Source organism: Chionomys nivalis, chromosome 26 (genome assembly GCF_950005125.1).
Source record: "Chionomys nivalis chromosome 26, mChiNiv1.1, whole genome shotgun sequence".
Lineage (NCBI taxonomy): Eukaryota > Metazoa > Chordata > Mammalia > Rodentia > Cricetidae > Chionomys > Chionomys nivalis.
This window is the reverse complement of record NC_080111.1, coordinates 31,002,328-31,074,416: the sequence shown is the minus strand read 5'-3', so window position 1 is coordinate 31,074,416 and position 72,089 is coordinate 31,002,328. Positions and strand designations below refer to the sequence as shown.

At 41.6% G+C, this 72,089-nt stretch overlaps 2 pseudogenes; both read left to right on the top strand.

Annotated features, from left to right (window-relative positions):
• The first annotated feature begins 4,442 nt into the window (after positions 1 to 4,442).
• On the top strand, positions 4,443 to 6,281 carry LOC130866823 (pyruvate kinase PKM-like; annotated as a pseudogene).
• A 9,740-nt stretch (positions 6,282 to 16,021) lies between these two features.
• Positions 16,022 to 35,180, top strand: LOC130866822 (kinetochore protein NDC80 homolog; annotated as a pseudogene).
• The last annotated feature ends 36,909 nt before the right edge of the window (positions 35,181 to 72,089 follow it).

Sequence of the window (72,089 nt, the reverse complement as noted above, 5' to 3'; positions counted from 1 at the left end):
CATAAACAATTAGCTGTGACAAGATAGGTTAAAAGCATGAGGACACTCTCTCCCCATCTCACCCACTACTTTGCCACTCAGTGGTTTGCCAAATGGAAATTTTCTGGATCCGTTATGCTATTCATATTAGCCAATTGGAATTTATTCTAAGGAGGAGTTGTTCTTCCCCACCAACTATATAACATAGATATATTTGATAAATGTGCAAACTCATAGGTAATCTAAAGGATACAAATTAAAATAAGGATAGAGGGAAGCAGGTAGGCTGACTACTGGTCTTCACCTGTCCCCCAGTCTCATCCCCAGTTCTAGAGCAGACCACCTGCTGCAGACTCCACTCCCTCATGGCCCTCACCTTCAGTGGATCACACAGATCTTCAACTCTCCTCCCCCCACTCACTGCTTTATCCCAGCCCCTAATTCCAGCAGGCATTCCCTGAGAACTCATGGGCCAAGCAGGCCAGAAAGTCAGATTGGCCACCAGAGCGAGTGGATGAGCTTCAACACTTCTCTCTCCCTCCTCTCCTCCACATCCAATCCCCCAGCCTCATCCCAGCTCTGCAGCAGACTACCTATTGTGGGCTCTCCCCATTCTTTGCCACCATTCTCAGGGGACTAAGCAGAACCTGGGGAAACACCACACTTTCCTCCTTCCTGTGGACCTCCTCAGGACGCTCCAAGTCCACCCTGATTCCCAAGTGTCAGTTCCCATTGGAATTCTACCCATATCAATTCGGAGGGTCCAATCTGAGAAGAATTCCCTGCCAGGCAACACATGGACTCCATACTCTCTTAAGAAAAGGGGGACGGAAACCAAGGAACAATACACCCACTCAACAAAAACAAGATGAAATATCAGCACATAGAATTAGAATGTCCCAACCCCTGATGCCTAGACACCAGTGTGAAAACACAATAATGGCCAGGACAGTATGTCTAGAGCCCAGCAACCCACCTATCACAGAAGGCCCTGAATCTTTTGACATGATGAAGCAAACGTAAAAGACATTAAAACAGCCATAATGAAATGATACAGGTCCTTAAAGAAAAGCAAACAACCATTCCTCCATTGAAGGGCATCTAGGTTGTTTCCAGGTTCTGGCTATTACAAACAATGCTGCTATGAACATAGTTGAACAGATACTTTTGTCATATGATAGGGCATCTCTTGTGTATATTCCCAAGAGTGGTATTACTGGATCTTGGGGTAGGTTGATCCCAAATTTCCTGAGAAACTGCCACACTGATTTCCAAAGTGGTTGCACTAGTTTGCATTCCCACCAGCAATGGATGAGGGTGCCCCTTTCTCCACACCCTCTCCAGCAAAGGCTATCATTGGTGTTTTTGATTTTAGCCATTCTGTCAGGTGTAAGATGGTATCTCAAATTTGTTTTAATTTGCATTTCCCTGATTGCTAAGGAGGTTGAGCATGACCTTAAGTGTCTTTTGGCCATTTGAATTTCTTTTGTTGAGAATTCTCTGTTCAGTTCAGTGCCCCATTTTTTAATTGGGTTAATTAGCATTTTAAAGTCTAGTTTCTTGAGTTCTTTATATATTTTGGAGATCAGACCTTTGTCTCTTGCTGGGTTGGTGAAGATCTTCTCCCAGTCAGTGGGTTGCCTTTTTGTCTTATTGACAGTATCCTTTGCTTTACAGAAGCTACTCAGTTTCAGGAGGTCCCATTTATTCAATGTTGTCCTTAATGTCTGTGCTGCTGGGGATAAACGTAGGAAGTGATCTCCTGTACCCATATGTTGTAGAGTACTTCCCACTTTTTCTTCTATCAGGTTCATGTGTTCAGACCGATATTGAGGTCTTTAATCCATTTGGACTTGAGTTTTGTGCATGGCGATAGATATGGATCTATTTTCATTCTTCTACACGTTGACAACCAGTTCTGCCAGCACCATTTGTTGAAGATGCTCTTTTTTCCATTGAATACTTTTAGCTCCTTTATCAAAAATCAGGTGTTCATATGTTTGTGGGTTAAAATCAGGGTCTTCTACTCGGTTCCATTGATCGACTTCTCTGTTTTTATGCCAATACCAAGCTGTTTTCAATACTGAAGCTCTGTAATACAGTTTGAAGTCAGGGATGGTAATGCCTCCAGACGATCCTTTATTATATAATATTGTTTTGGCTATCCTGGGTTTTTTGTTTTTCCATATAAAGCTGTTTAATGACCTCTCAAGATTTGTGAAGAATTTTGATGGGATTTTAATGGGGATTGCATTGAATCTATAAATTGCCCTTGGTAGAATTGCCATTTTTACTATGTTGATCCTCCCAATCCAAGAGCAAGGGAGATCCTTCCATTTTCTGGTATCCTTCTCAATTTCTTTCTTCAAAGACTTAAAGTTCTTGTCAAATAAATCCTTCACTTCCTTGGTTAGGGTTACCCCAAGATATTTTATGCTATTTGTGGCTATCGTGAAAGGTGATGCTTCTCTGATTTCCCTCTCTGCTTCCTTATCCTTTGTGTATAGGAAGGCAACTGATTTTTTGGAATTGATCTTGTATCCTGCCACGCTACTAAAGGTGTTTATCAGCTGTAGGAGTTCTTTGCTGGAGTTTTTGGGGTCGCTTATGTACACTATCATATCGTCTGCAAATAATGAAAGTTTAACTTCTTCCTCTCCAATTTGAATCCCTTTGATCCCCTTATGTTATCTTATTGCTATCGCTAGAATTTCAAGCACTATATTAAAGAGGTATGGAGAGAGTGGACAGCCTTGTCGTGTTCCTGATTTTAGTGGAATAGCTTTGAGTTTCTCTCCATTTAATTTGATGTTAGCTGTCGGCTTGCTATAAATAGCTTTTATTATACTTAGGTACGACCCTTGTATCCCTAATCTCTCTAAGACCTTTATCATAAAGGGATGTTGAATTTTGTCAAATGCTTTTTCAGCATCTAATGAAATGATCATATGGTTTTTTTCTTTCAGTTTATTTATATGATGGATTACATTGATAGATTTTCGTATGTTGAACCAGCCCTGCATCTCTGGGACGAAGCCTACTTGATCATAATGGATAATTTTTCTAATGTGTTCTTGGATTACTCAGAGGTAAAAAACAATGACTTCTTGAATTTTGCATGCAAATGGATGGAAATAGAAAATACTATCCTGAGTGAGGTATCCCAGACCCAAAAAGAGGAACATGGGATGTCCTCACTCATAATTGGTTTCTAGCCATAAATAAAGGACATTGAGCATATAATTTGTGATCCTAGAGAAGCTAAATAAGAAAGTGAACCCAAAGAAAATCGTATAGTCATCCGCCTGGATAGGGGAAGTAGACAAGATTGCCGGGCAAAAACTGGGAACTTGCGGGTAAGGTGGCTTGGGGCTAAGGGGAAATGGGATGAGAAACGTGAGAAGGGGAGGATGGGAGGAGCTTGAGGGATTGGGATGGTTGGGATATATGAAGGGTGGATATGGGAGCAGCGAAGTATATATCCTAACTAAGGGAGCCATCTTAGGGTTGGCAAGAGACTTGACTCTAGAGGGGTTCGCAGGTGTCCAGGGAGATGTCCCCAGCTGGTACCTTGGGCACCTGAGGAGAGGGAACCTGAAATGATCCTATCCTATACTGATGAATATCTTACATATCACCTTAGAACCTTCATCTGGCGATGGATCGAGATAGAGACAGAGACTCAATTTGGAGCAACGGTCTGAGCTCTTAAGGTCCAAATGAGGAGCAGAAGGAGGGAGAACATGAGCAAGGAAGTCAGGATCACGAGGGGTGAACCCACCCACTGTGACAGTGGAACTGATTTATTGGGAGCCCACCAAGGCCAGCTGGACTGGGACTGAATAAGCATGGGTTGAAACTGGACTCTCTGAACATGGCGGACAATGAAGCCTGATGAGAAGCCAAGGACAATGGCACTAGGCTTCGATCCTAATACATGAACTGGCTTTGTGGGAGCTTAGCCTGTTTGGACAATCACCTTCCTGGATCTAGATAGAAGTGGGAGGACCTTGGTCTTCCCGCAGTGCAGGGAATTTGGACTGCTCTTCAGTATCGAGAGGGAGGGGGAATGGAGTGGGGGGAGGAGAAGAGGAGTGGGGATAAGGAAAGGGGAGTGGGGGGAGGGGCAATATTTGGGAGGAGGGGGAGGAAAATGGGAAACGGGGACAGGTGGAAATTTTAATTAAAAAAGAATAAAAATAATAATAATAAAAAAGAAAAGCAAACAAATCCCTTAAAGAGTTCTATGAAATCACAAACAGTGGAAGAAAATGAATAAAACCATTCAAAACCTAACACTAAAGAAAGTCCCCTAGCCACAAACTAGTCAAAACACTAAATGTATCAAATAAAGAAAGAATATTAAATAAAAATTTCAAGGAAATAGGACTGTCTTGACCCTTCAGTCCTCCGACTTGAGTATTGCTGCAGGATCCGGAGTATGTCCGAGGACCTCAGGAACCATGCCGAAACCACACAGCAAAGCAGGGACTGCCTTCATTTAAACCCAGCAGCTCCATGCAGCAATGGCTGACACCTTCTTGGAACATATGTGCCACCTGGACATTGACTATGCACCCATCACGGCCCGCAACACTGGCATCATTTGTACCATTGGTCCTGCTTCCCGGTCTGTGGAGATGCTGAAGGCGATGATCAAGTCGGGAATGAACGTGGCTCGTCTCAATTTCTCCCGTGGAACTCATGAGTACCATGCAGAAACTATCAAGAACGTGCGTGCAGGCACAGAAAGCTTCTGTTCTGATCCCATTCTTTACAGGCCTGTTGCTGTGGCTCTGGACACAAAGGGGCCTGAGATCCGAACTGGACTCATCAAAGGCAGGGGCACTGCAGAAGTGGAGCTGAAGAAGGGAGCTACCCTGAAGATCACCCTGGACATGGAAAAGTGTGACGAGAACACCCTGTGGCTGGACTATAAGAACATCTGCAAGGTGGTGGAAGTGGGCAGCAAGATCCACGTAGATGATGGGCTCCTTTCACTGCAGGTGAAGGAGAAAGGCGCCGACTTCCTGTTGACAGAGGTGGAGAATGGTGGTTCCTTGGGCAGCAAGAAGGGGGTGAACCTCCCCGGAGCCGCTGTGACCTCCCTGCTATGTCAGAAAAGGACATCCAGGACCTGAAATTCGGGGTGGAGCAGGATGTAGACATGCTGTTTGCGTCTTTCATCCGCAAGGCAGCGGATGTGCACGAGGTTAGGAAGGTCCTGGGAGAGAAGGGCAAGAACATCAAGATCATCAGCAAAATCGAGAACCACGAAGGCATCCGCAGGCTTGTTGAGATTTTGGAGGCCAGTGATGGCATCATGGTGGCTCGTGGCGACTTGGGCATTGAGATTCCTGCAGAGAAGGTCTTCTTGGCTCAGAAGATGATGATTGGACAATGCAATCGAGCTGGGAAGCCAGTCATCCATCTGCGCCACACACATGCTGGAGAGCATGATCAAGAAGCCCCGCCCCACGCGTGCTGAGGGCAGTGATGTGGCCAATGTGGTCCTAGATGGAGCAGACTGCGTCATGCTGTCAGGATAGATCGCCAAAGGGACCTACCCCCTGGAGGCCTTTCGCATGCAGCACCTGATTGACGTGAGGCAGAGGCCGCCATCTACCACCTGCAGTTATTAGAGGAACTCCACCGCCTGATGCCTATTACCAGCGATCCCACAGAGCTGCTGCCGTGGGTGCTGTGGAGGCCTCTTTTGGGTGCTTCAGTGGGGCCATTATCGTGCTCACCAAGTGTGGCAGGAGTGCTCACCAGGTGGCCAGGTACCGGCCACGTGCGCCCATCATTGCTGTGACCCGCAATCCCCAGACAGCTCGCCAGGCCTTTGTACCGTGGCATCTTCCCTGTGCTGTGAAAGGATGCAAGGCCCGAGGCTTCTTCAAGAAGGGAGATGTGGCGCACGCCTTTAATCCCAGCACTCGGGAGGCAGAGGCAGGCGGATCTCTGTGAGTTCGAGACCAGCCTGGTCTACAAGAGCTAGTTCCAGGACAGGCTCCAAAACCACTGAGAAACCCTGTCTCGAAAAACCAAAAAAAAAAAAAAAAAAAAAAGGAGATGTGGTCATTGTGCTGACTGGGTGGAGCCCAGGCTCTGGCTTCACCAACACCATGCGTGTAGTGCCTGTACCTTGGAGTACAGGCTCTCTCTGGAGCCCCTCTTCTAACCCCTGTCCCATCCCCTCCCCCATCCCATCCATTAGGCCAGCAACGCTTGTAGTGCTCACTCTAGGCCAGAGTGTGGCGCTGGTGGGCTGGGACACCCAGGAAAATTACTGCCGCTGAAACATGGAATAGAGCCCAGCGGTCTATTATCATAAGGCCCTACCCAAGCCAGGGGTGACAGAGGAATGCAGAATTGGAAACCCTCTGGCTTTATCACAAAGGGGCAGCAACATCTCTGTGTACTTTGCTCCTGTAGAAAGTTGCCCAGAGAACTCCCAGCCCTGGCCTGGAGTCAGGAGACAGCAAGGCATGGGGCCAGGTTCCTGTGTAGATTATAACCTCTGGCCCCCAGGCCGGACTTTCTTCCCCAACAGCTTTGGCCTCCCCCACTGCTCGTTGCACACTTCTCAGCTGTCACTGCAATCACACCCTGCACTCTCTACCTCCATTCTACTACAGCATCTCCAGGCCTGTTGCTATAGTGCCCACCTGAGTGTCAATAAACAGCAGCTGAAGCAAAAATAAATAAATAAATAAATACTTCAAGGAAATAAGACCACGTAACATATAAATGCAGACCTATTAGAATTACACCCAACTTCTCATAAAGACTCTAAAAGCCAGTAGGGGCTGCACAGATGTTTTACAGACTCTAAGAGACCACACATGCCAGCACCACACTACTGTACCCAGAAAAATTCTCAGTAACATTAGATGGACAAAGTAGGACATCCACTAGAAAACCAAATTTAAGCAATATCTATCTACAAATCTAGCCCTACAGAAGGCACTAGAAGGAAAAATCCAGCCTATAGAGGTCCACTACACCAAAGAAAACACAAGAAATAAATAATTCCAAAGCAGCAAATCAGAACAGAAAAATGCATACGCACCCCCACCACAACAACAAAATAACAGGAGTTAGCAAGCGCTGTTCACTGATATCCCTCAACGTCGGTGGTTTCGATTTCCACTAACGAGACACAGACTAACAGAATAGATGCAAAAGCAGGATCCACACTTCTGCAGCATCCAAGAAACACACCTAAACATCAAGAATAGACTTCACCTCAAGTTAAAAGAATGGAAAGAGATGTATTCAAACAAAGGACCCAAAAAGTAAGCAGACGTAGCCATTTTAATATGTGACAAAATAGCCTTCAAACCAAAACTAATCAGAAGAGATCAAGGACATTACATATTCAAAGAAAAAAATTCACCAAGAGGACATTGCCATTCTAAACATTAATGCACCATCTACAATGGCAAGTACGTTTATAAAAGAAACACTACTACAGCCTACATCACATATTGGCTTTCACACATTCTTGTGTGTAACTTCAATACCCCACTCTCACCAATAAACAGGTCACACAGACAAAAACTAAACAGAGAAATGCTGGTGCTAACTGATGTCATAAACAAAATGGACCTACTGGATATTTACAGAATATTTCACCCAAACACCAATTATATACCTGTGTGTCAGCACCTCATGGAACATTCTCCAAAAATGACCACATACTCAGGCACAAAGCAAGTCTCAACAGACACAGAAAAACCAAAACAACACCATGCATCCTATCTTACCACCCTGGATTAAAACTAGATATCTTTTTTGTTTGTTTGTTTGGTGTGATTTGGTTTTTCAAGTCAGGGTTTCTCTGTGTAGCAGTCCTGGCTGTCCTGGAACTGACATTGTAAATAGGTTGGCGTCAAACTCACTGATATCTACATGCCCCTGCTTCCCAAAGTACTGGGATTAAAGGCATGCACCACCACTGGCAGGCTTAAATCTGAATATCAATGATGGAAACAACAAAAGTTTATGGATTCATAGAAACTGAAGTCACTAATGAATGGAAAAACTAGCTCAAGATAGAAATAAGAAAAAAATTAAAAACTTTTTGGAATTGAAAGAAAATCAAACACAACATACTCAAACTATGGGACACAACAAAAGCAGTTAGTTCTAAGAAGCAAGTTGTAAAACCAAGTACCTACATTGAAAAACAATTGAAGATGTCTTATTCTAGTAATTTAACAGCATACCTGAAGGCTCAGAACAAAAAGGAGAAATCATACCCAAAATGAATCGATAGCAAGAAATAGTCAAAATCAAGGATGAAATCAATAAAATAAAATAAAACTACAAAAATCAATGAAACAAAAGTTGAGTTTTTGAGAAAATTAATAAAATTGACAAACCTTATCTGAATTAACTAAAAGATAAAAAGAGAATAGAAAAATTAACAAAATTAGAAATAAAAAGAGGGACATAACAACAGACACTGAGAGAATCCAGAGACTCATAGGCACATGCTTTAGAAACCTGTACTCCATCAAACTGGAAAATCTAAAATAAATGGATAATTTCCTCTATACCACTTACCAAAGTTAAATCAAAATTAGATAAATAATTTAAATAGACCTGTAAGCCCAAGTAAAATGGAAACAGTCACTAAAAGTCTATCAATCAAAAAGAAAGGCCAGGTTCTTTTTTTCTTTGTTTTCAAAGAAAAGCTTATGTCACTATTCCTCAAATTATTCCACAAAATAAAAACATAAGGAAATCACCCATTTTGTTTTATGAGGACACAGTTACCCTGATACCTAAACCACACAAAGATACAACAAGAAAGAGGATTCGAGACCAATTTTCCTTATGAATGTAGGTGCAAAAATTCTTGCATAAAAATGCTTGCAAAATGAATCCAAAAACAAATTTAAAAGATCATTCACCATGACCAAGTAGGCTTTCATCCCAGAGATGCAGAATGGTTCAACATATAAAAATCAGTAAATAAGCCAAGTGGTGGTGGTGAATGCCTTTAATCCCAGCACTTGGAAGGCAAAGGCTGGCAGATCTCTGTGAATTTGACGCCAGCCTGGTCGACAAGAGCTAGCTCCAGGACAGACTCCAAAGTTACAGAGAAACCCCATCTCATAAAAAACAAAACAAATAATCAGTAAATGTGTCTATCAAATAAACAAACTGAAATACAAAACTACATGATCATTTTATTAGATATAGAAAAGACCTTTGACAAAATCCAACACTATTCATGAAAAAAAGTTTTGGAGAGATTAAGGATATATACCTCCACCTAAAAAAGGTAGTTTACAGCAAGTCCATAGCCAGCATCAACTTAAATGAAGAGAAACTCAATCCACTAAACTCAGTAAAAAGACAAGGTGGTCCAATCTATCACCATTCAATATAGTACTTGAAGTTCTACCTAGAGCAGTAAGGCAACTAACAAGGGGATAAAAGTTAAAAAGGAAGAAGTCAAAGTATCTTTATTTACATATGACATAATAGTACACATAACTGGCCCTAAAAATTTTCTGGGAAAATTCAAAGTAACTAGATACGAAATTAACTGATAAAATCAAGAGCCTTTCTGTATACAAATGACAAATGGACTGAGCAAGAAATCAGGGAAGCAACTCCTTCCACAATAGTCTCAAATAACATAAAGTATCTTAGGATAACTAACTAAGCAAGTGAAAGACTTGTACGATAAAAATTTTAAGACACTGTCAGGTGGTGATGGCTCATGCCTTTAATCCCAGCACCTGGGAGCAGAGGCAGGCAGATCTATGTGAGTTCGAGTCCAGCCTGTCTACAGAGTTCCAGGACTGGCTCCATAGTGACTGAGAAACCCTGTCTCGAAAACCCAAACCAAAACAAAACCTTTAAGACACTAAAGATTAGTTTGGATAGGGGTTTGTCAATCTTGTTGATTTTCTCCAAGTATCAGCTTTTTGTTTCATTGATTCTTTGGATTGTTTTCTGTGTTTCTATTTTGTTGATTTCAGCCCTCAGTTTGATTATTTCCAGTCTTCTACTCCTCCTGGATGAGTCTGCTTCTTTTTTCCTACGGCTTTCAGGTGGGCAGTTAAGTCTCTAATGTGAGCTTTCTCCGTTTACTTTAAGTGGGCACTTGCTGCTATGAACTTTCCTCTTAGCACTGCTTTCATAGTGTCCCATAGGTTTGAGTATGTTGTGTCTTTATTTTTGTTGAATTCAAGGAAGACTTTAATTTCTATTTTTATTTCTTCCTTGACCCAGGGTGGTTCAGTAGTTGACTGTTCAGTTTCTACGAGTTTGTAGGCTTTCTGGGGGTAGAATTGTTGTTTAATTTTAACTTTATTCTATGGTAATCCAATAGTACACAGGTGGTTACTACAATTTTTTTTGTATCTGTGGATGTTTGCTTTGTTACCAATTATGTGATCAATTTTTGATAAGGTTCCATGAGATGCTGAGGAGAAGGTATATTCTTTTCTATTTGGTGGAATGTTCTATTGATGTCTATTAAGTCCATTTGGTTCTTATTTCTCAGTTAAATGTCTGTCTGGTTGACCTGTCCCTTGGTGAGAGAGGAGTGTTGAAATCTCCTACTATTACAGTGTGGGGTTTGATGTCTGCTTTGAGTTCTAGTAATGTTTCTTTTACATATATGGGTGCTTTTATAACAGGAGCATAGATGTTCAGGATTGAGAATTGCTCCTGATGACTTGTTCCTGTTATGAATATAAAGTGTCCTTCTTCATCTCTTCTGATTGATTTTAGTTTGAAATCAATTTTTTTAGATATTAGCATAGCCACATCCACTTTTTCTTATGTCCATTTGATTGGAAAACCTTTTCCCAACCCTTTACTCTGAGGTAGTGTCTGTCTTTGTGGTTGAGGTGTGTTTCTTGTAAACAGCAGAATGTTGAATCCTGTTTGTTTCCTATCCATTCTCTTAACCTGTGCCTTTTTATAGGTGAATTGAGTCCATTGGTATTAAGTGATATTAATGACCAGTGGTTGTTAACTCCAGTTAATATTTTTGGTGGTAGTGTTAGTGTATTTCCCTTCTTTGAGTTATGCTGGTGGAGAGTTGTCAGATGCCTGTGTTATTATGGGTGTTGTTGGCTTCCTTGGTTTGTGGTTTTCCTTCTAGTACTTTCTGTAAGGCTGGGTTTGTGGCTAAGTATTGTTTAAATCTGTTTTTGTCCTGGAATATATTATTTTCTCCATTGATAGTGAATGCAAGCTTTGCTGGGAATAGTACTCTGGGCTTGCATCCATGGTCACTTAATGTCTGCCAGCACATCTATCCAAGACCTCTGGCTTTCACAGTTTCCATTAAGAAATCAGGTGTAATTCATGTACCTACAGACACCTGATCTTTGATGAAGAAATCAGAAATACATGGGGGGAAAGACAGGATCTTCATCAAATAGTGGTGGTTAAACTGGATTATTGTATGTAGAGAATTCCAAATAGATCCATACTTATCACCCTGCACAAAACTCAACTCCAAGTTGATCAAAGAGCTCAGTTAAGTAGAGCATGAGACTCTTACGCTCAAGGAGGTGGGTTTATGCCCCACACTGGGCCACAGGTTTAGGCAAGGGTAAGTGAGTTCATGGGAGCCCCAAATAAAGAATATCAAATATTTTGGGGGAAGACTCATGAATAACAATAAGGTGAAGAGTCACCACTGTCCTCTGCCCTGGAAGCAATGGAAGTTGCAACCAGATCTACAACACCATACAAAAGAGTAAGAGAGACCATTCCTCTCCCTTATAAGAGATGAGGTCGGCACACAGAAGCCATTCTAAAGCTGAGATTCCCCACCCAAAGAAAAAATTTTAGTGGAAAGGAATTCCCACACAGACCTCAACCAAAGAACAAATATCTTGAACCTAACCGAAGAAAAAGTAGAAAACAGCCCTGAAATCAAAGGCTCAGGGAAAGACCTGAACAGAACAGTATTAACACAGACACTAAGAACAATTAATAAATGGGATCTCATGAAACTGAAAAGCTTCTGCATGGCAAAAGATCCCATCATTCAGACAAAACAGCAGCTTACAGAATGGTAAAATATTTTTTTCCAACTACACCTCTTATAGAGGGCTAATATCCAAAATTATATAGAAAACTCAAACAAAATATATAAAGAACTCAAAAGACTAGATATCAAGAAAACAAATGACTCAATTAAAAAATGGGGTATAGAGCTAAACAGAGAATCCTCAATAGGGGAATCTTAAATGGCTGAGAAACACTTAAATGTTCAACATTCTCAGTCATTAGTGAAATGCAAGCCAAGTCTGCTTTGAGAGTTCATTTTACACCTGTCAGAATCCCTAGGATCAATAACACAAGTGACAGCTCCTGCTGGCAAGGACGTAGAATAAGGGGGACACTCATCCACTGCTGATGGGAGTGCAGACTCATACAGCCACGATGGAAATGAGTGTGGGGGTTCCTCAGAAAGATGGGAACTGATCTACCTCACGATCCAGCTATATCACCCTTGGGCATTTACCCAAAGGACACTTCATCCTACCACAAAAACACTTGCTCAACCATGTTCATTACTGCTCTATTAATAACACCCAGAAATTGGAAAACATATTCAAGACATGAATGGATAATAAAAATTGGTACCTTCACAAAAATGAATATTTCTCAGCCATTAAAAAAGAATTAAATCAGCCGGGTGGTGGTGGCGCACGCCTTTAATCCCAGCACTCGGGAGGCAGAGGCAGGCGGATCTCTGTGAGTTCGAGACCAGCCTGGTCTACAACAGCTAGTTCCAGGACAGGCTCCAAAACCACAGAGAAACCCTGTCTCGAAAAAAAAAAAAAAAGAATTAAATCCACAGTAAATAAATGGATAGAACTAGGGGGGGAAATTGCTCTGAGTGAGATACCCAGACCCAGAAAGCCAAATGTGGCATGTATTAGCCTACATGTGGATATACAAAATCCCAGAGGTTAAGCATAGAGTAACAGACTAGGGAGGAGAGAAGCATCTCATCAGGGAAGAGGAAATAGAATAGAAAGTTACAGGCTGGTGAGGGGAGGTGCAAGGAGAGAGAAGAGGGGGACGAGGGAGTGTATATAGGGAGAAACAGCTAAAACTGAGGCCACTGAAGTAGTGAGCAGTGGCATGGGTAATAATACAGTAGATGCTTCCTGAAATAAATGCATATGTGAAGGCAATCTAACAGAGAAATCAAATAACAGAGTGATGAGACCGTGTGTGTGAGATTTCTCCTTCTGTCTTGCATTCCTCTCTTTAGGTTGGGATTAAAGATGTGCTCCACTGAGATTAAAGGCGTGCACCACCCGCTTTCTATGGCAAACTAGTGTGGCTGCTGAGATTAAAGCTGTGTGCCACCACTCACTCTCTGATCTTCAGCTAAGCTTTCTTTATTAAAATACAAATGAAATATAACTACACATAAGGCTCAGGAAACATTCTTAAGGAGGGGACACAAAGATTATAAAAGCCAGAGGATCATGGAGTCTGCTGTGACATTGTATCTCCTAGGAATGTCAGAAGCTACACCCATAAAATCTCATTAACATGACTGCTTAAATATGAGCTGAATAAGGACAACAGGCAATGCTATAGGGGACAAGGGGGCAGCCAGCCCTACACAAAGAACTATAGGGAACTCACAAATGCTGGGAGTGGAAAAACAGTTTTAGTCTTACTGAGGGAAGAGTACACCAATTTCTTATCCAATACCAAACGGTGAGCCCTGAAAACATACATACAAATAACATAATACTAAGTTAAAGTATGTGTGTGTTATAGTTTCTTAGGTAGTTAACAGTATGATTCCTTATGATTTTTTCACATATCCATACCATTATTTTGCTCTCCGTTTTCCCTGTGTACTTATCTCCCTTGAACCTAATTATAACCCTGAAAGCATACAGACAAGTAACATACAGATTGATCAGGTTACATACATATATTCATGTAACAAAATTAATGAAAAATCCATCCATTTGAAAGGGAACAAGGAGGCATATATGAGAGGATTTGAAGAAAAAAAAGTAAAAGGAGAAATGATGTTTAATTGTTGCAAAATATTTGTTTAACTATGTAAAGATGTGTTGCATTTGTTGAATTATATGTAAAAATGTGTTGCTGTTTTACCTTGTCCGCCTAAGGCACCTGATTAGTCTAACAAAAAGCTAAATGGCCAATAGCAAGGAAGAGGTATAGGCAGGACTTGTAGGCAGGGTGACTAAGTGGGAGGAGGAATTCAGGCTTAGAAAGGAAGAAAGAAAAAGAGATACCAGGGAGAAACCAGTGGCCAGTCAGACACACATGGAGGAAGCAGGAAAACAAGACATACAGAATGAAAGAAAGGTAAAAAGCCCCAAGGAAAAATGTAGGACTTCCCATCACTGTCTGGGAACAGGCAAAGCCTGCTTGCAGAAGCCTACTGGCCAGAGGCGTTCTGACGTCATGCGGGCGGAGACTTTAAAAGCCAAATGGCTCTTGGGGTTGGAGGGTGTTTTTCTATGCAGTTGTGCATTTACTGTAAGTGGTCTCTGGGTCTCGTCAAGAACCCGAGAGAAAGGTAACTGCTGACAGGGGGTTAACTCTGTTCCTGCTAAGAGGCTCTGTGGCATCAGAGACCTGGGGCGGCATCTGCCAGGCTCTGCATTCAGGGATCAGTAAGGTTGTGCCCACAGCGCCTGTAGAGGGAAAAGAGGATACTGATTGCTGACCGAGGTGTGGGGCAGGGTGGTGGAGTGTGTGGGGGGAAACCTGACCTGCCAGGGAGGGACAGGTTAAAACGCTGTGTTCGCATGGTAATGCAGCATCGGAAAAGCCGTGTAAGGAGAAAAAGTCTGGGGAACTGAAGTCTTGAAAATAAAATCTAAGTGGAATGTAAGCAGCTGAACAAGGAGGGATGTGGCTCAGTGCACAGCCAAGTGTGCTAAAATCCCCAGCTCAAACAAACAATAAAGTGGGTGTTAGTATTTGGTATTAGTATTTGGGCATCTGCATTGGCCTACCTGCCCTTAGGGTCCTGACAGGAAACCTCCTCACCTGTAGCCACTAAGAGCACTTCACCTGTAGCCACTTCTGGGCACATTTGCTATGGTTCCTTGTAACAGGTGGGCCTACTCACCACCACCACCCTTCTCCCAGCCTTGCCTCCCTCTCTCTCCCGCACTCTTGACCCCAGGGACTAGTCTGCCCCCCTCTCTGCCTCCTCTGCCCCTTCTCTCTGGAATTCCAATAAACCTCCTATGTGACCCTTATCGCATGGCGTGACTTCTCTTTGCTGCTTATTATTATTATTATTATTATTATTATTATTATTATTATTATTATTATTATTATTATTAAACAGTGAGTTCTGTCTCACCCTAGAAGGAAGCCAGGGCAGGACCTGAAAAAGCTGAGTGACTAGTGTCTAACACTGCAGAGACGAAGACAGGGTCCGACATAGGCATGCTTACCAGACTAAAATATTTTGAGAATGGAAGCAGCCTCTACATTATGTTATGAAATGGATTGCTTATCTTTACTGAAACGGAGGTTAGAACCAGAAGACAATAGTGGGTATTAAACTATGGGGTTAAACATAAAGCAAGAAAAGTAGACATTAGGAAAACAGAATGATTTCTGTTTTTGAAGCCAAAAGAAACATTTTGAGGAGATTTAAGGAGCCTGAGATTTCTTGTCAAGCAGCCTGTGAGTTGCCATAGAAACAGACATAAGAGATAGCAGTGATGTACTCAGGGATAACGTGTAGAAATTTGGCAATCATGGATTGCCTTGTGATACGGGAATCATATTTGTTCGTTTTTGCATTGCCTTGCTCGAGTATATTGAATACTTGAAGTTGCATAGGTGTTACCTGTAGAGAGGACTTAAGTATACATGAAACAAATACAGCACACAGGGAAAATACTATCGTAAAGGAACAGACTTAGTTACTCTTGTACTTCAGAATAAAAGTGATAATTGTTGCTTAATGAACCACTTGCATCTGGAACATTTTTCTGATATTGAAATCATGAATTAGGTTCTCAGCATGAAGCGCAGTTCCGTTTCCACCGGTGGTGCTGGCTGCCTCTCCACACAGGAATTGAGATCCCAGGACCTCGATAAACGAGAACTTTATACTCCTCAAACGTAAGTGCCTCCAACAATGGGCCTCACCTGCATACTGTCATGTTCTGTACCTAGTTCTCAGAGACTGCAGAATCAGATGGGGAAAGTGGAGCCATCTCTAGTTCAACATTGGAGTCTTTACTCTCTGAAGGTTAAGAATGACTTCAAAGAGCTTTGGTTTTACTAAGTCTGTCAGTATTAATTATATTAGAAATTAAACTAAGAAAATGTCAATATAATCTCAATTTAAAATAACAATCTCATTATAGGGTTTCAAAAATAAAATGGTTTTATTTGTTTATTTGCTTATTTGTTTTGGTTTGGTTTTTGGAAACAGGTTGCTCTATGTAGCCCTAGCTTTCCTGGAACTCACTCTGTAGACCTGGCTAGCATCGAACATTGAGATCTACCTGTCTGTGCCCCCCAAGTGCTCGGATTAAAGGTGTGTGCCACCACTGCCTATAATGCTTTTAATTTAAAAAAAAAAATTGGGTGAGCAAGATGTCTTAGCAGGTAAAGGTAAAGGCACTTATCACCAAGCCCAGACACCTGCTTTCGATCCCCAGACCCACGTGGTAGAAGAGAACCTACTGCTTCAGGTTGTCCTCTAACCACCAGCTGCGGTTCTCTCTCTCTCTCTCTCTCTCTCTCTCTCTCTCTCTCTCTCTCTCTCTCTCTCTCTCTCTCTTTCTCTCTCTCTCTCTCTCTGACACACACGTACAAATAAATAAATGTAAGAAAATTAAAACATTTCCAATGCAAAACAATTTCACTGGGCAACAAAACATGGTCTCCCACTTTTAAAGTCAGATCCCTTTAACAACTGACTAATGAAAGATGGTTAGAATCTATGTCTGCTACTGCATTCAGACTGTCATAGCAACCAGTCTCTAGGAAGCAATGTATGCATGACAGGATGGGCGTGAGAGCAAACAGCACCTTAGTTTTGTTGTAGTGAGGTGATACCTAGATACACTTTGGAGAACTTTTTCTAGACTAGATCAGCAGTTGTCTGGATTGAAGGTGGGGAAGTATGATACAGATTGACAGGAAGCAGTCTGTTATGTGTATGACCTGGGGTATGACCTCACCTTTTTGTACTTTGAATCCCTTGTGTATAAGAATGGAGATAGGTGTAGTGGTGGTGCACGCCTTTAATTAGGCAGAGGCAGTCTAATCTGTGGGTTTGAGATCAGCCTGGTCTACAGACAAATTCCAAGACAACCAGAGCTACACAGAAAAACCTGTCTTCCAAAAAAGAAAGAAAGAAAAAAAGTGGAGATACTGGGAAATGGCTCACTGGTTTAGAGTCGTTCCATTTCTACCAGAGGACCCAAATTCAGTTCCCAGTAACCACACTGGGCAGTTCACAACCCCCTGTAACTCTAGCTCCAGGAGATCCGATGCCCCTCTTGTGACCTCCATAGGCACTCACGTGCATGTGTGGTTATGCATATACAAACACAATATATATAAATAAAAATAGATCTTTACAATTTTTTAATGGAGATAAGGGCAGACTCTCCTTTACAAGTAGTTCTGAATATTGAGTGTTCATATGGGTCAACTGTTCTTATGTTCTTCATGCATATCAACTCTTGATACGCAGAGACAATTTTCCCTTAAGGCATAATGGCAAAGAAGGGAGGACAAGCAAGGGAGCAGTTATAGGGGCATAAATAGAGATGAAAGTGTTTAGGTTATTGAACAGGTTTGTAGACTACTTGGTACAGAAGATCTATGGGCCTGTAACACACTTTTAAGTATAATGTGTGTGTTGATAACGTCATGCACAAGGAAATTTGGTTTGTTATTTGTCGTGCTGAGGATTGAGCAGAGAGCACTTCACAAGCTGAACAAAACACTGAGATGTATCCCTGTTCCAGAAGTACATTTTATTCCCCCACATTTTATGCCGAAAACTGCTGTAACCTCATGGTACGCTCTCCTGCTTTAAGGAATACATTGTGTTTAGTTATTTAAAACTTGAAGGTAATGTTTGATGCTGTTGTTACTATTTGTGTGTGTGTGTATTTGTGTGTGTGTGTGTGTGTGATGGATAGCCTTGAAATAATGCAGACTTGAACGCAGAAGGAAATGTTTTTGATTGCCTTCTTAAAATATTCTTCTAGGACTAGTGGCCATTCATCCAGAACTAGACAACTTGGGAAATGTTCACATTCAGAAAAAATGAAAGATCCAAGGCCCCTTAATGATAAAGCATTCATTCACGAATGTATTAAACAGCTCCATAAGGTATTAAATTGTCTGATTTGTGTGGTTTTGCTCCCAACATTTTTTCTAATCCAAAACTTTCAATGCCTCATAAAAATGATTGCAGTTTCTTACAGAAAATGGTTATAAACATCGTGTATCAATAAAGTCTCTACAAGCCCCATCAACAAAAGATTTCCTTAGGATCTTTGCATTTCTTTATGGTTTCCTCTACCCATCATATAAAATTCCTGACAGGAAATTTGAAGAAGAGATTCCAAGAATTTTTAAAGACCTTGGGTATGTAACATTTTTATTAGTCTAAGATCTTTTCAGAACACAGAAGAAACACATGTTATAAGTTGGTGAATACTTTGAATTAGTAGGTTCAGTTTTAGGATGAGCACTGTGAACAGTATGTGTAGGATGAACTAAAAAAATTGATAGATTGTAGCAGAGTCAACGTTTTTGTTCCTGTAACAAAACACCAGTGCTTGGTAATTGGTAAAGACAGGAGTTATTGAGCTAAAGAGATGGCTCAGTGGTTAAGAGAACTGGCTGCTCTTCCAGAGGACTCAGGTTAGGTTCTCAGCACCCCCATGGTGCCTCACAGCCATATACAATAATTCCTCTTTTGACCTCCACAGCCACCAGGCACACACATGTTCTGCATATTTGGGGGAACTATGAAGCCAAGCTCTTTACTGACTAATTCTCCATAGCTTGCTCAGCTTGCTTTCTCTTACAGTCAGTACTACCTACTCGGCTGGCACTGCCCACAATGGACTAGCCATCTTTCATCAGTCATAAGTTAAGGAAATGCTCCATGGATATGCCCACAGGCCAGCCTAATGGAGACATTTCCTTTATTGAGGTTCTGTCTTTCCAGATGACTCTAGTGTGTGTCTGGTTGACAGAGCTAACCGGCAGAGAGATGAAGTCTAAAGGCATTATAAATAAAGACAAGCACAGATCAGATGTGGTGCTGCACACCTGTGCACCCAACACTTGAGGAAACTGAGGAAGGAAAGCTGTTTGGAGACACAGGGATGGAAGGAGATTTAGTGACAGATAATCACTAAAGTGTAATAGAAGTACTCAGCTGTTAAACATCATGCAAAGTAATCTGTGGGATGTGAATAAATACACAAAAATCATTGATGAATAAGATCTTCAGAGTAGACTCAAATATCTTCACAGCAGGTGTATGTGCAGCTTTAAAATACACCTTTACTGTAGCCTTTATGCTTGCTATCACGGTTGCTCCTTATCTTCCTGTTTCTCACAGGTATCCCTTTGCACTGTCCAAGAGCTCCCTGTATGCAGTGGGAGCCCCTCATACCTGGCCTCACATCGTGGCAGCCTTGGTATGGCTGATAGACTGCATCAAGGTATTTGGTTGATAGTTTAAATCTTACCTTTAAATGTTTAGTCTTTGATTTGTTTTTCCTTACAACCATTTTCTATTCTCTCCCAGTCTGACTTTTGCAACTTGTCTCAAACCCTGCTTCTGTTTGATTTGAAGTTCTTCAAACTGCTAGTGTAAGAACGGTGAGCAAGGAGAAGTTCTGCTTGACAGATTGTTTTCTTGGGGTGTTACAGTTTAGAAAAAAATGAACCCATCATTTTTATTTGCAAAATTTATTTTCTCCTTTTTAAAAAATGAAATCAGTATTAATCACAAAAAATAGGGAAATATAAAATGAATATTCTCCCAACTTACAGATAACTTTTAAGTCATTTTCTTTGGATATAGTTTTATTTGGTTTTGTGGTATTAGGAGTTGAAACGTGGGTGGCTCTACCATTGAGGTGCACTTCAGCCCTGGATATAGCTTTCAAAGTCCTGTTTACTCTAAAAATGTGAACAGTCATATTTCACATGCTGATGTTCAGTCATTGATGGATGGCATGGTGGTCCCATAAGATTATCACGGATATGAACGAATTTCTGTCACTTAGTGATGGAGCCATTGCAAAATTGCTCATCTCTGGTGATGCTGGTATAAACCTGTGCTTCAGCCATATAAAAGTATAGCACATGAGTTAATATTGCCTAACATGTTTACCCTACTTATTTTTAAACAGATAATTTTTACTGTAAAACAGTGCCATGTTAATCTGTAGCAGCCTCTTTTTTCTACATACTAACTAGTTTTCCTCCAAGGAAACTTACACAATTAAAAATACTCAGCCTCCAGATGTGATAGCACACCCCTTGTAGTCCTAGCACTTGGGACAGGGGCAGGCAGATCTCTGAGTTCAGGGACAGCCTGGTCTTCGCAGAGAAAGCCTGTCTCTACACTGCTATGTGTGAGCATTGCGTGCCTATGGAGAGGCATTACTGTTTCAAACTCTACCTATGTGGAAACTTTAAAGCTGTTTGTTTTCTCAGTTTTATATCTCGCTATGTGCTTTTGCTATTAATTTGAAACTTTCTTTCTTTGGTTGGTTGGTTTTTTCTGAGAGTGAATCTCACCATGTTGCCTAGTCTGTACTCTGGGGTCAAATAATCTTCCCACTGCAATCTGGTAAATAGCTGGAACTACAGGTATGTGCCACTGCATCCAGCTTTAATCCAGCATTTAATTTGAACCTTTTCATATGAAATCCCTGCTGTTTCAAACTGAGCCAATGATTTGGGAAGGGGTATTGTTGGGTTTGGTTTTGCTGTCAGGTTGCTGTGCCTTTGAGAAAGGAATGGCTGGGATATGGTGAGTGGTTGTTTTGGTTCACCATTTTGGAACAGAAACTGTATGTCACTGGTAGTCTTAAGTAGGACCACCAGTCCTTGGCATTATATCCATGTTTGTTTTTTGTTGTTGTTTTGTTTTTTTTTTCCTTTGGACTTGACTTCACATTCCCTAGGTTTATGTTCCCCCATGTTAGTGTTTGAGTCTCTTTTATTCTGTGTATTCTTCAGCTGAACCGTACTTCCCTGTCCTCATGATGCCTTTGAAGGCTTTAACTTGCTATTTCTGTGTGTGTGAGCTATGTGTAGACATGCTTATGCTGTGGTACACATATGAAAGACATAACATAATTTTTTGGAGTTAGTTACTGAGCCAGGTCTGTTGTTCATGGCTTTAATAACTGACAACATGACAAAAAGTATATTGCTAATTTTCTATATTTTTATTTTTGTTTTTAAAGTTGAACTTAAAATTTCACACAAGAGCCGGGCGGTGGTGGCGCACGCCTTTAATCCCAGCACTCGGGAGGCAGAGGCAGGCGGATCTCTGTGAGTTCGAGGCCAGCCTGATCTACAAGAGCTAGTTCCAGGACAGGAACCAAAAGCTACGGAGAAACCCTGTCTCAAAAAATACAAAAAAAAAAAAAAATTTCACACAAGAAGAATTGCCTGGGCTGGAGAGATGGCACAGTGGTTAAGAGCACTGACTGCTTTTTCAGAGGTCCTGAGTTCAATTCCCAGCAACCCCATGGTGGCTCACAACCATCTATAATTAGATCTGATGCCCTCTTCTGACATGCAGAAAGAACACTGTATACATAGCAAATAAATCTTTATTGGAAAAAAAAGAGTAATTGCCTATCGTTTCCTTTATTCCTTTTGCATCATCATTATTATTACTGTGTATTTGCATGTGCACATGTACATGTATGCATGCTCCAACATATTATGTGCAATCAAGCCCAGGTTGCCAAAACTGTATATCATGCTTTTACCTCCTTCTCGCTAGCCCTTTTTTCCTTTTTTCTTATCAATTTACAAAAACTTGTCTCCACTTCCTAGCACTGGAACTGCAAATGCTCATCTCCACATTCAGCTTTTACATGGTTACCTTAGCAGGAATTCAAATAAAAACCTGGAGTCAGCTACCAGGGTAAACTGAGCAATCCGGGAAGCAGAGTAGCCAGGCACTACAGAGACCTTTAACCTCTACCAATGCTTAGACCGAAGGGGCAATCCTCTCCTCGGGCTCCTCTCCTCAGGCTCTCTCCTCAGCCTGAAGGGACGGTCCTCAGAATGCTCTGAGCTCTTGTCTCCTCCCCTCTTATATTCCTCTCTCCATCCAGCCCTATCTGTCCTGTCTCCACCTCTCTAGTGCTGGGATTAAAGGTGTGGGATCACCTTTGCGGGAGCTCTGTTTCTCCTTTAGACATTCAGTCTCGTGTAACCCAGGGTGGTCTTGAACTAACAGATCCCTCTGTCTCTGTCTCCTGAGTGCTGGGATTAAAGGTGTGTGCCACCCACTCCATGGCTTTTAGTGGTTTACTCTGCGCTCTGATCTTAGGGCAAGCTTTCTTTGTTAAAACATAAACAAAATAGCACTGCAGTTATTGGGCCTCCAAACTCAAGTCCTCATGCTTGTATAGTAAGCATTTTATCCACAGAACATTTTCCCAGCCTATAAATATTATTTAAAATTCTGTGTTTTGTTTACCCCTCCGCCTTTGGTTTCAAATTGCATTCATAAACATTAGGGAAAAATTCCCATTTGGACAATTTTTAACATTATCATTTGGGGAAGTATTGATTTTCTCATTTATTCATCTCTGTTTCTTCAGTAAGATATGCCTTTCTTAATATCAAGTACCATGTTTTTAAGTTCCATTTGTTTTGATGTTTTCTAAACTATATTTCTAAGTTATTAATGTTGAGACTTGTAGTGATATTTCAAAACTTTCTTGTCTCACTACTCTTAATAAACTATCTTACCCCATTCTAAATTATTTTCTATTACTACCACTGTTTACAAAGAAAGGGTTTTTGTTATTTAGTCATGATATATTCAGATCAAAGGTAGTGTTTTTCCTACAGAAGTGGATCTGCTATTATCTCAGAAATGGCTTTTGAAGCCAGGCTTAGTGATTCTGGCCTATAATCTCATCTAATTAGGAAGCTAAGGCAGAAGAATCACAGGCATCTGTCCTTACAAGTGCTTCTACAAAGAGAGGTTTAGGCCAGCCTGTGCAACTTAGATCCTGTCACAAGATAAAAAGGAAAACAGAACTTAAGAATAGCTCAGTGACAGGTTGCCAGTCTAGCATACATAAGACTGTTAATTCAGCCCCTGCCTCCCCCTCCCATGAAGTTACTGCTGGCTGGTGATGGAACAGAGTGATAGGGAGCTTGTCTAAGTAAGTACAAGATCCTGACATAATGGTTGTAGGAACAGTTGAAAATATTCCTTAAAATATTATTTTTACTTATCTATGTGTGTGAATCTCTGTGCAAGGCCAGAAGAGAGCATCGGGTCCACTAGAAACAATGTCACAGGCATTTGTGAGCTATGCAACATGGGTGCTGGAAACAAACTTGAGTCCTCAGGAAAAGCACCAAGGACTCTTAACAATTTGAGCCCTCTTTCCAATTCTGAAAATATAATTCTTTTCTTCACCTCCATATATAATATATTGATTGATGGCCTCTGTCCATTATTTGTTATTTTTTCTGATCCCAAATTGCTTCATAATATTTTATAAGTGGCTTGATACTTTCATTCTTCACTGAGCCTCTTTGCTCACTTGGCACACAGTCTGTCTGCATAGCAGCAATTTGATCATGGCCCCATCTCTTTTAGAGACTAAATAACAAGGTTGCATGAGCTCCAAAATAAATTTTGGTTAGGGCGTGGCTTGGATCTCCTGTGCCTTGAACAATGCTCAGAAATAGTATTTTGTTAGAGAATACCACCTTCACCTGGTGGTAGCTCTATTCTATAGCTTTAGATGAAGACCCTGTCTCTATACAATATCAGCAAAGGGCTTGAGAGATGACTTGGTTAAGAGAACTTCCTACCCTTCCAGAGAACCAGAGTCCCAGCACCCACACCAGGTAGCTCTTAATTGCCTATAACTCCAGCTACAGGAGGCCAGTGCCCGCTTCTGACCTTGCAGAACACTGTATATATAATAAACAAATCTTGAAAAAAGAATGAATTTTACAAACTATCAAACAACTAATCTAATGTGTTGTTTGTTTACTAATTAGATTCATCATGCCATGAAAGAAAACACACCTTGTGGAGAAGAAACAGAAGATGGAATTAAACATAATAAGGTACTATATATTACTATAAACAATATATAAAGAGGATGCTTTTATATTCTTCACGAAAAAGTGGCCTTTTATAGAACTTGTCTTTTGCTTTCTAGGTAATTTCTGAGGTTGATTTTTTTTTTTGTTTTGTTTTGTTTTGTTTTGTTTTGTTTTTTTTGGTTTTTCGAGACAGGGTTTCTCTGTGGTTTTAGAGCCTGTCCTGGAACTAGCTCTTGTAGACCAGGCTGGTCTCGAACTCACAGAGATCCGCCTGCCTCTGCCTCCCGAGTGCTGGGATTAAAGGCGTGCGCCACCACCGCCCAGCTTGAGGTTGATTTTTTTTTAAACCAGATTTAATTCATTAATTTTTCCTGTGTAAAATCTCTCATGTGGTGGCCACAACTAGAGCCTATGTCCTCTGAGCAGAGACACTGTTGGAAGTTTTCACAGATGGCCAATGAATTCCCGATAAGGACACTTGGTGAATATAGTCTTTTTCTGGAGGTTACGAGTCAGGTAACTGTAAGTCATGGAGATGGCCTCAAAGGTGGCCTTGGCAAGGTTGCCCAAATTCTTACTACATATTCCTGACTGTCCTAGAACTTTCTATCCAGACCAGGCTGCTCCTGACTCAAAGAGATGTCCCTGCTTGGCTTCCAAATGCTGGGACTGACAACATTGAAAGCCATTCCAAAGCAAAATGCATATAAAATAGATTAATCTAAAGGAAAATATTTTTAGTAAAATAAGATTGTTCTGGGGCTGGAGAGATGGCTCAGAGGTCAAGAGCATTGACTGCTCTTCCAAAGGTCCTGAGTTCAATTCCCAGCAACTACATGGTGGCTCACAACCGTCTGTAATGAGATCTGGTATGCTCTTCTGGCATGGAGGTGTACAGGCAGAAAGAACATTGTATTCCTAATAAGTAAATAAATCTTTTTAAAAATTGATCTTTAAAAAAAATACTTAGTGTGCCTACTTTTGAAATGACATTATAACTTCATAAAATTACTAAGCACAAAACTTAAAAATGTTAACTGAAAAATGCAAATTTAACCATGTTCCCCCCTTTAATCCCAGCACTCAGGAGGTAGAAACAGACAGACCTCTGAGTTCATGGCCAGCCTGGTCTCTATAGTAAATCCCAGACTAGCCAGGGCTGCATAGTGAGACCTGTCTCAAAAAGAACTGAAAGGAAGAAAGGAAGGAAGGAAGGAAGGAAGGAAGGAAGGAAGGAAGGAAGGAAGGAAGGAAGAGGAAGGGAGGGAGGGAGGGAGGGAGGGAGGGAGGGAGGGAGGGAGGGGGAAAGAGAGAGGGGGGGAAGGAATTGGAACTAATATATGTGTTATAGATAAGTTTCCTCTTCCTCCTGTTTCTTACTTTAATGTAATTATTTGTCAATACAAAACATAACTATGTGGTGAGGAGAGGGGTTAGGGAATTGCTGGGGCTTGGATCCAAGGCATCTTGCATGCCAAAACGTCCTCTTAAATTATTCAGATTGGCCTTAAACTACTCTGTACTCAAGGAAAGCCTTGAACTCACAAACCTGCTTTGGCTTCACAAGTAGCTGAGACTGCAGGATTGGCACATATTGACCCTTAAAATACTGCGTGTAGGTTGTTCTGGTTTATTTTGTTTGGGCTGCTGTAGGTAGGCATATTGTTACTTAGCTCAGTTACCACTTCCAAAATTAGTTGTGCTAAATGTAATAAATAGTTGGGTATGGTGGTATACTCCCATAACCTCAGCACACAGAAGGCTGAAAAATGGGAGGTCATAAATCCCAAAGAGAAAAGTAATTATTTGTTGATGAGATTTCTGTCTTGCCCGGTTCCCGCAAACATTAAGTCCCAAAGAAATCACACAGAGGTCTACATTAGTTATAAACTGATTGGCCCATTAGCTCAGGCTTCTGATTAACTCTTATGTTAGTCCATTATTATCTGTGTTGGCCACATGGCTCAGTACCTTTTTCAGCAGCATTGTCACATCTTGCTTCTGTGTCTGGACAGGAGTGCAGAGGGAGCTTCCCTCTTCCCAGAATTCTCCTGTTCTCATTGTCCCGCCTCTACTTCCTGTCTGGTTGTCCCGCCTATACTTCCTGCCTGGCTACTGGCCAATCAGTGTTATTTAAAACATAATTGACAGAATATAGACAATTGTCCCGCACCAATTATTTTTTTAAAAAATAAGTATAAGTTAGTTCCATATGCTTTATTAGAACATAAAATGCACGGAAAACCCCACTTTATTCTAAAATACAAACATTAGCTCGAGAATGAACTTTACCTTATTCATATTGCCTGATATATATTAAGGACCATAGGCATCTCAGAATAAAAATTGCTTTGTGCACTAGTTTTAACTGTGTCTTGTTAAAGCCTGTCTCAAAAAACAAAAGTGGTAATCATTCTAGTCTTATTTTTTATCAATGCCTGAGAAATAGTTTAAAGTTACATTAACTGACTAGCGTAGTATCAATGACCTGTTTTGCTCAGAGTGTATATGTGTACATTCATGTGTGTCATGTGCACATGTGAGATCAGAGGACAACTTTCAGGGGTTGACTCCTTCTCCCACTATAGACCCTGAGTCTCAAACTCTAGTGGGAAGACTTGCAAAGGAAGTATTTTCACCCACTCAGTTGTCCAACCAACCCACCCGTTTGTTTTAAACAGAATGAACCTGCCATATTAAGCAGTGATCCAAGCTGCAGAGGCTGCTGGAGAACCTTTTACCTTTTCCTCTTGAGAATCCTTAGGCTGGAGACAGAGCTCTTTCAGAGCGCTTGCCTGAAGCATCCAGAGCCCTGGGCTCTGTCAGCACCTCAGCAGTAACAGCAAAGCTCCTAGGGAAGAGCCCACCCACCATGGCAGGGCAGGTACAGCGGATTACACTTCTAGCACAGTTTATCACAGGATAACTCAGCTTCTGGTCGTCAGCTTTGTGGGACTACAAACTACATAGGATTCAAACTTACCACACCTAAGGAAAGTGATTACAAGAGAGCAGACTGACGTGGCATGAGGGTATAGTCATTTGCCACCAGTAGGCTCCCTTTCTGGTTACAGAAATGTTTACTGCCTATCAAGCTATCTCTTCCATATCAACAGGGTAACGAGAGGGTTTGTTAGTAAGCACAGTATTGGTGAAAAGGTACGTGTTTGTCTTGGGAAATATGTACTTTATCTAGGCTGTGGAACACTCTGATTAGCTGTTCTCAGAGTAATGTATTGTGAGACAATATGATTCCAACATTCAGGGATGTTGAGGAAGGAGAATCACCAGTCAAAGGCCACACTGGGCTACACAGTGAGTTCCAAGGCAGGCTGAACTACACTGGTCACAATGCTTCATGTTTGAAAACAGAACATTCTCTAGGGTCACAGCTCTAATAGTCTCCTCTTAAAGCTCCACCTTCCATAGTATTATTCACCTGAAGTTTCTGACTTTCATAATTAGTCCCTGTCTGTCTAATTGGAATTAGACAATCCTAATATATTTCAATTTTTCATAAGGTACAAACCCTTCTTTTTTTTCTTCCAGTCTTATAGATGCATAGTAGTACTCAGACCTTTTGTTTTGGCTTGTTTGTTTGAGTCTTTGTTTAAAAATATACTATTATTTTATGTGTGTGGATGATTTGCCTGCATGTAAGTCTGTGTATCATATGTGTGCAGTGTCCATGGAGGCCAAAAGAGAGTGTCAGATCCTCTGGACTAGCATTACAAAGAGTTGTGAGCCACCATGTGAGTACAGAGAACCAAAACCAGTTCCTCTACATTAGCAACAATTTACTCTCAACCACTGAGCTATTTCTGTACCCTCAGCTTCATCATCATCATCATCATCATCGTCATAAACATCATCATTATTATTGTTATGTTTGTTTGCTTTTTTATTTATTTATTTTTTTCTTCTTCTTTTTTTTTCGAGACAGGGTTTCTCTGTGGTTTTGGAGCCTGTCCTGGAACTAGCTCTTGTAGACCAGGCTGGTCTCAAACTCACAGAGATCTGCCTGCCTCTGCCTCCCGAGTGCTGGGATTAAAGGCGTGCGCCACCACCGCCCGGCTTGTTTGCTTTTTTATGTTTGGACATATTTTGCCTGCATATATGTGTGAACCACATATGTGCCTACTGCCCCAGGAAGTCAGAGACGGTAACAGCTCTTCTGGGACTGGTGCTGTGAATAGTTGTGTGGCGACGTGTTGGTGATGGGAACAAACCAGGTCCTGTACAGAAGGACCACTGAGCCTCGCCAATCCCAACATTCTCCTTAAAGAAGACTAAGTCTATGCATTTTATATCAAGTTATACTTTTTAGTAAGCTTCCTGGGTTGACTTCAAAATATCTACCCAAATTGTGTATTTTCATCCCTATTCATGTTTAGAAGTAATAGATTGTGTACATCTTTATAACACAGTTAATGGCAGGTTTTCAATCTCTTATTCTAAGGAATTTATACAACTGCCTACTCCATTTTTATTCAAATTTAAATTTCCAATTTGAAAAAAATGAAACTAATTAAATAGAGAATCATGTCTTTGTTTTTAAAATCTACTCATCACAATCAGTTGTTTCTGGACTACACCATCAAACGCTACGAGAGTTTCATGAGTGGTGCTGACATCTTTGAAAAGATGAATGCAGAGCTGCAGTCGAAGCTGAGTAAGTGCCCTCCCTCCTGTGCTGCCACTTAACTCTGGGTGCTTGCTTGTTTTGTCGTGCCTGATGTTTTCATTAGCTACTTTATGACGTGGGTATCTATGAATTGTTCTTTGATGGCTCTTTAATGGAGACAAGTAATAGTTAAGCAAAAAATAGTCAGCCCTGAGTCATACCCCTTTCTGGCTATGTGAATTCAAGACATGTTTGACATCTTTGAAACTTAATGAACTAGAAAGCAATGGAATAAAATACCAAATGAGCCAGGCAATGGTGGTGCATTCCTTTAATCCCAGCACTTGGGAGGCAGAGTTTGAGGCCAGCCTGGTCTACAAAGTAAGTTCCAGGAGAGTCAAGGCTTCACAGAGAAACACTGTTTCAGGGAGAGAGAGAGAGAGAGAGAGAGAGAGAGAGAGAGAGAGAGAGAGAGAGAGAGAGAGAGAGAGAGAGAGAGAGAGAGAGAGAAATTAAAGGAAGTTAACAAGCCATTATATTTCCATATAAATTATTTTTCCCTCAGTGTTATACAGTGATGGGGGAATATCACTTTGACACCTATGGCACAAAAGATCAGAGGGGAAAACCAACATTCCTCAGGATGCACTAAGGATGTAAGAGTAGAGGACAGTCCAGCTGTTGTAACTATCCTCCATCTGTCCAGGGAGCACATAGACATGAAAATGTCAAGTGTAGCAGGTGGAAAGGTGGAGACTTGAGATGCCTAGAGCTTGTCAGCCAGCCAAACTGACCAAACCAGGGAGAGATCTTATCTGAGACATTAGATGAAAGCAGCTGAGTAAGGCTAACAATGTAACCTCTGACTTCTGTATGCACACATGCATACTCATGACCACATAAACACACATAACTCACACAAGGGAAAATTCATTGTGATCTAATATGGAAAACATTTGGTGAGTTATTTCATGTTTCTATATTCAATTAAACATATAAATTAATCTACTCAAATATATTTTTCATACCTACTATGTGCCAGGCACCAAAAATGCAGTAATGAAGAACAGAAAATCTTGACTTTATTCTCTTAGAAAGTAATGATAATTAAATGAGGAACCATTAGGCAAATAACAACAGGTGCTATGAAAGAAAGCTGAAGCAGGTTGAGGGCCATAGGCTATTCCATGGAGTAAAAATAGACTTGCTATTTTAGAAGGTAGTATCTACTGCATTGGGGGAAGGGAGGGGATAAGGTACTGAAAACATGAAGGATGCTGTAGGTTGATTCTGATGAAGGGTTTGGGCTTTTTTCCAGAGGATTTATATAAGGTAGATGCATCCAAGCTGGAGTCATTAGAGGAAGAAAACAGAGCACTAAATGAGCAAATTGCAAGATTGGAGGAAGAAAGAGAAAAAGAACCAGTTAGTAACCATGTTTTTGAACTCACTTGACAGCTCTTTAGACTCTTGAGCCTGTTTGAGAAGACCCTCTTATGGAAGGTGTTTTTAAATGGGTTAACAAATAAGCTTCTTATATGTAAGATAGTACAGACTTTTAGTGAAGCCATGGGTGGTATCTGTGGTGCTTTGTTTTCCCTTGTGGTCTATCAGTCGTGGACTAATGGTGCTCGGAATATGATGAAAGACTCCTGCCTGTTTACATAAGGCCCAAACTACCCTTTGGACAGGGTCCCTGGGGTATTTACTTGCAAGGAGCATTGTTCTCAAGAGGTCCTGAGTTTAGGTAGTGAAAACACAGTAGTATACTGTATACTTATAGAGTATACTGTAACATGCATGTTTTTATAAAAGCAAGATGATAATGTGGGTGTTTATTTTATATGTGAGGGTATTTTGCCTACATGCATATCTGTGTACCACATGCTCACAGTGCCCGTGGAGAACAGAAGATGTCAAATCTGAACTCAAGATACAGAGAGTTGTTAAATTGAATCCAGGTCCAGTGAAAGCAGGCAGCGCTCATAACCCTGAGCCAGCTCTCCAACGATGATAGCAGAATCTTAACTTTATCTTGGTTTTATTAATGGAGCACCTAGATTGTTCTGAAAAGTAATCAGTTATTAAGTATTTGTGTTTCTACGTTATCCTTGGTTTTTCCTTATCCGAAACTGAAGTCTTTCATTAAATTATTACGTTACAGTAGTAATACCAAAGTTCTTTTTTTTTTTTTAGCTCTTTTGACTTCTTCTAAGATAAGTGTAAATAATATTGCTTTCTTTAAAATACAGAATGCTTCTTGGTAAAAATAACTAATTTAGTATGTTTTTTTCTTCAAGAATCGTCTAGAATCACTGAAAATATTGAAAGCCTCCTTGCAATCAGATGTGGAAAGTATAAAGCATACCTGAGCAGTCTGGAGTCACATTCGTCCACCCTAGGTGAGAGACTGAGTGGCCTGGATGGAGAAATTGGTGGACTAGGTAAGCGGAGCTAAGGGATCACTTAGATTGGCTGTGGGCCTCTGTGAACAGCTATGTGATCTTTTCCTTCTGATACCTTTCTGTAGTAGTTATCAAGTTTTCAGTATCAGTTCTTTCAACAAGGCATAGGAGCACACACCTTTAATCCTAGCACGTGGGAAGCAGAGGAAGGTGGATCTCTGTGAGTTTGAAGCCAGCCTGGTCTACAAAATGAGTTCCAGGACAGCCAGAGCTGTATCAGGAGACCCTGTCTCAAAAAAACCAAGATAAGAATTGTTGTCTGGGTTCTCGTCCTGCCTGGTTTCTGTCTTCCCACCAGGTCCCACAGCCATTTATCCCCAAAGAAATCACACAGAGGTCTATAGTAATGAGAAACTGATTGGCCCATTAGCTCAGGCTTCTTATTAACTCTTATAACTTATATTAACCCATTATTCTTATCTATGTTGGCCTCATGGCTCGGTTCAGTGGAGCAATCACATCTTCCTTCTGTGGTTGGGACAGGACTGGGGAGGAAAAAATTCTTCTGTTCTCCTTTACCCACCTCAACTTCCTGCCTGACGACTGACCAATCAATGTTATTTAAAACATAATTGACACAATACAGACAATTGTCCCGCAACAAATAATAATTATTTTTTTCTCTCATAGCTCCAAATGTAATCTAAGAACCAATAAATATGTGCTTGCCAAAGGACTCAGGAAGAATCTGTTTTTCCAGCTTCTATGGCTGATAGCATACTGGTTTTCTGTCCATATCACTCTAATCTCTAACTCCATTTTCTTACTGTCTTTTCTCTGCATCCTCTTTTTTCTTCCTTTATTAAGACTATATTTGTATCCCATGCTGGTTTTGAACTGAAGATCCTCTGGCCCCTGCCTCCAGGGGCCCATAATAATACATAGCCCACACTCACCTCAAACTCAAAATATTGCCTCCAAAAATTAGAATTATAACTTGCCACCATACCCTTCTCCCTTCTGTCCTCTCTCTGTCTTTCCTTTTTTCTTTGTTTTTTCTTTTTGATTTGTTGGTTTGGTTTTTTTCTTCAGAGATAGCGTTTCCCTGTGTTGTCCTGGCTGTCCTGGAACTCTCTTTGTAGACCAGGCTGGCCTTGAACTCACAGAGATCCACCTCCAGTGTGCTGGGAATAAAGGTGTGTGTCATCACTGCCCAGCTCTATTTTTTTAAGCTTTATGTGTATGTTAAGTTTATGTGTACCACATGTGTACCTGATACCCTTAGGTCAGAAGAGGGTGTCAGATCTGCTGGAACTGGAGTCACAGATGGTTGTAAGCTACCCATGTAGGCCCTGGGAACTAAATCTGGGCCCTCTGGAAGAGCACTGAGTGCTTCCACTGCTGAGCACCTCTCTGGTCCCTAAGTCTTCATCTTCCTATCTGCATGAACTCTCCACTTGCCTCTATCTTACAGTGATACCTATGGTGATATTTAAGGCACACGTGCATAATCCAGGATTCTCTCACGTCAGCATTCCCAATCACTTGTGTGAAGACCATTTTCCAGATAAGATGATATTTACATGTTCGAGAGATATGTAGCCCTTCCCAGCCCACTGTAACTTCGAGCGTTCTCAGTACATGGCTTTTTTGGTTTTGAACAGTCCTACTGAGCAAACCCGGTTGCCCTACACTCTTGACTGTCCACTTAGCTTCTCAAGTACTAGGATTATAGGTGTGCACTGCTGTTCCTGTCTGCCTTAAGCACAAGGCTTTTTGAATCCAACAGACAACCTATTCTAAGAACAGAAGTCCTCTGAATATGAACCTGTATGTGTTTTTAATATAATAATACATTATATATAAACTTATAGCTATATATTATATATAATATAAACTATAATTTTATATATTTATGGTACATTCTAATATGTTCTATATAAATATATTGTTTTATGTTATAAACCAGATCCCTTTTTACATTTTTATTTAGTATGTGTGTGTTATATGTGTGAGGACATGCCACAGGACACATGTGGAGGTAAAAGGACAACTCTTGCAGTTCATTCTCTCCTTGCAGCTTTACATAGTCTGGGTATCAATCTCAGTTTGATATGCCCTAACCAGCGAGACTCTTGATCTCGGCCTCCTTCGGCTGCCTGTAACTGTCATACCCTATGTCAGTGCCATGTAAGCAAGTCCGCAGCTGAGAGGGGATAAAAGCAAAGTGGAAACCTGCATGTACCCCATCCTCTACACACAACAGCACAGCAAAGGATGCTCCTGAGTGTCCTGCATCTTCCTAACATTGAATTCAGGAGCACATGCCAACTGTAGTTAAGCTTTGGAAAATGCTATGACACAGTACTTGTTAACTTCTATGACGTCAGAAAGAGAGCAGAAGCTGACTAAAGTCACAGAGCCATTAAACTACAGTTTAAAAATAAATATAAGGAGAGCTGCAGCTTTCCTAGAATTCAGCAATTTTTTCCTTCAGGATTTCCCAATTTATGTCTATCATATGTAGATTGTGAAGATGGTCTTTAGAGTTTTGGATTTAACTCTTAGTCTACGTAGTTCTGATCATCTACAAAACCAAGGCTTATAATTGTCACATAGTATATACTAAAATCAAGTTTATACAAAACACTCCAACTGTGCATATTACGTTTGCTCTAAATGAACGCTTACTGTTTTCTTGGCCCCTGATCAATGTCCTTTGCTATTCCATATCATAGACAATTCTCTTAGTTCCAGCTTAATTAAACCAATACTAATATTATCTTTTCTTTACACATAATCAAAAGAATTAGTACATATGTTCTTTTTGTTAGTGTATAGGACATGACATACATATGTCTATGTGTGGGTTTATGTACATGTGGGGTATGTGCATACATGTGGAACCTGAAGATCAACACCAAGATCTTCCTTGATCACTCTGCACCTTACTTTGAAACATGGCATCTCTCTAAATTTGGTGCTCATCTGTTCAGCTAGGCTGGCTGCCACTGACCTCTAGGAATCTATGTCTGCCCACCTTCCACCCATAACATGAGGGTCACAGTGTGCCCCATGACCAACTTCTATGTGGGTACTGGATCTAAACTCAGGCCCTCCTTCTCACACCACAGACTCTTTACCAACCACACCTCTTCAGCACCTCCTTATTCTTAGGAGAATATTACATCCAAAAGTTGCCAGCTGAGTAGATGAGAGAGTAATATCATCTGTCGTTTGTTTTAATTCTCTGACTAGGTTAACTTCCTTGATTACTTAAAGCCATTCATGACAACAAATGGGTAAGACACACTTAGATTCTGTAGATCTATCATGCTTTTGTGCAGAGACATAATAGAGGCATAAAGTCACTTAAGCCAGCTAGAGGTACAGTTTACCAATCTCTCCCTCTCCCTCTCCCTCTCTCGGCAAACATCTCCCAGCCCTTAAGTAGGCCGCATATGCAAGCAGCTGACAATCATTGCGTGATAATAGCATAAGTCAGGCCTAGTTGATATTAGGAGTTGATTATCACAGAGAGCACTCGCTTTCGGGATCGCAGAGGGCGGAAGCCAGCACCATCATGTGCGGCTCCACGCGGCTCTCTGCACATGGCCATCAGGTGTGACTCCACGCGGCTCTCTACACTTATCTAAAAGAATGGTCTACCTAATGATGGAACACAAGCTTAGCATGCTCAGGGTATCAAGTTCAATACATGATACTAATGAAAAGGATGTGGCACCCAGTCTTTGAGCCTAGAATTTGGTCAAACTTGATTCAGCTTTAGCCTGTAATCTCTTATTACAGCATGCACAGTCCGCATCATCTAGCTTTAGCCTGTAACTTCTTATTACAGTATGCAGAGTCTGCATCATCGAGCCTTTTATAGTCTCCACTTGCTTCCTAGAAAATGAAGTGTAGGAGGCAGAGGGAGGCGGATGTCTGTGAGTTCAAGGCCAGCCTAGTCTACAGCACGAGTTCCAGGACAGGCTCTAAAGCTACAGAGAAACCTTGTCTTGAAAAGCATTTTAAAAAAACAACCAAAAAACAAAAAAAAAAAAGAAAGAAAAAAGAAAATGAAGTGTAATTAGACTACATCAGTTAATCTGAAGTGAGATACTTCAGAGTATCTTATCTCTCAGAGGCTGTGTAAGAAGGGAAAGGTTATAAATCTCTGGAATAAGTAAATATTGGGTTTATGAAACTAAAAAGAATAGCATTTTTTGGCTGAACATTCTGAAAGAAGAGAATAATCTAGGGGGTAGGTAAGCAGTGGCCTACAGAGGGGTCCGACTTCGGCCATGAGGAAAGAACTTACAGATGGGCCAAGGAAATGGGAAAAAAGGACAATTTCATATATGTAAACAGTATACCCACCTCAAATATCCCCTTCCAACTTCATGCCCTTTTTTTTCTTTTTATTTCTCTCTTTTTTTTATCAAATTAGTGCTGCCTGTTGGTATGTTTATTGCTCTTTTTTTTTTTTATTTTTCGAGAGAGGGTTTCTCTGTTCTAGAGTTCATTCTATAGACCAAACTGGCCTTGAACTCATAGAGATCTGCCTGCCTCTGCCTTCCAAGTGCTAGGATTATAGGTGTGCACCACCACTGCCTGCCCAGTTGTTGACAGTTCTTGGTGTGTCTTGTACAAGTAACAGACTAAAGTACACTCATGAATTCAATGGCCACCTCCTGTCCAGACACAGAAATGAACATAAGTTATGATGAAAGTGATTTCCCAGTTTAAATTTGTAACTGGGAGTTCCTCTCGTAGAGTCTACCTGCTCAACGGGGAAAGGATTGAATGTGAGCCTTTCTATTCCCATCCAATCTAGTCCCACAGGCAGAGAAGGCGAGGAAGCTCAGCTTTTCAGTGATGAGGGAGATGAGCTCTCTATCAGAAAACAGTCAACTTTGCCCTCTGCTGACTTCTCATACTTGTCTTTATGGTTTTTTGTTGTTATTGTTGTTTTGTTGTTTATAGTCCAGGGAATGTCAAAGTCCATGTCCAAATTATATTCCATAGTGGACACAGACTTCACAGGTATGGTCTGCATCACCCACTGCTCATAACTCTTAATGCAGTTGATGGCAGTTCTATTCCAGATTGTCACAGAGGCAAAGTCTCTCTCAACATATTTTCTAGTGCTGCTTTGAGTTTGGTAAAATCCAGGAAGACCAGGCTCAGAGGCTGGAATTTGGTATAAGGTCAGTTGCACATTGATATTCTCCACCTGGACCACAACACAGCACATTCTGCATCGTCTAGTTGCAGTTAGTAGTAAATGTCAACAGCAAGACCCCTTAGCACACCACAGGTGTCAGTCAACTGAAGAGACAAGAGCTGACCTGTCTCTAGGCCCTGCTCACAAAGACAGAGACAGAGAAGATGCTGTGGAGTGTGGAAGACTTTGAGGAATGACCGGTTATGTTGAAAGAACTTGATGGACACCGCTTTGCAGACACCATTTCTGTGACTCTTAAAGTAGAAACCTGGAAATTTTTCTTCATAGTTGCTACTGCACTCAGGTTTGATTTTTTTTTTTTTTTTTTTTTTTTTTGAGACAGGGTTTCTTTGTGCAATATTCTTGGCTGTCACGGAACTCGCTTTGTAAACTAGACTGGCCTAAAACTCACTGATATTCACCTGTCTCTGCCTGGGTTGAAAGGTGTGAGCCACTGTAGCCGCCAGCACTCCAGTTGCCGGCACTGTAGCTGCCAGCACTGTAGCCAGCGCCAGCACTGTAGCCTCCAGCACTGTAGGCAGCACCAGCACTGTAGCCAGCGCCAGCACTGTAGCCACCAGCACTGGAGCCGCCAGCACTGTAACCACCACCACCACTGCTATCATCTGTGGATAGCAAAGCTTCCAGTGTGGGAATCCAAGAACCCCCCCTGCCTTCAGCACTAGAGAGGGCTGCGGAGGTGTCTGTCCTAGTGGGATCAGTAGCTACTGGTTCTCAACCTCTTGAATAAGCGGACTGCCACTGTTAAACTACCCAGACCACAGGATGGCAGTCAGTGCACTAAACCCCGTGTAATATCTGTTCACTCTATCAGTTCTTTCCTCTCCAGAACATCACAGATTTAGTTGCTAAGCCCAGGACTTCTTGTACCCAGGTCTTTTTAGGATCCTCCTACCTCAATGCTAACCCCACAGGAATGAATGTACACTTCTGTGGAATTAAGGCGATTTGTGCATGGTCATAGGCATATATGGCTCAGGATGAAGAGTCAGCCATTGTTTTATGCAGCAGAGTTCGTAATCAAATGTGGGAGTCATAGCACAGGTGCAATTTAAGTATGTTTTTAGAGGATATTTAATTTTTAAAATTTTTAGATCTACTTTATACGTATAGGTTCCTTGACTACATTAGGTCTGTGCACCAAGCACATGTGTTGCCTGATGCCTGAGGAGGTAAGAAGAGGGTGTCAGATCTCTAGGAACTATACATAACTGGAGTTATAGATGGTTGAGCCACCATGTACTTCCTGAAACCAAACCTGGATCCTCGGCAAGAACAACAAGTGCTTTAACCACTGAGCCACCAATGTTTAATTTTCCAGCCCTGATATTAATTCGTAAGGTGACTTAGTTTATTGTATAAAAAGTAGTAAGTGCTATAATTTACTTCTTAAAAATTAAGGAGCCTCACTGGTTTTACAGACAAACATTTCAAGGTGACTTCCATTGTTCCCATCTTAGTGGGGAAACTAGAAAGGTTAAGGACCTTTTCCAATCTTTCTCAGCTGTTAAGTTTTAGAGTCTAATTTAAATTTTTTATTTACTTTATGCAATGGGAGTTTTGCCTGAATTTATGTCTGTACACCACTCGCAGGCCTGACTCCTCAGGAGGCCGGAAGAGGGCAGCAGATGCCCAGGAGCAGTAGTTAGGAAGGCTGTAAACTTCCTTATGGTACCGGGCATCACATCTGCATCCTCTGCAAGAGCAGCAAATGCACTTAGTTACTGAGCCATTTCTCCAGCCCTGGTGTCTAATTCTGAACTCTACTTTACCTACAAGTCTTCTTTCTTAAAATCTGTATCAGCCAGTTCAATGTTGTCACCATCAGTCATTTTAGATTTAAAATACTTTTGTATTTTATGACCTCATCCCCACTCAGTACAGAACCCAGATATGCTAGGCAAATCCACCACTAAGATACATTTCTAGCCCTTTTAGGATTTTTGTTTTGTTATGTTTTCAGACAGGGTCTCACTAAGTTTTCTAGGCCGGCACAGAATTCATTACGTAGCCCATTCAGGCCTTGAACTAAAGATCTTCCGACCTCAGTCTTATGAGTATCTGATGTAAAGGACTGAGCCATCTTTCTAGACCATGAACTGTGTTAAGCCAAGTGGGCTTGGATACGATCACCATGGAGTAACACGTATTCCTCCTCAGCTTGTTCTCAAAGTCACTGTAGTCAGTCAGTAACTAGCAGAATAGAGATAACACACGTCATTTCTGCTCTGGGGTCCTTACCTTTGTTGAGTTAAAGATGCCCGCAGTCACTGGGTTATGGGTTGCTAGTTGAGCCACCCATCCAAACTGCTCTTGCATCTTTTTCATCAGATATGTGATGTCTTCCAGATGATACTGGACCATCCAAACAATCTGATCATATTGCTGAGTGGATACATTGACTAATTTCAGAGCCTCAAGGAATTCAGGTACATCAGGGCAGTCTATAAAGGAGGTAAAGAAATAGTGAAGAAAAGGTCCAGAAACTTGGAAGTGGTGGTGTAGGCTTAAGACCTAGAGTTCTTAGTTAACGCTTGTTGTTTGTAGTAAGGAATTATTGCCGATATCACCTTCAAATGAGACCTGGATTAATGAATTGTTATTTATATGGTTTTATAGAGCAAAAGTAGGTGGATAAAGAAAAGAACTTTTGTTAAAAATCTCACATGCCTACCGCCTATATTTTGAGGGGAGCCGTGATTGGGGTGTGGCTCAGGACTAGACTGCCTGCTGGACAGTGCAGAGTCCTGCTGACCATTAGCCCTTTCCCCAAAAACCTCGGCTGAAGCTGAAGCCTCTGCTTTGTCTCTTCCAGAGCACATTCTCTCCATCCCATCAGGGGGTAAATATATAAGCACAGGTGGAGGTGTGAGAAAACGGAAATTTCCATCCACAGCACATTCTCTCCATCCCATCAGGGGGTAAATATATAAGCACAAGTGGAGGTGTAAGAAAACGGAAATTTCTATAGTGAATCTAGTTAAGACTGGGACAAAAATGAACAGTAAAACAGTGAAGATCATGTCTAGTGATGTTTGGAAAAACATTTTATCTTACATGTACAATATCAAATTATGATACTGTAATTATAGCTAGGGGACTATTCATAGAATAATAGATAGATAAAATGTATGACAGTTGCCTTTGTTTTATTTTTGGTAAGGGGAATGGGGTCTAACTTGATAGCCCAGGTTGGCCTGGAACTTGTCTCTGCCAACCAGGTTGGTCTTGAACTTTCTACCCTCTTCGCTCTGTCTCTCAAGTGCTGGGATTACAGGCATATGAGCTACCACGCCCTCCTCAGTCTTCTGATTCTGTGTCTTGTAATAGCAGAACTTTGAAAAAGGCAAAAATAACCCCCGCAGTGGCCCCTCGAGGGACGGCTGACCCTCCCTCATGGGACCTTCCTTCCCTCCCACCATGTATTTAAAGAAGAATAACATCTATTATAGCACAGGTGGGTTCAAACTCTTGATTCTCTAGCCTTAGCGTCCTAGAGCTGGGATTAGAGGTGTGTGCCTCTGCATCTTGTTCATCAGGAATAAGTTTAAAATTATAATCTGCAGATGTAAAACTTTTAAATGTAAGACACTGTTAAGGAGGGGAGGAAGTAGGAACTGGGATTGGTATGTAAAATGAAAAAAGATTGCTTTCTTTAAAAAAAAAAAAAAAGAACAAGTGGGACAAGCCTAAGCTAATGGTCAAGCTTCCATAAAACAAAACACTGCTAAGTACGGTGTATGTATCTGTGTAACGTGTATGCATACAAGCATATAGTATGTGAGAACATATGTAAAAATAAAGACATAAATACTGAATCTTAATTAACCATTTCCATCTGTTCTGCTTTGAGACAGTGTTTCACAGTGTAGAGGAGTCTGACCTTGAACTCACAGAAAGTCACCAGCTCCACAGGGCTGGGGTTAGAGGCCTGAGTCACCACACCTGGCTGCTGCCCTTGAACTCTTGTTCCTCCTTTGTTGACTAGAGGAAGGCTGTGTGCTGGTTGTGATTCTGAGGGTGGAGCCTAGGCTTTTGTGCACGCAGGTGACGCTCTACTGAGATGCATTCCCCTCACTTCCTTTATTTACTTATTTATTGTCTTGGAGCAGGATTTCATTAAATGTCTGTACAGAGCAATCCAGCCTTCAAATGCAGCTGCGGGACTCTGTTTGCCCTTAGGCTCTAGCTAGGGCATGAAGCGGGCTCTGAGGGCTCTCTCCATTTCCTTCTGAGGGATAAAAGGACTGGAGGAGTGACAAAGACTTCATCTCTTTTGTAATGTCTAATTCCAATGTAAGTGGAGGGTCCATGGAGTTTTGTTATGTCCTTCTTCATAGTTTTAAAATAAATTGCTTCTAAAAATAAGTTTTAACAGTATGGGATCACAGTGGGACATCTGTTGCCTTGTGTTTTATCTCTATGACAACCAAGTTCCATTGCACTTATGCTGTATGACCTGATATTTGCCACATCTATTAATTACTATAGTTTGGATCTGGAATATTTTCCAAAGACCTAAGTGTTAAAAGCTTAATACCTAGCCCAAAAATGATAGAAATTGTATGAGGTGGGGACTAGTAGAAAGTTTTTAGGCCACTGGGAATAAAGGGCTTCTTTCTTTCTCCTTTGCTCTCCTCATTTCTTTGGTACATAATCCTGCAAGTGACTTTTAAAATGGTTGAATAATGAAAGTCACTGATACTTCAGGCCATTTGCCTAATGCTTAAAAGACCTATTTGAAGTGCGTCTGTTATCCTCATTTTCAAATGATAAAACAGCATCTCATAGTCACCCAATCGACAATTCGGGGGGAATAAACTCCACCAGCCTTAGGTAACCAAAACTTCAGGGATGTGGGGCACAGTAGTTTATAACCCAAACTATGGAAAGTAGTATCTTCCAAAACATATTCTAGTAATACAAATTCGAGATGTCGAGATTTTTCTGACACAAATTCCAAGGTGGGGTAGACGTGTGGCTGGGGGTGCAGAAACAGGTAATCCCATGTAGTTCGTGGATCCTCTCTAAAAGAGGGGCTGAGAAAACTCCTGTCAAGTTGGTTGAAGAGAAGAGAGAATGAAACAGAGAAGAGAGAGAGAAAAAACAGCAAGTATTCGCATTCTTGTTCAACAGTGCAAGGAACCTGTCCTTTACAAATTCAGTACAACTGGGAACTGAGAAATAAGATCCCAGGCTGGTAATACTAAGCACAATGGGGAAAGAAGCATCATTGATGCTTAAGAGGCCTAGTTAACTATATAAACACTGTACTGCTATGTGGTGATATTTTCTTTGTGATCTAACAAATAAAGCTTGCCTGAGGATCAGAAGGCAGAGCTAAGCCACTAGTTAGCCATAGAGGATGAGCATTGGCAACATACACCTTTAATCCCAGCACTTGAGAGGTAGAGGCAGACCAAACTCTGTGAGTTCAAGGCCACCATTTGTTACACGAGATTGAGTTAGTCTAAAAGAGAACCAAGTGGTGTGGGTCACACATTTAATCCACGCACTAGGGAGTTGGAGCCAAGAAGTGATTTAACTGGGCAGAAAGAGGAATATAAAGCAGACAGAGACAGGTCAGAATTCAGTCTGAGGTTTCATAGAGACACTTGTAGAGACAGGACTGCCCATCCGGTCTGAGGACTTGTAGAGACAGGAATGCCCATTCGGTCTGAGGACTTGTAGAGACAGGACTGCCCATTCCGTCTGCGGACTTGTAGAGACAGGACTGGTCTGAGGACTTGTAGAGACAGGACTGCCCATCCGGTCTGAGGACTTGTAGAGACAGGACTGCCCATCCGGTCTGAGGACTTGTAGAGACAGGACTGCCCATTCGGTCTTAGGATTTGTAGAGACAGGACTGCCCATTCGGTCTGAGGACTTGTAGAGACAGGACTGCCCATCCGGTCTGAGGACTTGTAGAGACAGGACTGCCCATTCGGTCTGAGGACTTGTAGAGACAGGACTGCCCATTCGGTCTGAGGACTTGTAGAAGAACTGGTACCTGGATGCCCTGCTTCTCTCATCCGTCACCTTTCACCCCCTAGGATCTGACTCTGGGTTTTTATTATTAAGACCAATTAGAATTCATGCTACACTGGTACAATTCAGCAAACTATTAAAACCGTAGTTTCCTGCTGGTTGAGCTCAGTTTTAGAATAAAGACCTTGCTCCTCTTGAATTTCAGAGCATGCAAAGGCTTAGGAATCTGTGATGCATTAAGTCACAGGATACAAAGATGTTTCATTAACAGAGAACATTATTCTGTAAACATAGTTATCTTAAGCATGATGTTTGGGTTTGCTTTTGCTTGCTGTGTGTGCATGCATGCATGCATGCATGCATGGGGGGGGGAGTACTTATTGAGAGAGTGTCTAATGTAGTCCAGTCTGACTTTGATCTCATTATAGAGTCAGAGTCAGTCTTCAATGCCTGATCCGTCTCCTTTTACCTCCTAGATGCTCAGATTCTAAACATATGACACTGTGTTAGGCTTTAGCTGGGTGGGAAATAGTTTGCTTTTCATGATATTTTTGTTTTTGTTGTATGACCCTGGCCCAGGACCTCCTGCTTGCCCTTAACTATACCCCTAGTCTAAGCAGTGTGATTAAATCAAATACTACATTGACAGATAAATTTTATAAGTTTCAATATCATTCAAGTATATATACATGTTTACTTATAAGGAAAATATTAGAAAATACAGAGAAGGGTATGAAACTCATCCTTAACATTACAACTCAGTGGGTAACCTTGATCCATATTATGATATATCTAATGACATCTTATTTTTAAAATTATTTTTTATTTTTAATTATGTGGGGTGTCAGGGGTGTTTATGTGCACATGAGTGTAGATGCCCATGAAGACTGGAGATACAGGTGTTGTGAACCACTGGATTTGGATGCTAGGAACCAAACTAAGATCCTCTACAAGAGCCATCTCTCCAATCTCTCTAATGACATTTGAAAAGTCAGTGTGTCTTCTATATCACCGTGTTCAAGAACAGGAGAATTCTGCTCTTCCTCATTTTTATTTATTTTTTATTTTTTTGAGATTTATTTATTTATTATATATACAACTTCTATGTATGCCCGCACACCAGAGGAGGGTGCCAGGTCTCATTACAGATGGTTGTGAGCCACCATGTGGTTGCTGGGAATTGAACTCGGGACCACTGTAAGAGCAGCCAGTGCTCTTAACCTCCAGCCCTCTTCCTCATTTTTAAAGAGCTATACTGGCCGAGATTCACTAGCTGATGAAGGGCAGAGGAGGCAGCAGAGAGGATAAAGGTGTCTGTTGATTGTGTTGTGACTCTTCCTATTGGTAGAAACACTTCAGCAGTCTTTGTTTTGTGAGGAAGCTGAATGCAAGAGCTTTATAACTTTGCAGTTAAAGAATCTCGTCTTTCCTGAACTTTGATTTACCCTATTTAGATTTATTTGTAAACAAAGCCTAGAATCACCTGAGAGAACTGCCTAGATTAGATTGGCCTTTGGGCATGTTTTTGGGGATTATACTGATTATTATTTAATGGAGGAGGGCCCAGCTCACTTGGGTGGCACTGTAGCAGGCCCCCAGACCTTAGCACAACTGTTTCCATGATGGAAGTATCAACAATTGGGGACCAAGCATTCAAATATATGAGCCTGTGGGAACCATTCTCATTCAAACCACCACAGAAAGACTGGAATCTGCTATAAGAAATAAGCCCTTTCCCCCCTTAAACTGGTTCTGGTCAGAGCGTTTTGTCCCAGCCACAGAATGAAACGAGAACAGAAGTCGGAACGGAGAGCGCGACTGTTGCTGGGATGACTTGGTCATAGCTTTCTATATCTCTGGACTATTTTATTGGAGGGCTGTGGAAGATTTTAGAACTTCAGGTTAGAAAAGTGGTTGAATGCTCAGAACTTAACGGGCTGTTCTAAAAGGAGCTTAGAAAACAGTAATGCTGAGAAATACACTGCCTGTGAAGGCCTGTCTTGAGAAGTTTCAGAGGGAAGTGAAGACTATCAAGATCTGAGACACGGGCCATCCATGTAATTTCTGGCTAAGAACTTGTATATTCTGATCTACTGGGGCTAAAGAATCAGCTTTGATTAAAAAGAGAGCAATGCCATTGAGTGAAATTTTCTGTTTCATTGGGGCAATAAAAAATATTACCTCAGAATTAGTACACAGAGTCAGTCTAAGAGGAGCAGGCTATATTTTGAGTTGCCTGGGTGGTATTTATTTTGAGGCTACAAAGGGGTCACAGAGAGCTTCAGAGGCTTGGCCCCATATGGAAGAGTTAGAGTCTCTGTACAGAGACTGGAAGAGGTCACTGGTAAAGAAAGGTTCAACCTCATTTACAATGTAAACCCCTGAGTTATTAGAGATACCAGGACCATGAGACATTTGCCAAGGACAGCAGTGTGTGTGGAGTGGAGCCCACCGAAGGCTACAATATGAACTATGTGTGCACAGCAGTGTGTGTGTGTGTGTGTGTGTGTGTGTGTGTGGAGTGGAGCCCACCTAAGGCTACAATATGAACTATGTGTGCACAGCAGTGTGTGTGTGTGTGTGTGTGTGTGTGTGTGTGTGTGTGTGGAGTGGAGCCCACCTAAGGCTACAATATGAACTATGTGTGCACAGCAGTGTGTGTGTGTGTGTGTGTGTGTGTGTGTGTGTGTGGAGTGGAGCCCACCTAAGGCTACAATATGAACTATGTGTGCACAGCAGTGTGTGTGTGTGTGTGTGTGTGTGTGTGTGTGTGTGGAGTGGAGCCCACCTAAGGCTACAATATGAACTATGTGTGCACAGCAGTGTGTGTGTGTGTGTGTGTGTGTGTGTGTGTGGAGTGGAGCCCACCTAAGGCTACAATATGAACTATGTGTGCACAGCAGTGTGTGTGTGGAGTGGAGCCCACCGAAGGCTACAATATGAACTATGTGTGCACAGCGGTGTGTGTGTGTGTGTGTGTGTGTGTGTGTGTGTGTGTGTGTGTGTGTGTGTGGAGTGGAGCCCACCGAAGGCTACAATATGAACTATGTGTGCACAGCAGTGTGTGTGTGGAGTGGAGTCCACTTAAGGCTACAATATGAACTATGTGTGCACAGCAGTGTGTGTGTGGAGTGGAGTCCACTTAAGGCTACAATATGAACTATGTGTGCACAGCAGTATGTGTGTGTGTGTGTGTGTGTGTAGCCCACCTAAGGCTACAATATGAACTATGTGTGCACAGCGGTGTGTGTGTGTGTGTGTGTGTGTGTGTGTGTGTGGAGTGGAGCCCACCGAAGGCTACAATATGAACTATGTGTGCACAGCAGTGTGTGTGTGGAGTGGAGTCCACTTAAGGCTACAATATGAACTATGTGTGCACAGCAGTGTGTGTGTGGAGTGGAGTCCACTTAAGGCTACAATATGAACTATGTGTGCACAGCAGTATGTGTGTGTGTGTGTGTGTGTGTGTGTGTGTGTGTGGAGCCCACCTAAGGCTACAATATGAACTATGTGTGCACAGCAGTGTGTGTGTGTGTGTGTGTGTGTGTGTGTGTGTGGAGTGGAGCCCACCTAAGGCTACAATATGAACTATGTGTGCACAGCAGTGTGTGTGTGGAGTGGAGCCCACCGAAGGCTACAATATGAACTATGTGTGCACAGCAGTGTGTGTGTGGAGTGGAGCCCACCGAAGGCTACAATATGAACTATGTGTGCACAGCAGTGTGTGTGTGGAGTGGAGCCCACCGAAGGCTACAATATGAACTATGTGTGCACAGCAGTGTGTGTGTGGAGTGGAGTCCACTTAAGGCTACAATATGAACTATGTGTGCACAGCAGTGTGTGTGTGGAGTGGAGTCCACTTAAGGCTACAATATGAACTATGTGTGCACAGCAGTGTGTGTGTGTGTGTGTGTGTGTAGCCCACCTAAGGCTACAATATGAACTATGTGTGCACAGCAGTGTGTGTGTGTGTGTGTGTGTGTGTGTGTGTGTGTGTGTGTGTGTGTGTGTGTGTGTGTGGAGTGGAGCCCACCTAGGGCTACCATATGAACTATGTGTACTGCCCATAGATCCTCTGGGGTCAGAAGGGTGAGGGAGTCTCAGGATTTGGATTCACATTGCTGGACTCTCGTCTTGCATTGGCCTGATTTTTCTTACTCCTCTGTTCTTCCCTTTTGGAACAAGAAAGTACTCAACTTTTTAAAATCAAGCCCACAGTTCAGTGACTTTGGAGTTTCAAAGGGACATGGAGTTTTTAAAGACTGCAGAACTTTAAAAGTAAGGTTGTGTTTTACTTTATGATATTAATGTGAGATTGCAGGGACGAGAAAGGAAAGGTTAGAGCCTGGCTATCTACACCTTACCTCTCACTTCTATGAGTTTTCCCCCATCAGGGGATTTCCCCTTTCTTTGTAGCAAGAGTTGACCTAATTTGCTTATTGTTTTTCTCGTCTGTAAATGTTTGTGCTTCTTTAATCTTTAATCATACATCCCAAAGTATCCACAGTGGATGGAACTGATGAAAATGAAAGGATTGGTTTACATACACTGGCTGAGTAATATTTGTAAACCTTTATCAGGAACACCTGTAGATAGAACCAAGCGTGCAAAACTAGAGCTGAGAGCTGCTCAAATGGTAAAGTGCTTGCTAGGCAAGCGTGAAGGCCTGAGCCAAATCTCAAGACTCCCATTTGAAAATGTCAGACATGGAAGTGTGCCTGTAATTCCCACACTGGGAAGGATAAGACAGGTATATACCTACAGCTCACTAGCTGGCCACGCAGATTATTTGGAGAGTTCCATGTTAGTGAGAAACCATGTCTCAAATAAAATGAAACAATGGATGGAACCTGTGAAATAACACCTACAGTGTTATTTGATCTCTGAATGCACAGGCTTATGTGTGCTCTTGTGCCCACACACATGAACCCAGAAATGCACACACATGAAAGACATGATAAAACAGTAATTGTTTACCTTCAGATAGGACAATTTTGGCATCTTCTGTGAAATCTCATACACCCGGATAAATTCTGGTTAAATTCCTCACACATTCCTCCATTTGGCTCAGGTAACATCGCTGAGGCAGTTCTCTCTGACCCAGCTCTGAGGGGAATGCAACAATCATGTGTGAACACTACGGGAATTTCACCATACGGGGCTGGGGAGAGGGTTAAGTCAGTAAAGCACTCACTCCACAACTAGGAGGACCAACGATCCCCGAGAACACTTGAAAGAGGCCAAGTAGGGTAGCCTATGATTTAATGCCAGGGATGGAGAGGGGGAGACTGGTGGATCGTATTGGCCCAGCTTCCTCCGCCTTCTTGCTGAGTTCCAGGCCAATGAGAAGGTTAATTCTTATACTCGGGAGGAGTGCAGGTGATCCTGGAATTGGAGACCAGTCAGGGCTACGAACTGAGAGCCTGTCTCACATACACAAGAAACAAAAACACAATGAAAGAAAAACTAAAAATGAAATAGAAAAACTAAGGAAAACAAGTAGGTGGCTCCTGATGAGCAACAACTCCCACATGTGTATGCAAACCTGAACGGACATTAAATAAAGAGATTTATTTGATAAATAAGTCAAAATTAACTAAAATTTAAAAACTTTAGAAGCTAGGAAAGGGAGCCTATATCTGTGGGATATCTTCTATATCCCGAGAGGTAGAGGCAAAGGATTAAGAGTTCAAAGTTAGCCGAGGTGTGGGTGACATGGTAGTCAGGAGAATAATAGGATAAAAAGTTACATAGAAAAATCAGCAGCCTTTATCAACAACAGATGTACCAGGAAAGAATCCAGGAAACAATCCCATACCATAGCCTTTAAATCAACCCACACCATAACCTTAAACATCAATCAATCTTGGCATAAATTTCACCAAAGAAGTGAAAAGTTTATAATGAAAACTTTAAGACATAGCAGTCACACTCTGTGACCTCTAGTCTGGGCAAACCACAGCTGTCTTTACAGCACAGTGCTAGAATGTTTTTGGTATCACCAGCTATGGAATATTACTCCTGGAGCATGAGTTTCCTCCTGTGCAAACAACTATTCTGGAATCTGCACAGGACCTATGCCTGTCCCAGAAAGAAATCTGGACGGATTGACTGCCTCTCCTCTGCCAGCTTTTGTTTCCTGATTCCATTCATAGAAACAAAACTTTAGAGCTGGACAAGGCGACACATGCCTACAGTTCTAGCTCTTCCAGGGACTGAGCAGGAGGGGACCTTACTAAAGCCAAGGAGTTGAGACAACCCTGTGGAACATAGCAAGACCCAACCTCAGAAAACAACAACTACAAAACACAAGCCCTGAGAAAAGTTCATAAAGTTACATGTCCGACACACATGAGAATGACTTCCAAATATCCTGTCTCCAGCACTCATCTCATTATACTCTGGCAATCAGAGAAGGACCATGGCTGTAAAAGTGGAGCAGATGCAATCAACAACGGTGTGGTGGCATTTCACATGTATTTTAATAAATAAAGCTGGCCTGAATCTCAGAAAAATAAACAGCCACACCGGCCATCCTTACAGACCAGGCATTGGTGACACACACCTTTAATCCCAGTAGCCACACTAGCTTGCCATAGAAACCAGGCGGCAGCAGTGCATGTCCTTAATCCCAGAGCTAGAGAGGAATATAAGATGGGAGGAGACAGCTCTCAGTCTCAGTCTCATTCTGAGGTTTCCTGGAGGGAGGGTCCCCATTTTTGGACTGAGGTTGAGGTAAGAGCCAGTGGCAGGCTGCTTTGCTTTTCTGACCTTCAGGTTGAACCCCAATATCTGTCTCTGAGTTTTTATTAATCGTGCTTTACAATGTCATCAATTTAACTTGACATAATCCCTATCCTAGAGGTTGCTGCTCTTTTGTAATTGAGTGTGGCACTGCCAAGCCAGAAGAATACTATGATTATACATACACTAATACAAAGAGGAAAATTTCATTCCATTTCATACATGGCTCACTTCCTGAAGTGGGGAGGAAAATCCAGGCCAATCAAAGAATTTAGTGGGCAGAGCACACCCTTTGTGGGTCACCACCCTCTGTGAATTTCTCTGCCTAGAAGAGAGCCAAAGGGCATAAAAAGAAAACGTGCCAGTTCTGCAGGCCACACATGGACAGGGCAAAAGGAGACCTGAAGGGATTCAGAGGAGGAGAAGCGCACTGACATAAGGATGATGTGGTGTTGCACATCTGTAGTCCTACCACGTGGGAGACTACAGCAGGGGAATAATGGACTCAAGGTCAACCTAGGATACTTCTCCAGAACAGACTTTTACCATAAATCACGAGACAGGGAGAGAACAGTGAACCTAAGTGTTAAGGCACACATCTGTAACCCAGCACTTCAGGAGTGGAATAATCAGGGTCAGATGTGGTGGCTACATACTGAATTTGAGCACAGCCTGGGCTACATGTAGAATTGAGAGAGGGGGTGAGGAAGGGAAGGAGAAAGAGATTCAAATGCATGATTTCTAGGATAAGCTATAAAAGAAGACTGGAGTAAACGGCTGTAATGCTATAATTGAAAATGTAGTTAGACATGTCTATTGGAAGCCCCCTCAAAGGAAGACACATAAAATATGACCCTTGGTATCAATGGGCTTACTATCTACTTGGAACATGACCACAAACAGTGTATTCAATGCAAAAGCAGGGCTTCTGACTTCTATTGGAGTTACAGAGTATAATTATAAGGGGAATAAACACTGATGGTTATTCTAAAGTATAAATGGTGCACACTCGGGTGGTGATATGTAACATTGGTGTTAGATTCCATATCATAAAAGGAAATTATCAATCATTTCCATTCTAAAAATTAACATAATCTACAAATCAAGATGGCTTGGATGTCTTATGAACCCCAAAATGGTGAGTTCCCTTTTCTTCTTACCATACTTTTCACAGAGGACCAAACAGGCTGGCAAGCTGTGTGAAATCTCCTGCAGTTACTGTCCAGACATGGCCTGCATCCATCCCAGGAATCCACAGATGCCTGGCATAACTCTTCTTCTTCCTCCAAATCTTCTTGCACTTCGTTCATGAGTTTCAGGGCCTCCTGGTTAAAACGTAAGAGCACAGGTTTCATTTCCGTTTCCCGAGTCTATGTGAACCTTAGTTCGTTTCCTCTTTCTAAGTGTATATTAGCACCAGGGGTTGCCAGATCAGCTCGGTTGATAGGGTGCTTGCCTTGCATTCCCAATGCCCAGGGTTCAATCCCCAGCACCATCTAAACAGGCATGGAGGCACAAACCTATAATCTCAGCTCTCAGAAGGTTGGAGATAGAGGATCAGAAAGTAAGGTTATCTCTGACTACCTAGCAAGGTCAAGGTCATCCTTTGATACATTAGGCCCTGGCTTTATCAGAAATTAAGACCCTCTAAATGGCTTCAGTTTTCATCTTCACCATCCTCACTGCTGATAGTTCTGACACAGCAATTTCTGTTTGACAAAGAGTCTTCTGAACGAGCCTTTACTGAAGGTCATGAAAATCTCATTGTCCGCTCATTTGTCCACAAGTATTTATGGAATAATTACTGTATGTTGAACATTGTACTAAATGTGGATGAGCCAATAGTGAAGACATCATCTCCATGGGGAACCACGGAGATTGCCTTCTGAATTCTCACTCTGCATGGCTTACGTATGAAGGATACAAGAGGTTGGCTGTAAGGCTTAGAAAACTGGTATTTTCTTTAAGCATCCTTAAATTATTGTATTGTTTAAACACTGCAAGACAGCACAAATTCTTGTATATATTACAGTGATTGGCTTCTTTCCTCTTGTCTGTATTCCAAATGCGCCCCCTTGTGGTGCTGTTTGTACTTAGCTAGGGCCTGTTTACTGTTGGTGAGGAGCCAACTGCAATGACAACTGTCTCAGTTCTGTCCTGTATCCCTCCCTGATTTGACCCCTGACCTTACTGCACACATGAACTTCTTGCCTGAGATGGAGTTCAGGAGAATGAGGCCTATACCAAGCTTCAGAGACAAAGCAGCTCTCAAGTGGAAAACAGATGAGAGAAGTTTTTGTTTTTAAAACCATTTTATTATAGACCTTTGTTTGCTTGTTTTCTGAAAAAGGTAGTCCAGGCTGGCCCTGCCTCAGCTTCCTATGTGCTGGCACTATGGATATTATAGATCATGCGTGTGCATGCGCACACGTGTGTGTATGTGTATGTGTATGGTATATGTAAATTTATGTGTTTGTATGTGTGCAGATGTATGTGTGACGGCTGGAGGTAGAAGCTGCGGGTCTTTCTCTATTGCTCTTTTGATATAGTTTGTTCACTAAATTCACAGAGATCTGCCTGCCTCTACCTCCTGAGTGCTGGGATCAAAAGCATGCCACCACTGCCCAAATTTAAGAGATTTGTCTTTTTTTTCAGGTAACTTTTTGAGTACCCAAACTTAGAGTCTAATGCAATCGATTCTTGTGTAATGAATAAAATTTTAGGAATAATATTTCTACTAGTTACTGGAATTTTTCAGGACCTGAAACCCAATTTGCTTCCTTGGTCTTCGCAGGAATTTTCTTTTCCTAGTATTGCAGCCTTAGCTTGTAGTAGGTGGCTTAAGAAAATAAGAACAACCGTCAGTCAGTGGGTCCCACATGCTCATGCTGCTGGCTTCCTCAGGTTCATTCATATCAGTGTTGGAGCAACATGTTAGTTAACAGCTTTAACCTCAACTTTCCTAACTGCAGAGATCAAAGTGTGGTTGACCTAGATGTGTGAAGGATTCCAAGAGATGATGTATTTTGTATTAGACGTTTAGTGTCACTGTTCCCAGACGGTCAGACTATAAGCCCACCAGGGAAGAACTGGCATGGGGCCTTCCTCACAGTCCTAAATGAGGAGCTGTTTTAGGTTTCTTCACCATCTTTGGATTGCTGCCAAAAGGGAGGGCTTCAGCTGCCAGCTGGGCCATCTCCTTCCTGCCTGGTAAGCGACCACTACACAGGTTTGGTCAGCTTGGCAGCTTCTGCCCTCACTGCTTTGTGGATTCCCAGAGATCACAGTGCTCAAGGAACTTAGCTAAGGATACAGTTGTGCAGTGGAACGCCATTGGTATTTTTCTTATTCATGCATGTACATGTGCGTTATTTGTACACACGCACATGTATGGGGTCCAGAAGTCAATGTCAGATGTCTTCATCTAGTGCTAGGGTTTCGTTCACATGCCACCATACTTCTGTGTTGCTGCTCTGAACTCACATCTCCAAGTTTGTGCAGCAGGCACTTTACCAGCTGACTGAGCTATCTCTCCAACCCCCATCTGTGCTTTTTAGTTAATGATTTAATAAAGGGGAGGTTTGATGGAAGAGAAATGGGGTGCTGTTTGTGCATGTCCCTCAGCTCTTGCAGAATGAGAACAATTCTGGCAGTGATGCACAGCATTCTGAATATAATTAATCCTACTACACTGTACTCAAATGATTAAGACAGAGGTGGGAGCAGAGCTCCGTCATAATGTGTGAGGTCCACAATTTTATCCTTAGCACCTCAAAAGGGAATTAAAAAAGAAAAAGATAAAGATTTCATGTAAACATATTTTTCCCAAATTTCAACATTTCTTTAAAAATAAAAAGTAACTGTCAGCATTAACATTTAAAATACTTTCTAAATTTCTTTTGAATTAATTAATTTAATTATTGATTAATTAATTTATTTTTGCTTTGTGACAGGAGTCCCTCTTCTGTGGCCCAGACTGACCTGGAACCGAATATTTAGTTGGTCTTGAATTGATGGTAATCCTTTTGCCTCAGGCTCTGAATATTGGAATTAAAGACATAAGGCACCTACCTAGACTTTCCAAACTATTCTATTACAGTTTTTATTTCTGTGTTAATTATGTTGATTAACAGTAGTATTAAAATATAACCTCTTGAAAATATTTGCTTTGAATGTTGTGTTGATTGTTACTATTATTAAACTATGAAGTATGTAGCATAGTTCTATACAATAGTTAAGGAATATTTTTTCACATCTTCCAAGGATACTTGGATATAATATTTATTTTTTATTGGAAAAATACATATCTGAACTATAGCCATATATAAAGTTGTTTGATTTTTAAAAATAGGTTGGAAAATGTGGCTCAGTAGTAGAGCCCAGCATGTATTCTATACCTAGCATCTGAAAAACTAAAAACAGAAAATAAAATGGGACTGGGATGTCGCTCAGTAGTAGAGTCCCCTGTTACAACCACTGGCAGTGCTAATATAAGTGTAATAAATGGGCTAGGCAGTGTGCTATGTCATACACTCTGGTGTCTGTGAGAACGCTGTCAGACAGTCCAGATGCCAACTGTGTGAGGAGCCCGAGGAAGGGGTCCCTGCATTCCACAGGTATTGGCCAGGAGCCCGAGGAAGGGGTCCCTGCATTCCACAGGTATTGGCCAGGAGCCCGAGGAAGGGGTCCCTGCATTCCACAGGTATTGGCCAGGAGCCCGAGGAAGGGGTCCCTGCATTCCATAGGTATTGGCCAGAAGCCCGAGGAAGGGGTCCCTGCATTCCATAGGTATTGGCCAGGAGCCCGAGGAAGGGGTCCCTGCATTCTATAGGTATTGGCCTGGCCTCCCCTAGTTCTGTTTACTTTTCTTCTAACTGTAATAATGAGGACCCTTCTCAGAGGACTCAACTGTACTAATGCATTTTTATAGAGCTGCAGCTAGACTAACTCTCAATTCTTTCACCTTTATTTATTTGCATGTGCATGTGCATTTACGTGCATGTGTGGGTACAGGTAACAATGGTGTGTATGTGAAGGTGAAAGGAGATCTTGTGAAAAGTCCATTCTCTTCCCACTGGGTGGGTTCCAAGGACTGAACTCGGGTCATCAGGCTTGGTGGCAAGTGCTTTTATCCACTGAGTCATCTTGCTGACCTGCAATTAAACTAACTCTTAAAAAAAGAAAGGCTAGGGGGCTTTAAAGAATTCTTGGGGGAAAGAAATCGAGTGAGGGAAAGGCCATGGATAATTTAAGTGCAGTGGTCAAGAAATAAGGCAGACTGACTGTCCTTCATCATAAGCTCATTATTGCCACGTGACAGGGTAACAGTGGTGCTCCAGTCAGATCTGGAAAATCCGATTATATTTTCTAACAACCAGGAAACTACTCAAAATGTAGAGTTCAAAGCTGGGTGTGATGGTAGATACATATAATTCTAGCACTTAGGAAGTGGAAAGGTTGAGAGTTCAAGACCAGCCTCAGGTACAGCCTAGGTTACATGAGACCCTGACTTAAAATAAATAAGTAAATAGATAAATATTAAAAAGGGAAAAATATGGAATTCTCAACCATCCTCACCCTATATGTATTTAGGAGTAGTGTCTAATTATTCATTTGTTATTAGTGATAGGGACTAGAAATCCTTGGTCTAGTCAAAACCTCTCCAAACACTTTTGATTTATCAGCTTAAACGAGACTAAAAGTGAAGAATTTGGAGAAAGCAGTCTTCTTAACTAGGTATCAATCCCTATCATTGTGTTCACGCTCCAGTGGAAGATGATTAGACAAGAAATGTAAAGCTTCCTCCAGCTTCTGCAATCTAAACTGCTCTCCAGAAATATGTCATGGGAGGAAGTCACTCATGAATTGCACATATTTATTGTGGCGAGTGCCGGAGCCTGGAGGTGCTAAGCACAGGTAGTTTCCAGTGATGGCGCCTGCTTTCTTCTTTACATTTCTTCAAGGTTTAAGCACAGGTAGTTTCCAGTGATGGCGCCTGCTTTCTTCTTTACATTTCTTCAAGGTTTAAGAACAGGTAGTTTTCAGTGATGGCGCCTGCTTCCTTCTTTACATTTCTTCAAGGTTTAAGAACAGGTAGTTTTCAGTGATGGCGCCTGCTTCCTTCTTTACATTTCTCCAAGGTTTAAGAACAGGTAGTTTTCAGTGATGGCGCCTGCTTTCTTCTTTACATTTCTTCAAGGTTTCCATCAGTCGTGCGTGCTCCATCTCTCTCCTTTCCATCACGATTTTCATCTGCCTAGCGCCTATCAAAGCCTTCTTCACCTTTCCTCCTGTATCTGTCTCCCCCCCCCCCAGAAGACCTAGAAGACATGTTTGAGGTTTCTTTCAACTTTATTAAGAAACAGTAATCTCACCAGTTTTTTGTGCCCCCTAAACAGCAGCTTGATTGCTCTTGTACAGCCTTTCTTTTTTTTTTTTTTTTTTTCAAGACAGGGTTTCTCTGTGGCTTTGGAGCCTGTCCTGGAACTAGCTCTTGTAGACCAGGCTGGTCTCGAACTCACAGAGATCCGCCTGCCTCTGCCTCCCGAGTGCTGGGATTAAAGGCGTGCGCCACCACCACCCGGCCTTGTACAGCCTTTCAATCTAAAGCGCTTCATGATGCATTAGCTGTCAGTTGTCTTGGTGACCTGCCTTCTGATTGTCACGTGGGAGCTCCTGAACAAACCTGAGCTTATTTGATCTCAGTCTGGTCATTTTCCACAAGCCCTCTTTTCCTTTATCCACTTTCCTCTATCACTGGGTACTCAGGGATGTTTGTATTAGAAAAAAATCGGAATTTCTTCTACAGTTTATATGAACCATTCAGCAGAGGACTTCAGTGAACAATTTCCCTTTTTCAGTTTTAATTACCTTCCAAGAAGTCATCAGACTAAGAATGTATGTCATATAACACATACATAGTAGCTTAATGATAGAAGTTTCTTTTGTCATGTTAAATGTCCCTTAGTGGGTATAAATTCACTGTCATTTTGTCTTCTCTTTAACTAATATGGCATTCTGATGATGTTATTTTTACCTCTGAATTTAATTACAGGCTCCAAATCAACTCCATTTTAGCTAATTTATTTTATTAGGTGTCAAATGCCTCAAATCTATATCACCAAACAAAGGTCACAAGTTAATGGGCACAGAAGAATCAGATTCACTGTCATGACAACCCACCCCTTGACTAATATAAAAATAATTACAGGGGCTGGAGAGATGGCTCAGAGGTTAAGAGCATTGCCTGCTCTACCAAAGGTCCTGAGTTCAATTCCCAGCAACCACATGGTGGCTCACAACCATCTGTAATGGGGTCTGGTGCCCTCTTCTGGCCTGCAGGCATACACACAGACAGAATATTGTATACAATATTTAAATAAATATTTAAAAAAAAAATTTTAAAATAATTACAGAGATTACTCTAATGGTTTACATTTTTTAGATGCTGGGAAAGTATTTTGCCCTTCACTGAAGATATGTGAAGAGGATATCAAACATCTGGATAATACAAAAGAAAATACAGACAAAACGCTGGCAAGATTTATCTGCATGATTGCCAGCATCTGGGTATGTGCATGCTGGCTCATGGAGACTTACTGGAATTTTCTATTTTTATCCAGATTTTTTGACATCATGAGGACTTGGTTCACGTGCCTGGAGATGATTTCACCGTGAAAAGTAATGACTACAGTTGTCTCAACCGTAAGTCCATGGGAACACCAGCAGGCCAGGCAAACAAGCAAACACGGCAGATAACCAAGCATACTCGTCAGACGTCCATCCGTGGCAGCTGTGTCCTTCCAAGCAGGTGCACTGTGACAACATTTCAACCATAGCAGATACACAGAAAGCACCAAGAATGGTGGCTTCATGTTCCAGGGTTCCCATGAATTAAAAACAACCTGCTTTATTGCCTTCCTTGGCGACCCTCTTGTACAACAACTGAAAACACATGGTGCTCCAAAGCACTTTTCTGTCAATTTCTCTTTATGACTTTAGATAATTCATGCTAAAATTGTCTGGCATATTAAGAAGCATAAACTATAAATTCAAAAGGCAAACCAACTCTGTCTATTTTGTTTACATTCTTCTTGACAGCTAACTGTGCACTACCATGTCCAGCTTAATGAACACAGATACTGGAGCAATACGGTTGAAAGTTCCACATCCACCTAGGCCACATAGCAAGACCCTGTTTCAATTAGTACAACAACGGTAATGTCATCTGCTGAAATGCTTGAAAGCCAAGCCAAGGAATGCATGTGCACAAACAGGTTTTGAGGTTATGTGCACTGACAAAGGACACCTCTCCTTCCACCACGTAATTCCTGAGGAATGACCTCTCGTGGGGAACCAGGCAGCAAGCACTATCTGACCAGCCCTGAGCTCAAGCCTTAATTCAAGCTCACTTTATAAGACAGGACGCAATCTCTGTTTCGCCCTGCTCAGCTCAGCAGCGTGCCAGAGTGGTCCAGTCCATTCACGCCACAGCACTATTATACTGTTTTATAGTGCTGCTATCTAGACTATACTGTAACACAAAGTCCTTGAGATTAGGCATACATTACACACATATTCAATATTAATAAATATAGGAATATGTTTTAATATATCAGATGAGCTTCCATTCTTTCTAGATCCCATACCTGATTGCGTTATAACCAGATTAACTTTTCCAAACAACAAACATGATCTTGCCCAGTTCTGGTTTTGAACACTATAAAGGCAACTTCCCCTTAAGAAAATTTGATCATGGGATGAGCAAACCACCTAAAACTGTACCTCAGTGTTTATCTGCTCGCCTGGTTATGTGTAAACTCCTGGAGAGCAAAAGCCACATCACACTCAGGGTTAGTTCACCTGTCTTCACAGTGCTAGAGGTTAAACATAGGGCTGTGCAGTTGCTAGGCGAGTGTATATATAACTCAACCTTGGCTATACAATAAATTTAAGGGCAGTCTGGAAAATGACTCAGAAACAAGGTAAAACAAAACAGGAGGTTATGTATACGAGTGAATATACATGTGTGCACACACACACCATCTATCCTAACCACGTGAGTAAAAAGGAGGTTATGTATACGAGTGTATATACATGTGTGCACACACAAACCATCTATCCTAACCACGTGAGTAAAAGCACGCCGGGCGGTGGTGGCGCACTCCTTTAATCCCAGCACTTGGGAGGCAGAGGCAGGTGGATCTCTGTGAGTTCGAGACCAGCCTGGTCTACAAGAGCTAGTTCCAGGACAGGCTCCAAAGCTACAGAGAAACCCTGTCTCGAAAAACCAAAAAAAAAAAAAAGCACACGGAAGCATTCACACTCCAGTAGCAAAGAGAACGAGCTCCCAATTCTTTGTTATAAATACCTATTGTCTTTACAAACCAAAAAGCAAAAGCAGGCTCCTTGTAGGAAAGCTGACTTCAGGGGCAGAGCAAGCAAAGCACAAGATGAATCAGGGACAATTTATTCTGCCAGAAAGGAAATGCACAGGGAACCAGATAGGAGCATGATCAATGTACAGCAGCCAGTTTAAAGATGTTCCCCCTGACTAAACTGGGAATTGAAATAGCACAAAAAGTGAGACAGTAACAATTCACAACATCGCACATAAAGTCAAAGCCATTTAATCTCTACTTTTAGGTAATAAAAAGGGAGAAAAGAGAAGCAGTTTTCAATCAAACATCAACTTATATATGCAGAGAGAAAATGGAAATAAACAGTAATTGCTAAACAGCATTAAAGTGGTTGATTTAGGCAGGCATCATCAATGACACCAAGGCCAGCAAGTGAAGGTTTGATAAGAAATAAGAACTAAGCCGGGCGGTGGCGCACGCCTTTAATCCCAGCACTTGGGAGGCAGAGGCAGAGGCAGGCGGATCTCTGTGAGTTCAAGACCAGCCTGGTCTACAAGAGCTAGTTCCAGGACAGGCTCCAAAACCACAGAGAAACCCTGTCTCGAAAAACCAAAAAATAAAATAAAAAAAAAAAAAAAAAAAAAGAACTAAGATAACAGCACAGTTTTGGGATTCATTTCCACAATTATATATATATATAGCAACATTCGTTGCTAGTGACATGATTTAGTACTGAGTGCTCTGGATGAAATTCACTAAGAAGGAATGGCATCTTTTCTTTTTTTTTTTTTTGTTGGTTTTTTTTTTTTTTTTTTGCTTTTTCAAGACAGAGTTTCTCTGTGGTTTTGGAGCCTGCCTCTGCCTCCCAAGTGCTGGGATTAAAGGAGTGCGCCACCACCGCCCGGCAGGCATCTTTTCTTGATATTCCTGCCAGGAAAGCATCATTGCCTGGGGGCTCGAGGAAATATTTCATAGTTCTAGGTGAGCGTTATGAGAGAAAATGCAGGCTTATCCTTTACAAAACTGCCACAGACATGGCAGACGAGGAAACTGAGGCCAAAGATGTCTGGAACATTAACAGTGTGCGTTCCTGAAGGGTGGAGTGAGGGTTGTACACTGTCGTGTCTCAGGGTACAGGCACACATGTCTGGAACATTAACAGTGTGCGTTCCTGAAGGGTAGAGTGAGGGTTGTACACTGTCGTGTCTCAGGGTACAGGCACACATGTCTGGAAAATTAACAGTGTGTGTTCCTGAAGGTGGAGTGAGGGTTGTACACTGTCGTGTCTCAGGGTACAGGCACACATGTCTGAAACATTAACAGTGTGCGTTCCTGAAGGTGGAGCGAGGGTTGTACACTGTCGTGTCTCAGGGTACAGGCACACATGTCTGGAAAATTAACAGTGTGCGTTCCTGAAGGGTGGAGCGAGGGTTGTACACTGTCGTGTCTCAGGGTACAGGCACACATGTCTGGAAAATTAACAGTGTGCGTTCCTGAAGGTGGAGCGAGGGTTGTACACTGTCGTGTCTCAGGGTACAGGCACACATGTCTGGAAAATTAACAGTGTGTGTTCCTGAAGGGTGGAGCGAGGGTTGTACACTGTCGTGTCTCAGGGTACAGGCACACATGTCTGGAAAATTAACAGTGTGTGTTCCTGAAGGTGGAGCAAGGGTTGTACACTGTCGTGTCTCAGGGTACAGGCACACATGTCTGGAACATTAACAGTGTGCGTTCCTGAAGGGTAGAGCGAGGGTTGTACACTGTCGTGTCTCAGGGTACAGGCACACATGTCTGAAACATTAACAGTGTGCGTTCCTGAAGGTGGAGCGAGGGTTGTACACTGTCGTGTCTCAGGGTACAGGCATACATGTCTGGAAAATTAACAGTGTGCGTTCCTGAAGGGTAGAGTGAGGGTTGTACACTGTCGTGTCTCAGGGCAAAGGCACACATGTCTGAAACATTAACAGTGTGTGTTCCTGAAGGGTAGAGTGAGGGTTGTACACTGTCGTGTCTCAGGGTACAGGCACACATGTCTGGAAAATTAACAGTGTGTGTTCCTGAAGGGTAGAGCGAGGGTTGTCTCAGGGTACAGGCACACATGTCTGGAAAATTAACAGTGTGTGTTCCTGAAGGGTAGAGTGAGGGTTGTACACTGTCGTGTCTCAGGGTAAAGGCACACATGTCTGAAATATTAACAGTGTGTATTCCTGAAGGGTAGAATGAGGATTGTATAACAGGGCTTTGTTTTTAGAAACCAAACACTGTTGTGTCTCAGGGTAAAGGCACACATGTCTGAAGCTTCCTCAGAATGCTGCAAAAGACTAATAAAACTGTTTGTGTTGAACGTATATATTTATGCATGGAGACAAAATGGTAAGCAATTAAAGAAATGTAGCAGAATAGTAACAGTGAAAGATTTCAAATGAAGGTATACAATTGCAGATCTTTGTATTGGTAGCATCTTATGAATTTGAAACGACTTCTAATTCAAGCCATCTGAAATCATTTCAAAATTATTGCTAAAATTCTCAAAGATGTAATGCAGACTATCTGGTGGTAGAAAAGAATGGGATCCACCTATCATTGTCTGAGACCAAAATCAGAATGAAAACTTTGATTTAAAGCATTTACGTACTTGCCTTTACCACTGAATGGATGCATTAACAAGGAAGGCAACACTTTACACCGTCAGGTACTAAAGACATCTAAATAGGCTTTTTCTTCATGGATTTTAAGTAGATATTTTACAGTCAATGACAGAGGAAATCTTAATTTGTTCATCTTTAATGGCCAAGCATCAAACACATTTATAGTTCTCTCTGTTACATTGTTGAGTAGGGATTCTAATTTCAGTATCATTCCAATCAGAAAAACACTGTACTTTGAGTATTAGCAAAGATTTTTACAAGTGAAATACAAAGACTATGGGTGTCAAGTCAAATTTCATATGTGTGTGTGTGTGTGTGTTTGTGTGTAAGAGAAAGACAGAACACAGAAAAAGTAGCAAGTGCTGCTTGCTGTTCTTTAAGAACTGAAGAATTATTAATGATATATTCTATAATCTCAAAAACAGAAAAGCATGTAAATTAGTAGTGAAGGACATTGGCCAAAAGAAGAGCAAGCTGTTTTGATTCTTTTTTTTTTTTTTTTTTTTTTTTTTGGGGGGGGGTTTTCGAGACAGGGTTTCTCTGTGGTTTTGGAGCCCGTCCTGGAACTAGCTCTTGTAGACCAGGCTGGTCTCGAACTCACAGAGATCCGCCTGCCTCTGCCTCCCGAGTGCTGGGATTAAAGGCGTGCGCCACCACCGCCTGGCCAGATTTTGATTCTTAAAAATGAACAAAATGCTTACAACACAAAAAAGCTTTGGGGGAAAAGTGTTCATAGTAAAAAAAACTATGGTTCTGAAAAACTTAGGGGGTTCAAGAAACCCTAAGATTGAACTGTACCAAAATGTTTCTGAAGCATAGATTCCACTAACCAAGTCTGAATGAGTCTTTTCATTGCAGAACCAAACTCTCCAAGGCCTTTAGAGAGAATCACAGTCAAACATCTAGATTGGGAAAGTCAGGGAGAAAAGGAATCTTGAGGCATGTACCCTGTAGTGGCAGAACATAAACCCTGATCCTCACACACAGCTCAGTAAATGCTGAATGAATTGAAGAAATAAAATAAGCAGGAAAGTGAAGTATCTAGGATGGGGAGGAAAGAAGAAGAGTGAAGAAAATAAATTGAAAAATCCAAAAATCACTGTTCACCAAGCTAGATCATTTTGAGAAGATAAATAAGATACCTAGAATCCTAAGAATATTTGACAATATGTGCCATATAAAACTCAATATTTGAAACACTTAAAAATTTAATCTAGATGAATGATATATGCAGCCTCAAGGGGGAAAAATAAACTATTAAAAGCACTGAGCAAAGTTTTCACTTCTACCAATGGAGAATAATTCATACTTCTTCCATCAACTGTATCTACTCATATATGAAAATACCTTTGGTCTTTTACCTACGGGTAAGCTGTATAGATATATGCACTCCACTTTCACAAATGAACACACCCGGGAAAGGAGGAGGAAAGACAATCAACATTCTCAGAAGTGAGGAGTCCCACAGGAGCTTGAAAGAGTGGCCAACAAAACTCTGTCTCCAGGGCGCAGCATGCACCTGTGTATAGCCCTCCGTTTATAGGGCAGTACACATGCCTTCAGGACACTTTGTAAATTCGGGATTCTCAGAGCTCTGAGAAAGGGAACAAATAAATGAAATAGGAAAAGGTAATTTTATTTTTCCCTCTTTGTCTCAAAGATGATTGGGACCTGGGGACTTTTAAACAAGGATTGTTCCGTGCATTCAGAAGCTGGCTGATTGTACAGAAAACAGAAGCCAGGCCTTCAACGATGCACTCAAGTCTGCACAGTGTTGGGCTTCCGCGCCAAGGAAGTGTATTTCCAGAAGACGTTGGAGCTACATCTGCTGAGCCTGCTTAATACTAAGGCCTGGGAAGTGCAAAGTTACAGAATGGACTGCTAAAAGGATGTTGGGAGGGAGGGTGACTAAACATACTTACTGTTCTTAAAGAAAAAATAGTTTCCAAAAAATGCTACCATCCTACCTTAGAGTAGCTTACAGAATAATGACAGAACCTGCAACGTACAGAGTACCATTATTTTGAGATTATCATTTGCCTTCTACAATGCCTTGAAAAGTAGTGAATACATGAAGACACATTGTCCCATCACTGACAGTATTAAAATTATATTTTAACCTAATTTCTGGAAAGTTCTGCAGAAGTAGCCTAAAAAACAAACTAAAATTTAATGGTGGAGGGAAGTCTAGTGAAATAGTAATCAAAACACTAAGAAATTAACAGTATCCAAAGTATACTAACTAAATGTAATGGGGAAAAGTCTAGTGAAATAGTAATCAAAACACTAAGAAATTAATAGTATCTAAAGTATACTAACTAAAAAGTCAAACGTCTCCACATCCGTTCTTCAGATATACAAGTAAAGCTTTCCTGGAATGGGTCGTTGCAATACAAGATTTTTCAAGGTGCCTTTCCATATGAACGGAGCTTGTGGGAATAAAACCTCTCCAGTAGCTGCTTCATCAGAGCTCCAGCTCCAATTTCCTCCGACTCCAACATCAATGTAAGAACAGCTCCCATAAACAGGGACAGGAATGAGGGTACAGAGGAGCATCCATTCTTTTGTTTGGGGGGCAAAACCAACCAACATAAAGGTCCAACGATGCCATCTGCACCCATCCCCCCACCCGTGACAATCCTGTAAGGCACTTTTAACCTCTTCTCTCCGCTCCTCGGTCCTTCAGGTTCGCGGAGTGGGAGGAATCCGAGGTTTCTCACATCTCAACCCCGGCTGCGGAGGCAGTGAGCTCCGGGTTCTACAGATGAAGGAGGGCACGAATCTTTAGAGGGCAGGGGGACGAGGCGCTGCGGAAACCCGGAGGCTTGCAAACTCGTGTGCAAGAGAAACCCCGCGGGATGGAGAGGCTGCTGTGTCTGTTCGGGGATGGGGACAGAAGGGCTCACTCGCCCTAAGAGACGCGGAAGGGCGTGAACTCGGCCAGAGCCGAGCCGCGAAGCCGACTTACGGTTCCTTCTCCCGCGGGGACCGGCTGGATCCCGCAGGCTGCAGGTCTCCTCCGCCGCGGCCGCCTCCTTCTCGCGCCGCCGAGCCGGTGACCTCGGGTCCACTGCGCGCCCGGTCCACCCGGAGCCGGAGGGAAGCGCTGCGCGAGCCCGACGTCGGGCGAGCTCGCACCGGACGGCGCCCCATCCTTCCCGGCTGTGCCCGGCTCTCAGGGCCGGAGGAGGGGCCGTGGCGCCGGCCGCCGCCCCTAGGCCAAGTCCAGCGCCTGTTCGTGCGCGCCCGGCCGCGGTCCCCGACTTCCCCCCACCAGCCTCAGGCTCCGCCGCCACCCACACCGCGAGTGCATGGAGGCCGCTGTCCGCTCCAGACGGCCGCAAGTGGCGCGGACCCGCACGACCGCGGCCCCCGCAGAGCGACCCGGAGGCTTTGCCGCCGCACACCTGAAGCAGGATGGGGCGTGACCCCGGAAGTCACTTCCCGGCGCCGGTGCCCACAGCGGGGAGGTTGAAGGGCGACGGGGGCCGAGGAAGGGGAAGGACGGTGGAGAGCAGGAGCCCAGACCCGAACTCCCGGGGCGGCGGCTTCTGCTGACCCCCGAGGGGCTTCCTGCAGCAGGAAGTTGGGCCGAGCCCCTGCTCCTCTTAGAAAGGCAGAGGAATAAGACGGCGGCGGCTCCTCAGTGCGTCTTCTTGGCATGAGTTGATTGAAACAAGAATTAGTTTACTTTAAATTCTGTGTAGAAGATGAACAGCTACTTCACTTCTTCTGTAGGTGATTTCTAGAAAGCATTGTTTTCTGTAACTGCCATGTATTTTGTACAGTGTCTCTACAGTCCAATGCCTTTTAAAGAAGATTGCGGTCTTTAAGGCATCCATATATCTTATCGCTTATACTTTATTATGTTTTAGTCGTTTATCGAAGATGAAAATAATTGCTAAACAGGAATTTTTGAGAAAAGCCTCTTTTTCACTTTCTGTAAGCAGCTCTTCTGCTTTTCAGGATGATCTTATTAAGATGTTTGAACTGAAAAAATCCCATGGACTGTAGAATGGGAATGAATCTTTACTCAAAACTTGAAGCAAAATGAAATGTTTTCATCCTAATGTTTCAGTGTAAATTCATCGAAATACCTTGGTTTCTTTGGTACAAAATCAATGAAAACTTCTGTTATTAAAAATTTTTTTAAATGAAAAAGTATTTGTGAAGAATGCTTGTTAAGCTCTTATACTAAATTTTATTGAAATGCTATAACCAACTGGTATTTTAAGAGAATTTAATTTTGAAAAAAATTTAAACTATAAGGCATTTTTTAAGATTAGGAAAGTGAATTAGGGTACCGAAGGGACAGCAGTTGATCCCTGAAGAGAGTAAATGTGTATCCTCTCAAGTAGCTTTTCAGTCCTTTCTGGAAAATGCTTTTTCCTCTCCTGAGAGTTGAAGGAGTAAGGGACTCGTTAAATATGAAAAAACATTCTAATGCCTAATGGGCCTTTTAAAAAATCAAAGTTCATGTCAAAGTGACTAGAAAAGAAACTCTGGTTGGTTTCTTTTAGAAATTTACTGGCATATCCCTGGGGGGAACATTTAAAAGTCAAAAGGATACTCCAAAGCCACAGAAAAACCCTGTCTCGAAAAACAAAACAAAACAAAAAAAAGTCAAAAGGATAAAGACACTGGATCCAAGAGAAGTTTTTTAGTGTAACTGTGAAAAGGTAATAGCACTGGTCAAAGAGAACATTCAGCAGTCAGGTATGTAGCTGCAATTCACTTACTTTTTCCAGAATTGACCCGTGGAGACTTAAAAAATAATTGGGGGTGGGGCGTGGGGAGGGTTACATACATCGACATAGCAAATATATTTAGAAGAAAAGCTATTGATCACCTAGGGAAATTGACAACAGAAATGGAAAATATTTTTTTTTTTTGTCTACTGACTAAATGGTTCAGAACTAAGATGGGCATCTCCAAAGATAGTTATAAACCCTAGGTTAAGTCATGCAAATGTCTAAATCAATGTTTTCTCGCTTAAAGTTATAGAGTGTCAGTAGGTATAAAGTAGCCAGCTACTTCCAGCTTCCAAACTTAACATTTATGTGTACACTTTATGGAAAATAAGAGTGCATTATTCTGAACCACTATTTTGAGTTATTGTTTATTTTATAAGATAACCTTTTAAGCCCCAAAGACAGATTCTTGATGATGAAGATAAGATTCTCTGGCTTGCCTTTTAGGTATTATATACTATAAGATATAAAAATCAGCCGAGCAGTGGTGGCGCACGCCTTTAATCCCAGCACTTGGGAGGCAGAGGCAGGCGGATCTCTGTGAGTTCGAGACCAGCATGGTCTGCAGAGCTAGTTCCAGGACAGGCTCCAAAACCACAGAGAAACCCTGTCTCGAAAAACCAAAAAAAAAAAAAAAAAGAAAGCAGTTTGTTAAAAATCAACATCTTTGTTTTGCTAAGTGAGTATTTAAAAAACAAAAGTTGTTGAACTGTGTGTAATGCTATTTTTTTTTACCTTGCCACTAGTTAAGTCATTTACTCTTCCAAGGACATTTTTGTTTGTTTTATAAAGCAATGGGAAATTCAGAAAACATAGAATATGCATATGTTGCAGTTATCCGTCCAAAGAATACTGCCAGTCTCAACTCTCAGGAATATAGAGCTATGTCCTATGAAGTGAGGAAATTTAATAATATTTGATTCCTACTGTCGAATGTCATTCTGTAATACCATTTGCATATAAAGCTTTATGAGCATATGCTGCAATTATTTTTGTTTTGTTTTTTTCAAGACAGGGTTTCTCTGTAGGTGTGGAGCCTGTCCTGGAACTAGCTCTTCTAGACCAGGTTAGCCTCGAACTCACAGAGATCTGCCTGCCTCTGCCTCCCGAGTGCTGGGATTAATGGCGTGCACCACAACTGCCTGGCTGCTGCAATTGTTATTAATAAGCTAGTTAGTCTAGATCTCCACCTAATTGTATTTTTTCTGTTGCATACCTTTCAATAATTTCGCATTCATTTACATGTGTAGATTATTAAATAGAAAGTTATTTAAGGGGCTGAGATATAGATCCGTAGCATGCATAAAAGTCTTGAGTTTGATTCCTGGCACTGCATAAAACCAAGCGGGTGGACTTGAAGCCAACCTGGCCTGTGTGAGACCTATTAATAGCCTAAAAATAGATATAACATAATCTGGCCAAGAAAATGTCTGTTGTAGTTCTAAAATCTTCTGCCCAATAATATTGTTGGTGGGATTTACAGAGCAATTATAAAATTTGTAATTGAGCTTTTGATGTCCTGGAATAATAGAAAACACTTGTGAGTTTCAGTGCAGGTCTTGTAGCTAATTCATTTTGAGACTTTAGGTGAATCTTTAAAAGTTAAAATTTCACTATATGGAGCCGGGCGGTGGTGGCGCACGCCTTTAATCCCAGCACTCGGGAGGCAGAGGCAGGCGGATCTCTGTGAGTTCGAGGCCAGCCTGGTCTACAAGAGCTAGTTCCAGGACAGGCTCCAAAGCTACAGAGAAACCCTGTCTCGAAAAACCAAGAAAAAAAAATTCACTATATGTAAATGGAGACAATATTATTCCATGTTTTCAATTGATTCATAGTATAGAGAGAACTCATTGAGGTGCTTTACCAACCGTAGAGTGTTGGCCTCATGTAAGATAGTAATGCTTCTGATAAAAACTCCATGACCTATTAGAGGCATCCATCAGCCTGCTGCTTGTAGTGGCATTTTACTTGTGTTTTAATAATGGAACTTGTCTGAGGAGCAGAAAAGTAAAACAGCCCAACAGGCCAGACTTATAGACCAGGCAGCAATGACATACACCTTTAATCCCAGTAGCCACACTCGTTGCCATAGAAACCGGTTGCTTTGCTCTTCTGAACTTGAGGTTGAACTCCAATTTCAGTCTCTGAGTTTGTATTAATTGTGCTTCAGCTGTTTCGTGTATTTGCATCATTTTGCTGGCCAGCTCTAGCATGCAAGATTCATGTTTCTAAGTGTTCTCAAGCTTAAAAAACATCTAGCATTTTAAAAGACGTTAGAAATCTTAATACATTTTGCAACATTTTTGAGAAAGAGATTATAAAGATTGTAAATGCTGGGACCAGAGGGCTGGCTTAGTGATTAAAAGTGCTTTCTATGCAATCCCGATGCCCTGAGTTTGCTCCCTGGAACCCACATAAAACAGGCGAAAAGCCTCTAGATGGCCAGCATTGCAGTTGTGAGTTTGGGAAGTGGAAACCATAGAATGAGTCAAACAAAGCCTCTTGGGCCAGCTCTCCTGGAGTGCTGCACAAGCAGAAAAGAAGACACATTGTGTCCACAAGGTGGAACACAAGAGCCAGCTCCCTCCCAAAAGTTGTTCCCTGATGTACACACAAACACACTAAATAAAATTTAAGATATTAAATGCTGTATTTATCAGGGTGGACAAGTCACAGAGCTGGCTGCCATTGAATCCAGGCTTTCTAATTGCAAACAATTTTTGTTATATTTCACAAATTTTAAGAACATGCTCTACATTAAGAACATGTATTTGAGCCGGGCGGTGGGTGGCGCACGCCTTTAATCCCAGCACTCGGGAGGCAGAGGCAGGCGGATCTCTGGGAGTTCGAGGCCAGCCTGGTCTACAACAGCTAGTTCCGGGTCGGGCACCAAAGCTCCAGAGAAACCCTGTCTCGAAAAACCAAAAAAAAAAAAAAAAAAAAAAAAGAACATGTATTTGTAAACTATGTAATGGAATAATTTCTTTGTTTTCTTTTTCAGATATTACTAAACATTCATATGCTCCTGGATGCCCAGTTCTTTACTGCTTACAAGATCTTATGTGAGTTTGTAGTGAATCCAGTGCTCACTGTGCAACACTTACAGCCAGGATGTTAATAGCCTTGGATAAGTAAGAAACACATTAAGAATATTTTTAATCAATCATAATTGAAATTAGTCTGAGGTACACTTGTGAAAAAAATTAATGAAAAATGCCCTATTATATTGAAATGTTCAGTTTTCTATTATAAGGATGAAAATCCACCAAGTAAGATTGCCTTGCCTACTTAGAGGATGTTAATTGTATCTTTCCAAAATAATAAACACTTCCCAGATTTCAGGATCAAGTTTCTTCTCTTATGAGGTCACCATAGTAGTTTCTCCTCTCAGTGAACAGTTATAGTCTGTCTTCTGGGTAATATCACATCTCAGGAGGCCCAGTACAGGAGTACTTCATATTTTCTAAAGGTGTTTATGATTATAATGGCATAGGCATTATAGAATAATTGCTGTGTCTATTGACAAAGCTTTTATTAAGTACTTAACACTAAACATACTTTAAAGCTGGACATACTAGAACGTGTCACATGCCAGAGTTCAAGAGCAGTCTGCCTTTGTCACCTTCACTTTTGACTTTTTCCTCTCTGCCAGGTGGCTAGATGAACGCCATGCCCAGTCTCACTCTATTCCAGCTTTGTTCCGACCTTCTCCCCTTGAGAGGATAAAGACAGAAGTTATAAGCCCTGCATATGCTGCTGAGTCAGGTCAGACAGAAAACTCACTGCATATGGGCTATAGTGCATTAGAAATGAAGAATAAAATGCCAGCTCTAGAGAAAGCAGACGCCTGCATTTACAATCCTTTGTTTGGATCAGAGCTTCAGAACACAAACCGGCTAAGAGATTCAGTTTAAGGAGTTTCTATTTATTAATTGTTGCTCTCAGTGTCTGTGCTACTGGGGTTACTATATTTAGGATGTGGTCACCTTGTGTCCATGCATTCAAGCCTTCTTACTTTCTCTTTTATCTGTGGTTAGTTTTATGTTGAGGTCTTTGATCCAGTTGGCCTTATTTTGTGCATGACAATAGATATTCTTCTATATGTTGACATCCAGTTATGTTTCAAAACATGTCATGAAGCTTCTAAAAAACTCCATCCTATTCCTTTGTTCTCAGAAAATTGGAGTTGAAAGGGGTTTCCTTATTATTATTATTGAATATTACATTATTGGTGGTGGTGGTGTTATTGGCCCGTTCTGTAGTCTGTCCTATAGACTTCAGAAAACCCGATTCTCGCCAGGCGGTGGTGGCGCACGCCTTTAATCCCAGCACTTGGGAGGCAGAGGCAGGCGGATCTCTGTGAGTTCGAGACCAGCCTGGTCTACAAGCGCTAGTTCCAGGACAGGCTCCAAAACCACAGAGAAACCCTGTCTCAAAAAACCAAAAAAAAAAAAAAAAAAAAAAAAAGAAAACCCGATTCTCAGTGGCTCGTAGTCATAACATTGTGGATAAATTACATAACTGATTCAAACCTCATTTTTCTAGTCTGATACAATTACCTCTACCTAACTCATACTTTGTTGTGAAAACTGTATTAAATAGCTGAATAAGAAAAGTTTAAATGTCATACAAAACTCACGTTTGTGTAGTTACCCTCGTTGCTGTGGAGCTGTTCTCTCTCACACACTGTCCCGTCTTTCCCTGAAAGGGTGTTTTTCTGAATGGAGTCCAGTGTTGTAGGATGAGAATCTCTCTCTAAGTGTTAAGGATTATACATTCTCTCAGACTTACCAATACTTACGCTCAGGTGGAGATTTTACATATTCTCAGGTAGATACTCTAGGCCTTGCCTCCTTCCTCAGTATGCATTTTTTTTAGTTGCTACTAAACAGTTTAATCCCTTCTCTTAGGGGCATAAAGCACATTAAAGAATACACTAACACCGACCTGAGGGATTCCCAAGCTGATAGAGAACAAAGCACACAAAAGAAGATGAAACTGCAAATGAGACAACTTCTTAAGAGACACAGAAATAAAATGCCGGAATGGATCAGGAAGGTACAGTGTATCTTAGCTCAGAATAGTTATAGTGTGTTAAACTCTGAACAAAATGGGGGGAATGGAAAAGAGTGAGGAAACCGTGGGGCTTGTGAAGGGAGGAAAGCAAATGCTGAGGGCAAATCACAGCACATTTGGTATGCGATTTTCCCCAAATGTACTACAGCGAAAACCAAATTTCCCTTCCCTTCTTCCCTACTACCCTCTTCTTTCCAAACAGCAAGTCCTTTTCTGCCTTCGTTCAGATCAGCCTTCAGCATGTCTTTGTTCTTGACCCAGTGTACCTGGCACGAGCTTGGTACTCTCCTGAGATCTTGTATTGCTTACTCCTTTTTCCCACACCTAAAATACTTTACTTTCTTCACCTTTTAAGTTCTGTCCTATTTAAAATCCAATTCAAATTCTTTTTATTTTTTCAAAATACTACTTAAAATTTCCTTGGATTAGATTTGTATCTTTTCTCTTTTCCAATAATTTTTAAAGAGTTTACTATTTTGATCATTAAAAATTTGAAGTACCAGAGAAATGGCTCAGTAGTTAATAGCACTGGTTGCTTCAGAGGAGCCGGGTTCCATTCACGGTGCCTACATGGCTTACAACCATCTGTAATTGCAGTTCCAGGAGGTCCAGAGGCATTGCATGCAAATGATTCACAGACATATACGCAGGCAAAGCACCCGTACACATAAAACGGATTTTTAAACATACTTACCAGTCCTAATCTTACTGATTTGCTATGCTAGCTATCTACTTAAAACTTACAGCTTTCTATAACTTACTCGGTGTAAGCTTTTTTATGACTCAATTTCCCATTCTCAGGTGTTTTTATGCTGTTATATGAAACATTTCAAGCATTCCAGACACTTAGATCAGTATCTTAACACATTGTTTGTCCTCTAGATTTCCTTCAGGTATCCTTTAAAATTTGAATTTCTAAGCATTTCAG